The sequence below is a fragment of the Macrotis lagotis genome, chromosome 5, assembly GCF_037893015.1.
Source record: "Macrotis lagotis isolate mMagLag1 chromosome 5, bilby.v1.9.chrom.fasta, whole genome shotgun sequence".
NCBI lineage: Eukaryota > Metazoa > Chordata > Mammalia > Peramelemorphia > Peramelidae > Macrotis > Macrotis lagotis.
Genome location: NC_133662.1, coordinates 190,310,575 through 190,379,973, shown reverse-complemented (window position 1 = coordinate 190,379,973; position 69,399 = coordinate 190,310,575). Strand labels below are relative to the sequence as shown.

At 36.6% G+C, this 69,399-nt stretch overlaps 1 long non-coding RNA gene across 1 annotated transcript; it reads left to right on the top strand.

Moving 5' to 3' along the window:
• The first annotated feature begins 18,151 nt into the window (after positions 1–18,151).
• Positions 18,152–58,442, top strand: LOC141489999 (uncharacterized). The gene is made up of 3 exons (XR_012469045.1): positions 18,152–18,234; positions 30,722–30,805; positions 58,318–58,442. It is a non-coding gene; the product is annotated as an uncharacterized LOC141489999 (long non-coding RNA).
• Positions 58,443–69,399: the final 10,957 nt, after the last annotated feature.

Genomic DNA, 69,399 nt, shown 5'->3' with positions numbered 1-69,399 from the left:
TCTTAAAAACCAGGTCAAATGCATAAAACAGTTCAAAAAGTTACTGAGGAGAAGAATGCTTTAAGAAGCAGAATTGACCAGATGGAAAAAAGAGATACAAAAGCTCTCTGAAGAAAACAAATCCTTCAGATCTAGAATGGAGCTAAAGGAAGCTGCTGACTTTATGAGAAGTCAAGACACAATACTTCAACAGCAAAAGTGTGAAAAATTAGAAGAAAATGTGAAATATCTCATTAAAAAACTGCTCTGGAAAACAGATTCAAGAAAGACAATTTAAAAATTATTAAGATACCTGAAAGTCATGATCAGGAAAAGAGCCTTGACATCATTTTTAAAGAATTCCTACAGGAAAATTGCCCAGATATCGTAGAAGCAGAGAGCAAAATAGAAATTGAGAGAATCTACCAATCTCCCCCAGAAAGAGATCCAAAAAAACCCCTAGGCATATTATAGCCAAGTTCCAGAACTCCCAAGTCAAAGAGAAAATATTACAAGCAGCCAGAAGGACACAAATCAAATATTGTGGAGCTGTAGTCAAAATCACACAGGACTTAGCAGCAACTACATTAAGGGCTCATAGGGCTTGGAATATAATATTCCAGAAGGCAAAAGAGCTCAGAATGTAACCAAGAATCAACTATCCAGCAAAACTGAACATCCTTTTCCAGGAAAAAAAATGGACTTTCAATGAACCAGGGGAATTTCAATTGTTCCTCTTGAAACAACCAGAACTGAACAGACAGTTTGATCTTCAAATACAGGACTCAGGTAAAGCATAGAGAATGGAGGAGAAGGGTAAAATATGAGGGACTTGATGATGAACTGCATGTATTCCTGCATAGAAAAATGATACTCATGATACTCATAAGAAACTTCCCATTTAATAGAGCAGGTAGAAGGAGCTTTTATAGATGAAGCACAGAAGAGAGCTGAATTTGAAGATATAATATATTGTAAAAATGTAGTCAATTGCTAAAAGGGAAATATAATGGGAGTAAGAGAAAGGAGAGGTGGAAAAGGCTAAGGTATTTCATATAATAAGCTTTTTTTATTATAATGAGCTATTGCAATGATATGGAAGGGGGAAGGCAAGGGGGAATGAGGGAACCTTAGCTCTCATCAGAGGTAGCTCAGAGAGGAAACAGCATATATACTCAATGGGATATAGACATCTAGAGTAAGAAGGAAAAAATAGGGACAGGGGGAAGGGGGGGAATGTGAGTGATGGAGGAGAGGGTGGACTGTGAGGGAGAGTAGTCAGATATAACACATTTTCTTTTTTTACTTCTTGAAAGGGACTGGGATTGGATGGCCTGTCCCAGACCACAGGGCCAGGTGGTTGCTGGGCCTTAGGGGTGGTATGTGGGCTCAGGGTCTCTTGGCCCCAGGACTGGTGATCAGTATGCTGCACCACTCAGCTACCCAACAGTGCATTTAAGAAGAGGGACAGAGTGAAAGGAGAGAGAAAATATAGTGTATGGTAGTGAGGAAGTATGAATGGAGGGAGCTGCAATCAGCAATGGCAACAGTGGAAAAACATGGAAGTAGCTTTTGTGATGGACTTATCATAAAGAATGTGATCTACCTGCAACAGAGTTGGTGGTGATGGAACACAGACTGAGGCATTATTATTATTATTATTATTATTATTATTATTATTATTGTTGTTGTCATTGTTGTTGTTGTTTTGTTTTGTTTTGTTTTCCACAGGGCAATGGGGTTGGGGTGACTTGGCCAAGGTCATACAGTTGGGTGTCTGAGTCCAGATTTGAGCTCAGGTGCTCCTGAGTCCAGGGTTGGTGCTCTGTTCACTGCACCACCTGGCTGCCCCTATTATTATTTTTATTCAAATTTTTATTTTTTTATTTTTATTTTTTCCTCTTTATTTTCCTTATTTATTTTCCTCTTTATTGCTCATGAGGGTCTATATTTTTTGGGGGGTATTATGTTTACTGTTAAACAAGAATATTTTGGTAATGTATAAAAAAATCATTTGTTCAAAAGTAAAAATAAATATAATAAAAAAAGAAATTTATCACAAAGCCCAAAGACTCTTACCTCTAAGTTAAAAAATGTATCTTATTCTGTAATTTTGTTATTGCATGTACTTAATTTTTTCCTTAAGGAAATGATTTCTATCTCAATATGTTCAATTTGGATCAATGTAACAATGTAAGAAACAATGTAAAGACTATCAGATTGCCTTCTGTGGAGGGTGGGGGAGGAAAGTGAGATTGGGGGGAAATTGTAAAATTAAAAAAATAAATAGAGGTGGCTAGATGGCACGGTGGATAGAGCACTGGCCATGGAGTCAGGAGTACCTGAGTTTAAATCTGGCCTCAGATACTTAATAATTACTTAGCTGTGTGGCCTTGGGCAAGCTACTTAACCCCATGGCCTTGCAAAAAACCTAATAAATAAATAAATTTTAAAAAAATTTTCTTAAAATAAATTCATCATGGCTGCAATTAAGTTGAAATGCTGACAAATTAGGTGTTCTGGCAAATGACGATTAAGTATATTCAACTTTTAAATTGACCTTCCACAGTATGATAATTTCCACAGTATGCAAATCATCAACAGAGTTTTGGAAATTTCCTTTTCACTCCATATAAATGTCATTGCTTTATCTCATTCCCTCTTCTCTCAGAGAAGCCCAGTTCTCATCATGGAAGAACTGCACTAGCAATTATAGGGAGTAGCAAAGGTTTCCTGTGAAAAGCAAAACAATGTATTTTGAAGAAAGAGATTCCTTGAGGTAAGGGAAAATAGAGAATGCATTCCATTCAGGAGAAATAGAATGGTAACATTCCCTCCCATCTTAAAACACTAGTCTACAATAACCTTTAAATCCAGAACAAGAAAGCTTTCAAATCCTCATCAGTTCCCATGAGATTAATTGATTTTTCAATCATAATTCAGCAATGAATCTATTGAACATTTTAAACTAGATGTCATGGAGGCATGTCAAATGCCACATATCCAAAACTGAATTAATTCTCTTTCCTCCTAAACCACTACAATTCAAATTCCATTGTTTTTGTCAAGGGTACCAACATTCTTCTAGGCTTCCAGGTTCATGATCTTGATTTTATCCTTGATTCCTCATTATCCCTCTTCATAAATCCAGGTAAATCTTGACAAAATCTTCTATCTTACACTTTTCTCTTTCCTTAGTTCAAGTCCTTATCATTTTTTTATCCAGATTATTTCAACAACTGCCTTCCTAGTCTCATATCTATCACAACTCTCAGTTTGTCCTCCATGAAAATGCCAGAATGACGTTCCTTAGCCACAGAATTTATCATGTAACTCTCTTTCTCAACCAATTTTAACTTTTTTGGCTGTCCAATAAAATCAACTATCAGATCCTCTGTTTAGTTTTTAAATCCTTTACAACCTGGTCCCAAACTATTTATCAAGTCTCACTGGACATTTCTCTCCCTAATACATCATGTGATCCAATTAAACAAACTGATCTTCTCTTTTTTTTCCCTCATAGATTACACTTAATCTCCCATGACTATACTTTGCATTAGCCATACACCATGACTAGAATGCACTCCCTCCTCATTTCTGCCTCGCTGCCCCTGTCTTTATAAGACAGCAACTCATGCACCACCTTCTACTTGGAATTTTTGACTGATTTCTCCTAAATGCTAGTGCCCTCCCTTTCAAATTTTATTTATTTATTTTGTATTTATTCATTCATTGTTTAGATAGATAGATAGTCTATGTAGATTTATAGATGTAGTTAATTATTGTCTACCCCATTAGAATGTAAATTCATTGCCAAAAAGATTGTTTCATTTTTGGTATTATCTCCAGTAATTGCATGGTACCCAACATGAGAGAGTTGTTAAATAAATGCTTGTTAATTGATTGACATTCAAAATTTGATTCCTCTCCAGAGTATATTAAAAATAGATAACAGTGTTTTAAAGTTTTTCAAGTTATTCAAGGATTTTTACCTACTCCTTACTCCTCTCCCAGCTTTAGTCCTAATCTCCACTCTCTCACTAGTTTTCTTATCCTAGAAAATTTCTCGACACCTGCAATCTTATCCTCTAATAGTGACTCCTACCCAGAGTCTTCATTTTTGACCAATCCTAAAATCATGATCACTCCTTTACTTTATTCTTGATTCTCTGGACTTCTTTCTGCTTCTATATGAGTACCTGCCCTGATTTTTGTCTCTGTGTTATGTATTGTATTCCTTCATTAGAATGTAAACACCTTGGGGCGTCTAGGTGGTGTAGTGGGTAGATCATGGGCCCTGGAGTCAAGAGTACCTGAGTTCAAATCTGACCTCAGACACTTAATAATTACCTAGCTGTGTGGCCTTGGGCAAGCCACTTAACTCCATTGCCTTGCAAAAGAAAAAAAAGAATGTAAACACCTTGAGGGCAGGAGTTATGCTTTTGCTTAACACAGTACCTAGTATTAAATATCTGTTTGTCCACTACACACAATAGCTCATTTAATATTCATTATAATCCTATAAAGTAGATACTATTGTTTTATCCTCATTTTATAGATGAAACTGAGAATGAGATTGAGAGAATTTAAATGACTGTCATGGTCAAATGGATAGGAAATGTTAGAGGAAATTTGACCTATTCCTGCTAATTCCAATCTTTCAATTATTTTATGCTGCAACACCCAAAGCCAATTGTAAGGTGCTCATGTTCAGAGACCAATATGTTCTCCTTGGGAGTTCCATTCCAATAGGCATGGTTATGGTCTAAGTAGGTGTTGGCATCCTTCTGGTACATCTGTAGATGTTAAGAGGGAGGTGATATGAGTTGAAGACTGGAAAAATAAAATTAAAGAGAGAGTAGAGAAAATAGGAAATATATTTAGGTTCCCTGGAAGAGTAATGGCAGGAAGCTTCATTCCTGGTACCCAGAACATAGCAAGACTTTCTCCAATACTCCATCATACTCATCAATGGTTCTAGTTTCTCTAGAGCTCTGTCCTATTGGATCTGATGGGTGACCCTCTTCATTACTTGGTTGTGAAACTATCTATTTCTACTTGACTTTGAGCCTTGTGTTCTGGACCCTATTCATTTGTGTCCTCAGGAGATCAGTACTCCTTAAGGATCTTTCTGTATACCTGTGATATAGATGGGTTCTAGAGCAGGGTCTTGAACTCATCAAATGATTAGTCATTGATTATAACAGTTTAATCTATGAACTCTAGTTTGGTAGCATGATTTGAAACAGCCTCATGCCCCCCACCACACACACACACACACACACACACACAACACACACACACACACACACACACACACACACACACACACACACACACACTCTTATATTTAATACCAGAGGGAATCACAAGGAAATATATAGTCCTTTCATGGCTAAAAAATCAACAGGTCAATATGAGAGAAACAGTATTTCAAGTAGAAGATGTGTGAGTAGACTGTGAAAGTAAAACATCTTAAGATAGATGCAAAAACATCTTAAGATAAATGCAAGATCCATTGAGTAATACAGTACAACTGGAACATAAGATGAAAAAAATTAGAGGAAGTTGGAGGAAAAGACTCCAGGAAGATATGCAAACTTGAATGTTCACCTATAGGCAATGAAAATCCAGAAAAGCTTTCAATCAAGAAAGTAACCTGATCAGAAGTATTAATTAAGAAGATTTATCTGGCAAAAGTATATAGGAAGTGTTTAAGGGGAAAGATACTGGGGATAAAGTGACTATTTAGGAAACTTGGTATATGCATTCAGTTTTACTTGCAGACATTTATGGGGGGGGAAGGGGTTCTATAAACCCCTTAGAGAACAACTAAAAGTAGCAGAGTATAAACTCTATTGAACTTCATCCTGATATCATTAGCTGGAGACTTACCTTAGGTGATTCAGGTTTAATTGTTTCATTTCTCACTTTTTGTCTTTCTACCCTTGACTTAGATTCTCCCTTAGTATCTTCTAGTCTCCTCTGTAATGATCCTGGATTGTCTCTTGGATTTTGTTTTACAAAGTGGTAAAAGTTACATTTGGGTGACAGCTCAAGAAAGTCTGAAATCACATAATGATAAGGAGAAGGAAAAGAAAGGGATAGTGCAAGAGAGATTAGGGGAGTTAGTACTAAAAAGACCTGGTGATTGAATAGACATTTCAGGGGAGGAGTCAAGGATAATTTCAAAGCCTTGAAAAAAAATACCTTCATAGTCTATGAGACAATAAGTCCTAACAATAGGCAAAAAGAAAATGCAGATGTTACTGTCTAGTCCATTGACTTAAATTGAGTGATGAAGTATTTATTAAATGCTTACTATATACAAGAAAACTTGATAGTCCCTGCTAGTAAGAACCTTATATTCTTATGACAGAGAACCACACATAGATGAGAGCTAGAAAGGGAAATCAAGGCAAGGTTTAAAAATGACTATGAAGTTATTTGGAAATCTGTTTCTTGGCAAGATAGGCTAATACATGCCAGCATGGTTCTAGGGAGAGGGCAAGCAATCTGGTTTGGATTTACCCAGTAAGTGAAGCCTAAAAGAGCTAGATCTTGAACTCATCAAATGATGAATTCTAAGCCTACTGAGAGAAATTAGGTCAATGGGAAAGCCTACTGGTCTAGAAGTCATAGAATTATAGATTTAGAGCTGGAAGAGCTCTTTAAGGTTACTTCCTCATTTTAAGAGAGACTAATAAGGATGATATGAGTTGTCCAAGGTTGCCCAGCTAGTATCAGTCTTTAGACTTTAAAGCTGACACAGCAAAGAGAACTCTGTTCTAAATCTGACTACCCCATTAACTACTTGTGTGACCTTGGAAAAGTCATTTAATCCATTTGAGGCTTGGTTTTCTTCTATGGAACATGAGGGTCGATCCTAGGTGACCATTAGTAGGTCCTCTGGGGTTCAAAGTTTAAGTATACTCACCATAGAAAGTAGGAACAGATCTCAAAGCTGACATATTAGATGACTTCAAGTTCATGGAGTCAAACCAGTCATCTCAACAGTATTTTCAAATTAAAGGTATATAAATGCCAGAGCTTTAATAGGCCGGGAATTTTTGTTAGAAGGCAGGACTAAACAGGCTACTAGAAAAGAATCTTTTCTTGCTTTCTACTTAACAAGACAGACAAATTACATTTTCAAGTCCTTTTGAAGAAGATTGGCTAAGATATTTGGGGTTTTGGTCTTAAAAAAAATTCTTAAATTCTGAAGATCATAACAAAACAATTGGCAAAAGACGGGCCTGCATTTGCTGACAGAAGAGGCTGGGCATTTCAGCCCCAGTGTGTTTTATAAAACAATACCAAAACAAAGGCCCAGCAAGAGAGGCACTGCCCAGGAAGCCCAGCAGGCCTTTAATCTTAGCAGTGGGCAGGAGAAGGGAAGAGGTTGCGTGAGCGTCAATAAGTCATTAAATCTCCAATTTTCTGCCTTTCCTTGAGGCCTGCATTTGCTCCCTGTGGGACTGCCAGGAAAATGAGAACGTCACATGGGGAAGAGCTCAGAGCCGACGAGAAAATGCAGCAGCAAAGGGAACACTGTGTGTGGCCTCTTTTTGAGAGCTTGGAGCGTTGGGGGAGTGCTCAACAATATATGATGAATACAGACTTGTCTAAATGAAAGGCAGGTCCCTGTGAGCAGCTGCACCCTGTAGATGGCCATCTCTAAGTCAGAGACCCCAGTCTCTTCTGAAGTACTAAGTTAGGAAGTAATATTGGAAACAGGTTTTAAATCCCAGGCACTCTACTCTCAAATAGATTTGACCATTTCCCTAAGAGGAGCTAGGAAACTAGCCAGTTGAAAGAGAAAAAGTGATAGGGAAGAATGTAGTTCCAACACTTTTTTCAAATGATTGACCAGGAGATTTTCAGATAATTCAACCTGGGGAAGTAGGATATTTGAGGTTCATATATGCTTTTTGATTCATTGATTCATTGCTATAATCTTTGGAGATGATAGAGACACAGGGGACTTTCCTGCTTCTGCAAAAATAGAAATAAAACAAGTGTCTCTTAGACCAGGATGTATTGCCAAAAATAACATGTTGGGGGGGGGGGGATTTTTTTGAAAGGGTTAAGAACTCTGGTCAACACAATAACCAACTATGATTCCATAGGATTGCTGATAGAGTCTGCTACCCACCTACTGCCAGAGGTTGATAGATTCTGGGTGGAGAAATTATTAATAGTTTAAAACTGCAATAACACTTGTACCCTGGGGTGGGGGGAGTGGGAAGAGAAGGAAGGAACCAGGTCAGTGCTGAAATTTATTGTATACATATATTTTTATGAGTTTTAATTTTTCTTATTTTTCCTTGTTGGAGAAGAGTGTGAGAAGGAAGGAAGGAAGGAAGGAAGGAAGGAAGGAAGGAAGGAAGGAAGGAAGGAAGGAAGGAAGGAAGCATTTATTCAGCCTTTGCTATGTGGCAGGCACTATGATAAGCAGTTGTTATTTGAAAAGAATTTTAATTTTAAAAACTTGTTGAAAAAGTGAGAAATTAAGAAGTAGAATAAAAGATAAATCCAGATCACCTACTGAATGGTGATGGGAATCATACTTTATATCTCAATTTGTTTTTTGTCCAGGCCTATAATATCTCTGGTGTAGGAAAAATGCCAGTGAAGAAACTTGCATGAAAGTTGCCTGGAACAGTGAGAGGTTAAATGACCTGTCTGGTTAAGTGTCTGGGGCAGGATTCCAACTTACCTCTTCCTTACTCTAAGGTTAGTCTACCAACCATTATATATGCTATGCTGTCATTTTATATATTTCTCTTTGTCTTCCAGTACTTGACTGAGTTTATATATTATTTATGTTATTCAGATAATTGTAGTATTTACATATATATATTTATCTATCAATAATTATGGTACATATATATTATATTGATATTAGATAATCTTATGATTTATTGATAGATTGTATAAAAAGTAAACCCAGTATGAGTTCTCCAAGGCGATGAGACGAATAAGAAACTTTAAAGGATCGACCAAAAGGGAAGCCGATGATTTAGCATTTGAAAGAATATTGTGGCCTTTCTTTGAAAAAAAAATCTCATTAATTTAGAAGGGCTTCACAAAGAAGCCAGACTATATCATGACAGGACTAATCATAGCACTTTCCTTCAACCTCCCTTTTTCCTTCCCTTTTCCTCCCCACCCTTTCCCTTTTCTCTTTTGATTTTTTTGTTCTTAATGTTTGTTAGTTTTGCTTATGTGCTTCTGGTGGAAGTATTAGGGAGCCTCCTTTTCCTACATAAGAGCCATTAGCCTCCCTTCAGTAAGGCAGCCTGAAGAGGGATGGGGTGTTTTAGAGCCAGTGTTTTCCTGCAAGTATGCAGGATCCTCCAACAGGAATCACAGAAAAGGGAGATTGCATCATCTTCATTCCTCTGGTTCTGTTTTCTCTTTAAAATACTGACTGCATCCTCTCCTTCAATGGGATGTGGAATTGTAGATTAGAATTTTGGTTGAATAGGAAAAACTGCTTCCCAATGTTCTCTAGCTTTCCTTGGGACACAACCCAGGTATCATCTTACCTACAAGCCTTTCTACATTTTCTGATCTCCATCCCTTCATCCTCAGTTTTCTCTACTCTTTCCCTCCTAAAATACTTTGTATTTACTTTGCTTTCTCACATTCTATCATCTCCTTCCTTACTCTACCCCCAGGATAATGTAAAAAGGACATTACTGCTAGATTGACCTGAGTCAGAAAGATGAGTTCAAATTCAGCCTCAGATACCTAAACACTGAGTGATCCAGGACAAGTTGCTTGACCTTTGTCTGCCTCAGTTTCATCACCTTTTGAAATGGGGATAAGGATAGCGCCTGCCTTCCAGGGTTTATTGTGAGGATTAAATGAGATAATTATAAAGTTTGATAGAATGCCTAAGTGCTAAATAAATACTATTCCTAACATAAATGAGGGCAGTTTAGTTTCTCACTTAAGGGTGAATGGTTGACTAATTTGGGTGAGACTCTAGTGTCTCTGGGTAGCAAGGTGGTTCAGTGGAGAGAATGTCAAACCTGAACTCATGAATCCTGTTCCTGAGTACAAATCAGACCTCAAACACTTACTAGTGACCCTGGGCAAGCCATTTCACCCTGTTTGTCTCAGTTTCCTCTCCTGTAAAAATGAACTGGAGAAGAATATGGCAAACCACTCCAGCATCTTTTCCAAGAGAACTCCAAATGGGGTTTTGAAGATTGGATACTACTGAACAATAGCTTTAGTAAAGGATTTAGACAATGCTGTAGAGTGAAATTATAGAATCAGAGAATGTAGGGTTAAGTCCTTCCTCTGATAGACTACCTGTCCAATCACTGGATTTCTTCATCTGTAAGATGAAGTGGATGGATTACATAACCTCTGAGGTCCCTTCCTACTTTAGATCCATGGTCATAGAATCATGTGCTCATTTGCTAGTCAGAAAATATTTAATTGGGGTGGAGTGGGGGAAAATATAATAGGGATGAATCAGGAGAACCCTTGATTATTTGGCTATTCTACCCAATTAATTTTATGAGCTTACAGGGCTGCTGAGAAGATGACCAGGGAATGATGTCAGTCTATACCTTCCAAAGTGAAACCTCACTCTCTACTAGCTCCTCCATAGCTCAAAGTTCCAAAAGAAATCTGAATTAGAGTGTATTGTAGATGTTTGTATTATTCTCCTGATGAAGCTAATTAGATAATGAGATTTCAGAACCCAGCCTTCTCCATTTCTTCCTTCATGATCCTAGTGGTTGAGTTTCATTGTTTCATTCATATGTATGGTTACATATATTATGTATGAGTATACACATTTATACACATATATTTCATATGTGTATACACAAACACATTTTTTTTTGTGTTGTTCAGTCATTTCGGTCAGTTCAGTCAGTTCAGTTTCATGATCCTGTATGGGGATTTCTTGGTGAAGATACTGGAGTAGTTTGTAATCTTTTTCTCCAATTCATTTGACAGATGAAGCAACTAAAGCAAATAGGGTTCAGATTGACTTGCCAGGGCAGCTAGATGGTGCAGTGGATAGCGTACTGGCCCTGGAGCCAGGAGTACCTGAGTTCAAATCTGGCCTCAGACACTTAATAATTCCTTGGCTGTATGGCCTTGGGCAAGTCACTTAGCCCCATTGCCTTGCAAAAACCTAAAAAAAAAGAAAAAAAAGATTTATTTGCCCAGGATTACACAGTTAATAAGGATCGTAGGTCAAATTTGAACTTAGATCTTCCTGACTCCAGGTTCAGTGCTCTATCCACTGTATACCTCCTACCAGACATACATGCATACACACACGTACACACACACATGTGTGTATGTATCTTCATGTCCTTGAATCACTGTGTATATGTATGCATATAAACATATAACTATATGTGTATGAATATATACATATATAAGCAAAAGGTAAACTATGAACCAAACACTGGCTTATTCCCAGAAAAGTTAGGTAGTACAATAGAATAAATGATGAACTTTTAGTCAAGAAGGACCTGTATTTGAATCCCACTTCTAATATTTATTAGTTGTTAGATCATTAGCAAATAACCTCTCTTGCCTCAATTTCCTCATCCATAAAATGGGAATTAGTAATACCTCTAGTGCCAGGATCACAGGGTTATTATGAAACTCAATGGAGAGAAAATATAAATAAAGTGCTTTATAACTAAGTGATTGCTGACCATTATTCATTATTCCTTCATTGTAATATGACAGAAGAATCTACCTGAGCAGTTTCTCTTTCAATTCTATATTCATCATAGGATTCCAGGGAGGTAAGCAACCTTCATCAACCCTGCAAAGAAGGAGCATCCATAACATAGGGAATGGAAATTTTCATGCCAAAATGAAGTTCAAGATATATATGGCTGAAAGCAAAGAGATGTTCCTTATAGGAAGAAGTCTTGTGTTGACTGTCATCTCCTCCAAACTCCCCCAGGACAGAGCAGAAAGATATAAAATAACTATCCTGGGAACCTGTTTCTGGGGGAGAATTATGCCATGTGTGATACTAGGAGATAAAAGTGCTCTATCAGGGACTTAATGAACAATTAATATAGAGGGAGGTTGAGATCATGGAAGAAGAACTTCTTCCTGACCCACAGCTGGTGACCAGCCTAGGCTCTGAAGCATAGAGATTGATAGCCCTTGTAATTATGTCCCTACCTAGCGGAACTGCAGGTACTGTCCTGATTCAAACAACTCCTTTATCCTTTCCAAAAGTTATTTGCTCCAATGATCAGCAGAAGCAAGGAAGGAGCAGGGGTCAACCCTGTAGACAGAGGTAAATGAAGCTTAGGACATGTTTGGGGGGTGGGGTGAGGAATGGTAAGCATCACCGAGATCTCATCAAATACTTTAAATAAGTTTAGATCAAATCCTCTAACCTTTAGGTGGTTTTTATACAAACAGTCCGAATTAAGCAGGTCTCCATATTAAGTGTTCTAAGAATCATGGAGATTCATCACTCTGCATTCTCAGCTAGGATCCAAGAAATGAGTTGAATTGCTCCCAGATGAGGGATGAGTTTTTCTTCTCCCACAAACAAGGGCCTTGAGAGAATGGGTTTCCACTTCAAAATATGAAAGTGCTAAGAGCTCATATGGCAAAGGGCCACCTTCTGATTCTAGGACCATGGAAGACGTTTCTCTTTGGGGAATCCTCATCTAGTTCTCCTTGGGTGCAGTGTTCTTCTGGAGGCAAAATTTTGGTGCCTTTATGCATCTCTTTTCTCTTCCAAAGTCACAAGTCCTGAAACCATTATTATTTGCAGGTGATTCTAACTAAAGTCTAGTTCTAGCTAGACCATGGATGGCTATGGACCTGTGAAGAATAGTAGATAAGTATACTACAAAGGACAAAGGAGAGGTCAAAGATGGTTGTAATCTGGCTGCAACATATAAGAAGGGAGAAATGAAACAAAGACAGTGACCAGGGAAATGCATGGTTGTATCCAGTTCCAAATGTATACCCATTTAATAACATTGCTAAAGTTGCTTTTACCAAGACCTTTATTTAACCTGAATGTGATTCTATTTGAAAATAATAAAACTTATCTTTCTTTTAAAATATTATATGATTCAGATTTTTCAGTAATTCAGGTTTCTCCTTGCCTCCTTGTTAGATGCATGCATTAAATTTTCCTAATATATGGGTTGGTTATGTGTTGAGCATAAGAAAGCCAAGGGCACTGGTATCCTAACGTTTCTAGAGACAATGTGAAATTCCCCTAGTATATTGAGCCCTAGCTTAGTCTATGCAAATTTGTGGTAAAAAAAACAAGAGACACAATTAGCACCAATAAGTAGGTAACTATCTATGACTTTAAGTTAAAGCACAGTTGCTAATATGCATTAATAAAGGAAGTTTCCACACTGATAGCTCCCTACCTTAATGAAATCATGTTTGAACCAAAAAATAGATAGATAGATAGATAGACAGACAGATGGATGAAAGAAATATATAGATACACATTTGTCAGAAAATCTTTCTTTCAATATTGTGTGTGTATATATTACACATATTCCTACACACACACACACACACACACACACAGAGACATTCTGCTTAGAACAACAGCTTGGAAGGATGGATGAGGGTGGGGCAGGTATGAAAAGTATTGAATCACTTGCCTAGATCCAAGAGAAGTTTCTGTTGCTAATAGAATCTTTTTTAATTTAAACCTGATTTGCTCTTGAAAAGAGGTGGCAGTTCAGTGATACTCAAATAAGGCTTGTATTCCTCCAATTCTCAGAGAAGTTTATAGAGAAAGAGGAAAGGTTAAATTATGTATGACCTAGCTAACTAGAAGCAGTAAGGATAGAGGAAAAATAAACTTGCAACCAAGTCAGAGGGCACAATACCCCTTTTGCTTGCACTTTCAGCTAAAAGCTACCCAATAGTTTAGTTTTGTATTTCTCTCTCTCTCTCTCTCTCTCTCTCTCATCTCTGTCTCTGTCTGTCTCTCCTTCATATCATATATAACTCGCTCTATTTCCATTCTCTTTCATTTATTAAAAAATGAATGGACAGAATATTATTGGTCATAGCTCTTTCTTCTCTACCATCTCATTTGATTTCTAATTATGAGACCACCTGACATGTCAAATTAGTCTGTCCCATGGATACTCTAGGACAGAATTCAATTTTTAAGTTAATTGTATCTTATATATACATATATATTATATATATATGATATATATTTACCTTTGCTTTACTTTTACCTATATCATATGTATTTACCTTTGCTTATGCCTTTAGTGTTCTCATTAAACTTTATATTATCAATTTGTAGAAGTGATTATTGGTAGCACCATATTTTTGTATTAAGATAAATTTTTTTTCTGAAATTACATGAACTTACCACTGTCCATTAAAAAACACCCCTTTCCTCCCACCCCTTCATTTATTCACTTCCTTATTAAAAAATAATCATCTGAATTCTCTACTTGTCACTTCCCAGAGATATCAGGAGGTTCTGACAAGAAAGAGAAGTGAAATGAGTCCCTAAATTCCTTCTCAGAATACTGCTCCTAATATTTTTCCCCCTCCCCCGCAATAGCTACCCTATATATGTTCTGCTTTTATCCAAAATTCTACCAGAAAGAATTCATTCTTGTAAATTAAAATTGTCCATTGGTTAAATGCAAACATATTCATGGGAAGTATAACACTCAGTGATGCTGCACTATGAATTACTTTAACACTTCAGTCAATGTGGATAGCAATGTTGCCAATATTATTCTGACCAAGCTATAAGCACTGTCAAATTATGAAAAGAAAATCTCACAATGCAGTTGTCATTAGGTGGAACTGTCATTTATGGGAAACATATCTTGAATGTGAGGCAATATAATGAGTGATTGTATATTTTTCTAACTTTATTTATACTGGCAAAGCATGTCTGTTTTTATAGCATATTAGCCAAGAGATCATTTTGATTAAATAGTATAGATTTTGCTTATTTTAGGCAGAGTTTGATCATTTTTACTATTTTTCTTAACTATTCTTGTTTGTTTTGTTTTCTTAAATTAAATTTTATAGCATTTTTGGACAGTTGTCGACTTATTGTGGTTGTAGTCATAAAACCTTTGAAATGTGCTTTCTACAGTTTGCCAATATGCCTATTTGTGTGGTTACTTTTATTTTGGCAGTTTTGAAATGTTTCGTATTAAATAACTAAATATTTAGATTTTAGCAAGGTATTTGACTAAATCTCTCAAGACAGATATTTTAATGAAAAAGATGGAGAAGTGTGGGCTAGACGATAATATAGTTCAGTAGACTTAACAAATTACTGGTTAAATAGCCAACTAGTTAAATTACTGGACCCATAGGAATGCTCATTAATGGTTTGCTGTCACCCTAGAAGAATATCTTTAGTACTATGCTACAGAACTCCACATCTGGTCATATCTCAGCAACTTGATAAAAGACATAGGAAGCATGCTGATCAAATTTACGTAAGGCTTGGGAAATAGCTAATATTTTGGATGTTAAGATTACAGTCTAAAAGATCATCACAGGTTAAAATTATATCCCTCTTGAAGTCAGGAAGACTTGAGTTTAAATCCTGTCTCATACCCTTACTAGTACCTAAGCAAGTTACTTAACCTCTCTTGGCCTCACTTTCTGCTTCTGTAAAGATACTAATAAAATTATAAATTGGGAGGAAGGGAGAGCATTTTCTTTAGGTCCCTTTCAGTTCTAAAGCTATGTTGCTATGATCTTACATTTAGATCAAACTGAATTATTCACTATCTCCCATACATACTCCATTTCCCCAATATTCCATTCTTATGGTATAATTGTTCCATTGCCTTGAAATGCTCTTTCCCCCCAATCTCTAAATTATGAATTCCTACTCATATTTAAAAGTCTGAACTCTAATGCTATATTTTCCATTAAACATTCTGAGATTTTTCTCATTCCCAAATGATTCATCCTTACTTGGACCTTACATAACATCTTGTTTGAACCTTTCTTTTATGCTTATTTTGTCTAATTCTAAATTTTAGCTAATTTTATATTAGATTACATTTATTAGTCTTGCAAGCAAAATCAGTCAACAAACATTTATTAAACATTTTCTATGTGACAGCATTTTATTAAGTGATGAAGATGAAAAGAAAGTCAAAAACATGGTCCTTCTCCCCAAGAAGCTCATATTCTAATAGGGGAGAGAACTTGTACTTAATTGTACATGAGATATTTACAGTAAAAATAGAAGGTAATCTCTGAAGTACTATGTGATATCTGAAGGGAGAAGGTTATTATTGACAGGGATCTGATTGGATGAACAAACAATAGAACTTTTAATCTAGAGGTTTACCTATTTATTATCTAGAGAAGAACCCTGAGAAAACAGACCCTTTCCTATTCCCAAGAAGATGGTGAAGTCAAGGAGTATTTAAGTGAAGAATACGAAGAAAGGGCAAGGGAAGTTGTCAAAGTCAAGTTTTGCCTAGACTTGACCCAGCTGAAACTACTATAGAGAAACATGGGGCATAGATTTCAAGTTGGAAGAGAATTTAGAGAACCTAGTGAAATTTCAAAATTTTTCTTTGGGTTTTTCATGCCTCATAATCTCACTTTATAGATTATAATTAGCATGAGAACAAAGATTGTGTTATTAAAAATCAGTCTCTCTCAGAACCTATCAGCATATGGTACAAAGTAAAATGTTCATTAAGTGTTGACTTGTTGAGTTAAATTGAATGGTAGTTATTTTCCAATATCAGAAAAATTGCCACATGATTTGTGATATTAAATTCCAGAGGACCAAACTAATATTAGTGGATAAAGTTATGGGGAGGAAAATTCCCATTCTATAGAAAGAAGTTTTTTTTTTTTTAAGTAACTAGTTCTTTTTTCTTTTTTAAGATTTTTCAGGGCAATGGGGTTAAGTGGCTTGCCCAAGGCCACACAGCTAGGTAATTATTAAGTGTCTGAGGCCAGATTTGAACTCAGGTACTCCTGACTCCAGGGCCGGTGCTCTATCCACTGCACCACCTAGCCGCCACTAAAAGCAACTAGTTCTGTTGACTGTCATATTGCATAATGAACACCAAGCCAATATAAATATTGGGAAAAGATTAGATGACCACTTCTTAAAGAAGAGTTTGTTCTAGGTGACCTATAAGATGACTTCCATTTCTAATGTTCTATTGACATCTTGGATGAAGAAAAAGAAATAAGTTCAGAGACTGTGGAATGACTCAAAGACATCAAGGATTAGTGGGAGAACAGAGGGGAGGAGTCGCTTGACAGCACATCAGGGGAAAAGAAGAGTACCTTAAGAAGAAGCCAAAGGAAGATATTATGCCTAAGGCTTCCCTCAAGGGCAGAACATACTCCTTTTAGATCTTCATTGTGGCTCCTCTTATGTCATATATGATCTGAGATTTATCCTAAAGTCTTAAAATAATACTAATTTCCATAAGGTTGTTGTTATAAGTCATGATGAGACTTTTCATGTTTTCTAACATTTCTCTTCAGATTTTTTTTCTATGTAATGTTCTCACTTCAATCCTTACCCTATTTCTATCCCAACCACCTTCTGTAACAGTAGGCAAGGTTGTATACTGACAGAGAATGACTGAAAGACAAGGATCATATCTTTTAGTCATTGGAAAATTACTAAAACTAAAGGGCTCAAAGATACAAGCAAATGTGATGAGATAACAGTCAATGAGTATTTATTAAACACTAACTATCTGGCAGGTATTGTGCTAAGTGCTAGAGATACAAAGAAAGGCAAAAATACATACTTTGCCATAAAGAGATTTACAGAAGATAACATCCATACACTTATGTACATATGGTGTAAAAATGAGGATATCTTATAGGGAAGCTCCTAATCATTGGGAAGAAGAAATGGAGGCTCCTGGAAAAACTTCTTTCAATGGAGAGAATCATAAAGAAAATTAAAGAAGCTAGAAGGTGGAAGTGAGAAAAGACATTCCAGGCAGTACAAAAGAGGTGTCACAAAGGCAGAGATGCTAGATGGCTATAGCAGTAGGCTTTGCCCAGTCACTGAGTCAGCTCTCATGACTCTACAAACAATTAACTAATTATGACAAGGAACAATCAGAGATCTCTAATAGCAACAAAACAGAAAACAGAAAAGTACTGACCTTGATAAACTCTAGTTTGTATGAGACCTTGGGTCCCTGACCAATAGCATGAGGAGGGGCTAAGACTTGGATATAGAGATCCCCAGTCTTGACCTCAAAACAGGTACTATTAGAAATCTGAGTCAAATATGGTCTTCTACATTTTTTTAGGCTTGCATATAGTTGATGGCTTGAACTGTGTCTTTCTTAGAACTATTGTATTTTCAGTTATCTATACTATGTATAAGTCTGGGGGTCTGGGAAATGTTATGAGTGTGAAGTCATATGATCAGTTTTTAAAAATTGATTTTATACTTCAATGTGGAGTAAAGCACTATAAAGAATAGTTAAAATTTCCAAGATATTCTTTTAAAAGGTGAATCTACTATGCCAAAGTCATGTAAACTATGGCAAATTGCTATTTCTGATTTGGTACATCTATATGAACTATACCCACTGAATTGATAAGTCCACACAACCACATAAAGAGAAGTAGAATTAGAGGATATAAAGAAGTGAATCTTAAAGAAAATCGAAGAAGCAAAAAGGTAGAGATGAGAGGAGACATTACAGGTAGCAAAAAAGAGGTGCCACCAAATCAGAGATGCTCTTCCCGGTCTATTAAGATTGCTACAGTGAGTGGAGATTTTTTTTTCAGATTCTGGATCCTTCTTGTTAACTAGGATCAGGTGGAAAAATTAGAAGTGCCACCTATCTTAAAATATTTGGAAATTCTAGCATCAGGCTTCAAATCATAACAAAACAAAACTGATATCCTGGGTAATTATTTTTACCCTCTATGTGACAATTGACACAAAACATTATAAAGGATTTTTAATCTAACTCAGGTAATGACTTGTGACTACTATATGTTCCTTTTCACATTTCTATTCCTAGAGCTGTTTTTAGACATTGACATTCCTTTTGCCAAAAAAGGCAAAATTATGAATGAGGTTGTCTTTACTGTTCTCAAAAGTCTACATGACCTGAAAGAGTTTAAAAAAAGAGATCCAATAGGGCAATCAGGTGGCATAGTAGATAGAATACTGGACTTGGAATCAGGATTCATCTTTCTGAGTTCAAATCTGGCCTCAGACACCTACTAGCTGTGTGACCCTAAGTCAGGTAACTTAACTCTGTTTGCCTAATTTCCTCATCTGGAAATAACCTAGAGAAGGAAATAGTAAATCACTAATATATTTAACAAGAAAACTTCATATATTCATAAAGAACTGGACACAACTGAAGATGATTTACCCACAAGAAAATCCAATATGATTTTCAAATAAAACTTAGAAGAAATCACCAATTTTTCCAAGCCCTGACCTTCAGGCTCCATTCTAGGCATCTTTCTTACTTTATGCTCTCATGTTAAGAGACCATTTTATTCATTTTCATTGATACAAAGAACTATGGGATAAATTAGTGAGATACATGGCCTGTATTGGTCCTGCAAGTGAGAATTTCCCAGAGAGTAGTTTAGCCATTTTAATCCTTACAGGTGGCATTTGAAGATCTGAAGTGACTAGAATATCCCAGGAGAAAGATATTAAGAGACGCATTTTTTTCACTCTCAAGGACTGTGACAAACATTGTCCAGGGAGAAGTTTCTGGAAAATTCTGGAATCTATCCATAGTTTTCAATGGGATAGCCTAGTAGGGAGCAATATAGCAAAAAGAAAACCAAGTATTATAATATAAATGAATCATCTATTTCATATATATATATATATATATATATATATATATATATATATATATATATATATATATATCCTGTAGGGAAGTCAGGCTAGTATTTTAAAAAATAAACCATATATAGGATTAAAGAATCAGATTAAAACTGGGGTGGGCTCTTAAAGGTTATCTAGCCTAGTCCCTTCCATTTGTAGAGGAGAAAGAAGGTCCAGAGACACTCATCAAGTTCATATAGAGAAAACAGAACTAGTATTTAAAACCATGCTCTCTGATTCCATATTCAGTCTACTTTGTATTCTAACATATTTTCAGATAAAGGAAATGGGGCCCAGAAAGGCAAAGTTCTTTGCTCAAGATCAGTTACACTGGTAGTAAATCAAAAAGCTTGAGTCTGAACTTGGATCGTCACCCAGTTAGTCCTGTCTCTTTTCCCGTGTGCTTTGCATGATATCTCCTTTAAGAGAGAAAGACTTTCAACATTTATAAGAGCTTGTATGAGAAAATGGCAGTAATCAGTGACAGACCTAATTGAAACTTTGGATCATTAATCATCTTTGAAATTCATGCCCCCTTGTTTATAGATATGTAATCTTTATGAAAATAGCTTTGTTTTTTGTTTTTTTTATATGAGCAATTTTGGAATCCATGTATGTCTTTTTGTTGACATAAATCATACAAACTGATTTGAATTAAGACTTTCAGAGTTGTCCCAAATCCTTTGATTACTGTGATTTCATAAGCTTATAAAATTCTGAGTTGAAGGACCTTCAAACTCCTTCATTTTACAAATGAAGAAACTGAGGACCAAAGGCATACAAAGAGTGTTAGCCTGACTTTTTTATATCTGTCTCCCTGCTTCCTTGTCCTCATCAATATATTTCTAAAGTAAGGAAAGGGGAAAAGAAAGGAGTGAAATGGACAGAGGGATGAAGGTGAAAAAATTATACTCATAAAAAAATTATTTATGCATTTTCCAAAGAGAAGTACACAATCCCACTAAGTTGAAGTCAGAGGCTATAAAATGAACCATCTCTCTCCTACTCCCCCTGAAATAATCTACCATGCAAGGCAGGGTTAAATTTTCTCTTTCATCCTATGCCAGTCACTCCAAGTGCTGCTAATGGATGAAATCAAACCTGAGTCTGTTTCTTGCTTCCACAAAAAAAGAAGGCCTTTTAAAAAAATTTTGTGTGGCCTGTTGATGTTTGGGTCCCTACCTCCCCACCTCCCGTGAACCTGTCATCACATTAAATATGTATTATTTAACTGAGCCTGTGGGAGAACCGGTGGCCATGTTGTACATTAATGGCCATAGTTCCAGATGGATTACCCCCGGGGCTATTGGCAGCTCCTCACAGTCCCGTGACAGACTGTCTCAATGGGTAACCATAACCAGGGCATTTGCACCTGACTCTATAAAATGGCAATGCTCTTCCCTCCCCCAGGCTACTTCATTTTCTCCTCCCCCTCCCCCAATGCATAACAACATTGCTTCTCCTTTAGGGAGGCTAGTTGACCCTAAGAAGTGTGCTGAGAGTGTGAGAACATGCCTGTGACAAGATGCAAGGGGTGAAGAAACGTGTTGTGTTAGGAGTGAGTGTGTGTGTGTGTGTGTGTGTGTGTGTGTGCAAACACTTCTCTGTAAATACAAGAGCAAAAGGTTACTCAAAGGATTGTTTTTCTCAAAAGAAACAACTTAGAACAAGCTATGCTTGACTTCCAGGAGCTGTAAATAAGGGTTAAAAGAAGGAAATAAGTGGTGTTTGTAGTTCAAATTAGAAGCCTTTTTTCCCCCTCACTAAATAAATTGGTGAATCTATAGGCATTGAATTGAGGTGCCTTCTTTACAAATTACCACCACCTTAGCTCAAATCCCCACTATTTCTTATTTCAAAAGCCTCCTAACTGGTCTCTCTAACTACAGCTTCTTCCCTTTCCAATTCATTTTCCATACAGTTGTAAAATGAATACTCTAAAACATTGTCTGCCCAGTCATTCCCCTTCTCAAGAAATTTTGCAACCTACCTACTTGTCCCTAAGTCTATGTCTGGTACCTAAAGTACTTCCCAACTTGGCTCTAACCTTTCCAGATATATTACCCACCCTCTCCCCCAGATACACACACACACACACACACACACACACACACACACACACACACACACACAAATTAGTCTTCCTTGTACATAACATTCCATTTCCCATCTACGTACATTTGCACAGACTGGTCCTCAAGCCTAGAAACACAGACACACACACACACACACAGACACACAGACACACAGACACATACACACACACACACACACACACACACACACACACACAAACACTTAAACTAATCTTCCTTGTATATAACATTCCATCTCCCAGATACACACACTTAAATTAGTCTTCCTTATAAATAACAGTCCATCTCCTATCTCTGTGCATTTGTACAGACTGATCCTCAAGTCTAGAATGCTTTCCCTCCTTACCTCCACTTCTTGGAATTCCTTATTTCCTCAAGCCTCAGTACAAGAGACACTTTTTTAAATCCTGCTTACTGTTCTATTCCAAGTTCCTGCTAAAAATTGTTTCATATTTATTTTGTACATGCTTTGGATTCATTTACCTGTGTATGTTTTTCTTCCCAATAGAATATAAGTTCCTTGAGATCAGTGACTTTCTTTTTTTACCTATCTTCTACTTCTTACAGAGTGCCTAGCATAAAGTAACCACTTAAATATTTATTGAATTACACTGAATTAAACTGAACAGTCACAATAAGCAGACCATTCTTTTGGGTACTGAAATTGTGAAGGGAGGTAGCGCGGGGGGGGGGGGGGGGGGAAGGATGGGGTGGGGAGAATAGTTCCTGTCCTTGAAGAGCTAGGATTTTCCTTGAAATCTCTGCCTCACAACTATGTTACATTCATCTTGGAAGGTGGGAACCAGAGAGATTTAATCCTTATAGTTTTGAAGAATTTATTTTTCTGGGGTACATAGGTGGTGCAATGGATAGAGCACAGACCCTGGACTCAGGAGTACCTAAGTTCAAATCCAACCTCAGACACATAATAATTGCCTAGCTGTGTGATCTTGAGCAAGTCACTTAACCCCATTGCCTTAAATAATTTTTTTAAAAAAGGGGATGGCTAGGCTGTATAGTGGATAGAGCACTGGCCTTGGGCAAGCCACTCAACCCTATTTGTCTTGCAAAAATCTAAATTAAACAAATAAATAGATGAAATTATTTTTCTGGTTAGTTACCAAGGTGAGGCAGAAAGAAGGGCTAGGCAATTATCACGTGGGAAGTTTGACACCTTGGCCTCCCTTCTCACTAAATAACCAGAGTAGTGAAGAGAGTTATTCAGTAAGATGTAGCACCATCCATCTTACTCCTTCATCCACCACCAAGTATTGGTTTCCTTGAGGTTTTGTCCTAGGCTCTCTTCCTGATACTTATACTGCCTCCATTAGGGATCTAATTCACCCTATGGTCACCATCTCCCCACATTCAGCTCCAAAATCAAAGTTTTAATCTATCTCCTCAACTTTAATCCTCTATCTCCAAATGCCTGTTGGACATCTTGGTATCCAGCCTTAGTGCTCCATTGCTATCTCAAATTCACTATATCTGGAACAGACGGAACTTATTATCTTGTCCTCTAAATACTTTAACTGATCAAAATCCCCCTATATCTGTTGAAGGAATCAACATCCTCTTAATTACCACTCTTACCTATAGCCTTAGAGTTATCCGTAACTTTTCACTCTCATTCATATATCTAATATATATATATATATATGTATATATATATATATACATATATATATATATATGTATATACATATATATAATCATTTGCCAAGTTCTGTTCATTTTACCTCTTCAATGAACCCCTTTCTGTATGTAGTCACCACCCTAATTCATGCCTCATCACTTCTTGTCAACTACAATAGCCTTCTAGTTGTTCTTCCTAATTATACTCTCTGTCTTCTCTAATCAATCCTCCATGCAATTGTCAAGATAATATTCCCAAGGCACAGACACTCAATAAATGATTATTCATTTAATTAATAAAACTGGTACTTGGGATAAGACTAACATCCATGACAGAGACTGACATAATAGTCTGTTATTATTCGTATTATTGTGTTTTAGGAGACAGATAACTATGGTCTAATAGCATACATGTAACAAAACTGTATCATTATGGAGATCTCTTATAGTAGAAACTACAAGAAGACAGTCTTGTATATGGTGAACATTCAAAAATCGTTCCTGAATTTGAGGACTATCATGCAAAAACAATGAACATCAGATAATTCCATGAAAAAAAAAGACTTCTTACAAAGAAAGAGATGAGTCATTTCCCTTCTCTGACCTATTCTTCATACAGTTCCATATAGCTTAACATGTTGTCATAGGACAATTATACATTTCATGAAAAGGTTTCAAGAGGGCAATGAATATCTACCTACTTATAAATACACTTGCCAAAATAAACATTGAATAGCTTATTACATCTTTTGCTTGAGGGCAAAATCTAATTACCAGATGGGGCCAGAAAGAAATCTGTCCTAGCTCACCTCATATTTGCACCCCCACCAACTGCCACCTATACACCATTAGCCTCCAAAGAGAGAATTGTTCAGAATGTGTGAATTGACTGCACCGTTTGGATCTCTAGTGCACTCTACTCAAGCATCTGGGATTAGCTTCTACACAAGCCGTGTACATCATTTATCATTAATGAGTCAGTATCCTGAAGAGCAGAGTATTTCAGTCATGTACATGAAAGCAGTGTTTCAAATCAGACATTTCTCAGAAAAGAGGGATCATGTTGTTTGGGAAATGGCCAAACAAATTGTGCTACATAAATGTAATGGAATATTACTGTATTTTAAGAAATGACGAATATGATGAATACAGAGAAACACATCTATGAACCAATGCAAAGTGATCTAAATAGAACCAGAAAAACAATATATACAATGGCTACAATAAGGTAAATGGTAGAAACAGGCACCACAAAACCTCAAAATGGATGTTGTAAAATTATAAAGATAAACATGACCTCAAAGGAGATACAAGACATCCCTGCCCCAATCCTCTGAAGAACTGGGGAAGTGCAGGTAAAAAGCAATATACACTGAATATATTTCTGGACTTTTTCAATATATTGGCCAGTTTTTCTCATTGTTTTCTTCTTCCTTTTTTTTCCTTTAAAAGAAAATTCTTTGTGATGTGAGATTCCTCTCTGGATCAAAAAGGGGAAGGATTATAGGAGAAATTTTCTATGTGAAAGCAAAAAATATCAATAAATTTTATCTTGAGCAAAAGAAAATTAATTTCACAAAACTACAAAGAGTAGATTTGGCCCCAAAGAAAATGTAAGAGGACATTTCCTTTCCATCTCTCTTTTTTTTGGTATTTGGGGAATAGAACATTGTATAGAATGTCAGTTATTTCCAGAAGTATTCTTTGATTTTGATGAATTTACTTCTCTTTTTTCCCTTTAAAAATTCTTTGTGTTAAGAAAGACAAAGGGAAATATAGATGACATAAAAACAAAAACTATAAATAAGAATCATGAGAGAGATTGACCAAGAATGCCATTTCCTCTATAGCATTCAGGATAAATTGCCATCTCCCACTACAGGTACTATGCTCTGCTTCAATGAGATGGAATCAGAATTGAACTATTTTTTCCCCCAAGAATAACCTTAAGTCTATATTCAAAGACCATCTACAAATTCCTACCTGGCTAAAACAGGGAGGAGTCATTGTCTATTCATATCCCTGACCAGTAAATAGCTATAATAGTCAAGTATAATGTTTCCCCAAGACCAATGGATTATCATTGCTTTTCCAGTGCTCCCTGGAGTAAGGAGTATTAATTTCCTTCTAGTTGACTTGCCAATTTTAGCTATTGCCACTATTAAATTTTTAGGGGCTTTAGATGCAAAATTTGACAATTTTTAGTGAAACATTTTTGGTCCAAAGGCAGCATGAGCATGCAGGTTTTGGGGATTTAGCAATAAGTTGTCATTTTAGATACAGCTTTGGGAGCCTCCTTGTGTGGTTGCTATCATTCTGTAACTGTTGTTGACCTTGAGTATAAATGATGAGTCTCAGTGAATTCTGCACCTGCTAGTATCTTTTCTTTTTTTTCTCTCAGGAAAAAGTCAGGGTTCATTCGAAGAACACCATATATGCCTCCACACATATTCTTTGGAGCTGTTTAAAAATCACATTCAAAAGCACAAGCAAGGCAGAACACAGGGATGGGAAGGAAAGACTAGGTAGACACTTCAGGACAGAAAGAAGTCTCTATTGGTGAAGCCCCACATAGTGTACGAAAAAAGGGAAATTGAATGAAAACTGGAAATCTTGATTTTTGAGTTTTAACTAATTGTTTAAAGTTCTCTTTACTCTATTTAGAAAAAATAAACTTATTAATTCTACATTTAGCTTCTTAGACTCCTTGCTTCACTTCCTTGGATCTCATCTGTAAAATGAGGGTATTTCACAAGGAACATGATCCTTTCCAGTTCTGTCTTAATAAATGACCTAAACTCTCTAAGTTGGTTTCTTCATCTATAAAATGAAAATAACAAAATATTTGTGCTGTTCACCTCAGTGTTGTTGAAAGTTATACCCAGTGTCATATTTAAAGCATATTAATATGAGTAATTTTTCATTGTTATCTTATGTACTGTATAGAATCCCGGGGAGGGGAGAAGAGGTGTATGAGCAATGACCTCATCCTGAAAAGCAAAATCTGAATAGAAACTGTAGGATCATGAGATTTAAAACTGGAAGCTAACTAGTAATTATGTAGTCCTTTAAAGTTTTCAGAGCACTTTATATCTATTATCTCATTAATTCTTACAACACTGAAAGATAGAATTTATTATCATCCCTATTTTACAGATGAAAAACTGAGGCTGAGGGAAGTATATAACTTGCCTAGGTTCACAAGCTAGTAATTGTCCTAGGGAAAATATGAACTTGGCTTTTCCTAATTTTAATTCTAGAAGTCTAGAAGACCACATAGTAGGAATCAAAGCCAGAACTGAAATACAAGTCTCCTAACTTTAATTTCAGTTCTTTATCTTCATCACAATTTTCTCCCAATTGTCTAGTTTTCTGCTCGGGATACATCAAGTCCGTAACTCAAAATCTACAGACTTTTTTCCCCTGCCTTTTGAAATTAGAGAAGCCTCCAAAGAAAAGTGATGCCTTGACTCACGGTGCGTCATTTGTCTCAAATTGTTCTCATCTGCCCTTTCCTCTGAAGATGTCCTTCTCATGCTTGGGATAGACAGGGCCCCCCCCCACCCCAATTCACCAAGAGATTTGAGACCCCATGGTTACCTTTAGCCTAGTTTAGTATTTCTGTTGAGTTGATTTTATCAGACCTACAGTTAAAGTTTCTTGAAGTCACAGATGAGAACAATTGGTTCAGAGGGCTGTGAAGGCAGCAGAAACAGAGCTATGGAGCACTTAGAGCTTGGTCAGAACACTAATGATGCTGAGCTCATCCATTGCATCTGGGCCACCACCAGGTGACCTGACTTTCATCTTGCTACTGTATTTCAATGATTCTGGAAGAGAAATTTAGACAGATGACTGTGTAATTGCCTCATTTCAATTCAATTCACACACAAATCAAGACAGTAACCACAATGCCACTGTTCGATAACAAATTAAGGATGAACGACAACAATATTTGTCACAGGAGAGAAAGCAAATCATTTTTTATACTTTTTACATTCTAATGGAAGGTAAACCTAGTGAAGTCTTCACTTTTCAAATGACAAACCACTAGTTATTAAGACCTTTCATATTCAAGGATGGTCACACAATTTTCACTTTCTGTGCCTTCTGTACAGCGAGACAGCTCACCTTTCCCACTCATGTGTATCTCTATTTGTTTAACCAACTCTAAACATCTTTACTGATCTCCAGTTAAGCACAAAGCAATGGGTTAAGCAGTTTTGTTGAATTAGAACTAGAAGAGACCTAGAGAATTATCCAGTCACAGATTATTCACTTGGTTTCTAAGATTAGTGTGAAAAGGACCCAAAATTCTATTTAAAAGTCTGCTCCTTTTTTGTGGAGGTCAGGATTCAGTCAACAGAGGAGAGTATCCCAATATCTAATGAACTCAGGAAAAGGTCTATTTCCTACATATTTTGATGCTCATCTGGATTAATATTGTTTCTCTGAGAGAAATTTAAGTTCATTGAGGATAGAGACTATTTTCATTTTTGAATTTATATCCCCACCTAAAACAAAACTCAAAGAGTAGAAGATATTTAATAAATGCTTATTGAATTAAATCATTGTTGATTACTTCAAGGTCATAGACTCACAGCTAGAAGATCCGTGGTAAAGAGCAATGCTCCCTTCCCTTCCTCATATAGATAAGGTAACTAAGACTCAGACAGGTTAGATGACCTGCCCTGGGTAAGATAATTATCTTATTTGAACTCAGGTTTTCATAATACAGCTCTATCACTTTATATAATTCACTGCCTAACTGCCCCAGTATTTGCTATAAATCAATAAAGAAAGAATCCTTGGCTTTGGAGTTTAGCTCAGGGTTGTTTGTATTGTAGGGAGGAGGAGGTAACCGCTTAATCAGTTTTGAAAATATTTTATAATTAGTAAAATAATATCTTCCCATCAGTACTCTATGCTCTTTCTTTCTCTTTCCCACTTACATTAATTTGTCCCAGACCAAAATAATAAAGGAATATATTTTGTTTCAGCACTATATAGAGATTGCTTTGCCCTGATGCATAAAAATCAACTGCAGGTTCCCTCATTGTTTAGACAGTCAGTTAGATATTGTGGTTTATAAATAATGTTATTTATTAACATTTGCAAGAGAAGCAGTACAGAGGAGTCCCACCATTAAATCTAGCTAACTTGGGAGCTTCAGGTTCACACCATTATTGTTTACCAAAAACAAACAAAAAATACTTCATCACAAATGTGCTAGATGAAAATGTGAAATCAATAGCCAATACCATGAAACATGTTTCTCTATATATCTACAGTACAGCAAGTGGATTGATTCAATAATATTCTGGAATATCTCAAAAATAATTTCAGCCCTATCCCCTCAGATTAACTTGAGATCAGATCCAGAGCTGAAGGGAATCTCAGATGTCAACTAATCCTACCCTTTCATTTTATATGTGACAGAGATAAAGTCCTGAGTGTTTAGTGACTTGCCTAAAGTCATACAAATAGTAAGTGGAAGATTGAGACTTTAAATGGAGGTCTTCCCATTTGATATCTCTACTTGCTTTTGCTAGGTAACAGTTCCACCTTCCCTATATGGCATTCCCCAAGACCTAATTTACTCATTTAAACAAAAGAGTCAAGTTCAAAGAAATTTTAATTGTCCAGAGCAGATAAAGCCCTCAAAGTCTTATCTACTGAGCCAAATTTTTTTTAAAAAGATGGTAAATAGATAGCTTCTCAATTGATGCTCTGTAGAAAAGTTAATAGCCTAAAGTATAGTTAATAGCCTAAAGGTTTGAACTTGTGATAAGGATCCCATCCCAATCAATTAACCTTCAAACCCTACCACTGGCTCTTGATTCCCAGCTCTTATGTCAGACCACAGTCATATTTGAAGGGGACAGCAGAGAAATCCTCCCAAATACTTGGAATGAGAACATTGGAATTAATCTTACAATTTTAGGGACCAAATGACATGAAACATATTCCAGAACGAGGTTGATCTTTGACCAATGCTGTCAGATTTGGCAAGTATTTACTATGAGATTTGGAAAGTCCTGGAGAGTATACGAACAGATGTATGTATGACAGTGTGCACATATGTGTATATACGTGCACATAGTCATGCATACATTTGTGTACACATGTGTGTATATTGATGCATGTATATATTTAAATTAATCAACTAGTCAGAGATTATTATAGCTATCAGGCAGGACTCTGGACCTTCTTGCTATATTTCCTAGAAGTAGCTTCAAGTAGTTCAAGAGGGGGAAAATGGTCTCTGTCAAAAACACAACAACCAAAACATAACATAGTCCATATCATAGCAAAGAAGACAACCTCTCTAAAGCAAACATTTTCTCTGAACCTCCCTGAATCCATCAATTCCAACTTTTTTCATTCAAATGAGATTTCACCCTGTTCAGACAGTAAAACTACTAGATATCATGCATGCAATGATATGAAATCCTCACCAACACGTGTAATAGTTGAATATCTAAAGGCAATTAATTAGGTAGCACAGTAACTAGTTTGGACTTGGAGTCAGGAAGATTTGACTTCAGATATTCTCTCACACGTTTACTAACCATGAGATCTTCTCACTTTAAATTCTCCCCTTTGGTTTCTTCATCATGCTAAGAATAATAGCACCTCCCTCACCAGGCTATTGTGAGGATCAAATAAGATAACATATGGAAAGACTTTAGCAAACTTCAAACCACTCACAAATGCTATTAGCCGTAATTAGAACATTAATTAATAATACTAAAAATATTGTTTAAGTCCCTTGCTGTTTTGTTAATCAGATACAGATTACTCTATATTTTCACTCTATTCACATTCAAAGAGGTACCAACCTAAGAAAAACGCACATATTCATATTTCATTAGAATGTGAGCTCTTGAAGTCAGGGATTGGTTTTGCTTTTCTTTCTAGACCCCATTTTAATACAGTAGGTATTTAATCATTGCTTTTTTACTTACACACACACACACACACACACACACACACACACACACAAACACACACAATGATGCATTTTTGAAGCAGACAGCTTATAAAATTAGATTCTTCTTATTATTATAATAGTGGTATCATTACCCAAAATATTTCTTAGGGCATGGTTTCAGAGTCTGAACTCCATTCTTTTGAATATTCTCAGGGATGGTAAATATTTGTCCTTAAAGGGTGGTTTTGAGTTTTGGAAACAGTCAACAATCAATGATGGAGCAGTGAACCAAGAGAGGTGAGCATTCTGAATTTTGCAAATAGAATTGTTTCCCTAAGAAAAATGGAAGAGGCTGGATATCTTCAAAGAATATTGTAAAAAGAACTGTGGATTTGGGTAAGATTTTAGAATTGATAATTTATAACTTTCTTTTTCGTGCTTGAGAGTAAAGATTGCTTCATTTCTGTTATATCTCCATGTCTAGTACATATTGATGATGTTTTTGTCCTTCATTCCCAAAGAAGATCATGATGTCAGGGAGGTGATGTTATAATAAGCAAGTGAATTGAATTTGAGTGAGGGATTGTTTTTGCTAAGTCACCAGCCTTACTTTTCTCCTGAGTCATTCAGGTTCAATGAGCAGATATGAATTAGTGCTGGAGATGACTCTGGATGTGTTAAGTGTTAATTAACAGGGTTAAGTGACATGTCCAAGCTAGTAAGTGTGTGAAGACAGATTTGAACTCAGGTCCTCCTGACTCTAGGGGTGTTCTATGCCCTGTACTATCTAGATGCCTCAAATACATACTAGATACTGTATCAATAAGGCTTGTCAAATTGTCAGTTCAATACTTAATTACAATTAAGTATTTTAATTAAGTATGGAATGTAGGTTTTCATTCCCTCTTATCCCTCCCCAAAATGATGCTAATATTTTCCATGACTCATCACTAGTACCAAAAATATTTTAATTGATGGAAACATCATTGGTCAAACATATAGATCCTCCAAACATGACTGCTTTTAATGTTAATACTGAATTATATATACAAATTCTATTTAGAATATTCCAGTGGTCCTGTGATCCAAGTATGTGATGTAGGTATTCCCTCTGGCAAAGCAGATGGCAACTCCTCCATTCCTTCAGATCCTGTGCAATGTTCACCTGTGCCCTCCCACAAACCTACCACAGAGAGCTTACCCAACAGATTAATTCCTTATTCTTGAAATGTGAATATTTCGCTCCGATAAATTTGCTAATATATCAGACTTCTTGCTTTATTATCAGAACAAATGTACATTCAGATGTATATGTATGAATATCTTGTGAACATGAGAGCCAAGATTCTGACCCAAATCGCATATTCCCCATACTATTTGCCCATTTTCCATAGCTTGTGGAAAACCCTTAGGGGAGTGTAACAAAAATGATCGATCAGTGTGTCACAAGACGGACATTTACAGTGGGACTCGGATGGAAAAGGTGAAAGCTCAAGCAGCTGCAAATCAGGACAACGGAAACCTTTGTACGACTGACCGGCCACAACTTGAAGTCCAGATAGGCCGACGTGGGCTGGATACAATTAACATGCAGCTGGATGATCCTGGGGAAGAAAATGCAGAGGCCCCAGTGACACGGTCACCTGGACAGAGGAGGCATCCTCCTGGGACCAGTGTTTTCCCTTTCTCATTGTAAGCTGGTGTTGATTAGACTAATTTCCTGAAGAGGAGCCTGTGGAATGCCTATAGCCCTGTGAACTGAGACATGCCCGGCTTCTTTCACTTTCTCTGGGCCACTTTGTTATTGGTCCTTCCTCTTTGCCGAGTCCCTGGAAAGTGCTTTTCCTTCTTCCTTCCCAGGCCCTCCGTCTCTGGGAACAGGGATTACAGAGGAGGACAACAGCAGCGGCAGCAGCTTGACAAAACGACCCCTTGGTAATAGATTAAACAAATGGTGAAAATTAGCTGTAACACAAACTCCCTAACCACCTCCCGGACTAAGCCTCCCACATCTCCCTGGTCTTGGGTCTGCACCTGCAGCCACATAATGGGCAGTGTTTATTGCTAAAAGCCTTTCACACACAGGGAGAAAATATACATAATAAGGACCAAAAGAAGGACATTCACGCTACTGTTCCCTTGTCATAACCATCAGGTCGAGGGAAACACAATTTAACCTTTTGTGGGGTGAATCTTGTATTATAATTATCAAGTGAGATAATATATGTCAAGTGCTTCGTAAATCTTAGTGGTTTCATACTTAAATGGAAATGGGGGCCACTAATTCATATTCAAAGATCTTCCTGGGTCACTTAGCTTTAAATTAATTTTATCTATGTCATGTCATATTTTTATTTATTTTCTTACAAATATCCAAATTATGTTTTAATCTAGGTCAATCAGATTCAGTAGAGTTGTAGCTGACACCTCTGTTTAATATTAGCATAGGGGCTGGCTCAGAGTGAGTATTTAACAAGTTAAGCTAACATTTCTAAAGTGCCTACTATGTCCCAGGTGCTAAGAACTTTAGATTTATTAGCTCAATTAATCCTTTAAAAAACCCTGAAAGATAGGTTCTATTATTTTTATTCCCATTTTACAGATGAAGAAGATGAGTCAAACAGGAGGAACATGATTTGCTCAGAATCAAGTAATAAGAAATATTTGAACTTAGGTCTTCCTGACTCCAGGACATATCCATTCATCTATGTAGTTATCTATCTATCATCTATCCATCCACCCATCCATACATCTATTATTTTGCTGCTATTGTGATGATGATGATGATGATGATATTTGTCCTTCTAAGAAGACCATGACATCAAGGAGGTGATGCCATGACACACATGAATTGGATTTCAGTAAAGGGGTGCTGTGCTAAGTCACCAATCTCACTTTTTCCTCCACAGTCATCTGGATTCAGCGACCAGATATGAATCAGGATGACTGGAAATGACCCTGGATGTGAGGCAATCAGAGTTAAGTTACTTGCCCAAGGTCACACAAGTAGTAAGTATCAATTGGCTGAGGCTAGATTCGAACTCCTATCCTCCCAACTCCAAGGCCAGTACTTTCTCCACTGCACTATTTAACTGTCCTTTGTTATAATGAACTTAGCACAACACTGACCTGAAATATGAGTAGTTAACCTCATTGCCGAGACAGAAAACTTCTTTTAGGAGTGGCTGAACTGTGAACATGGACCAATGAGTATTGAGAGCCATGTAGATGACACCTGGTCTACAGCAAGGCCACAAAATTTATAACTTCTCCTGGATAAAGTCCCTCTAGACTTGTACCAGTCCTGGCAATGATAACAGTATCTTGACTCTTATTGAGTAATTCTTCCTTTGATTTGTCCTCATTGAGCACTTATGAGTAGCTTAATCTGGAAGGGATCTGAGAAATCATTTAGTCTTTGCCTTCCCATTTTACAAAAAAGAGAAAATGGAGTCATGGAGATTAAGGAATTTGATCACAGACTCTTCCTTGGGAGTAGCTTCCTTTAGCATGTGTGAACATATGAGAATATTTATTTCAGGGGGCCTTCTGGTAATCTAAGACTGAATTGCAATGAAATGTGGCATCTGACTGCCTTTGAGATGTTAATGGTAGAATGCTGAACTTGGAACCTGGAAGAACTGTATTATCCCACTTTAGATACCTACTCATTGTAAAACCTATGGTAAATCATTTAACTCCTCTTCAGCTTGGGCTCTTGGGCTCTTCATTTGTCAGTTGAAAATGTTGGGACTGGTGATCTATAAGGATCTCTCTAGAGCTAAAGCTATATTGGGATTTAGGAAATTCTGTCCTTGCAATAGGTTGCAGGGACAGACATATTCCATGCCCATTCTATCCACCTTCTCTGAATCTGATTAGGCCTTTTGCTTTTTTTGTGAGTCTCAGCCTCAATTCCTAGCCCTTTTGAAAGGTACGATTCTACAATTCCAAGTAGCTCATAGCTTTAGATTGTAGTCAACCAAATTAGAGAATGTCAATATATAACATTGAGGAGAAATCATAGAATGTGAAAGAAACTTTAGAGATTTCTAGACCAATATCCTCATTTTATAGGTAGGGCGATTAACTGGGGCCTAAAGACAACTTTTCACAAGATTCACTACTTGTGTTACCTTGGGAAAATCACTCAATCTCTCTCTGGACCGCACAAAAGGAAGAAGGAAGAAAATGAGCGTTTATTCAGCTCCTACTATGCACTTTGCTAAGCAATTTAAAAATATTAATTCATTTGATTTTCACAAGACCCCCTGAGTGATAGGTTCTATTTTTATCTCCATTTTATAGTTGAGGAAACTGAGGTAAATAGAGGTTAAATGACTTGGAGTCACATAGTGCCAGGGCTGGATATCAACACAGGTTGGACTCTAGGTCCAGGGCTCTCTCCATTGTGCCACCTAGCTGGCACAGTTACCTCATAAGCAAAATCAAGGGTTTAGATTAAATTCATTGAGAAGGTTCTCTATCTTGTGGTCCACAGAGCTGCTGTCTACATTGGTATCCCTATGTTTATAAGTGGATAAATTAAGACAATTAAGGTTTCAGTCACTCCTAAAAGAAATTTTCTGTCTCAACAATGCGGCTAAGAATATTGCCTAGGCTATCCTAACAACCTGCTCATTCATAGGATCTTGGGATAATTATAAGCATATAGCTTTGGAGCAAGAGGGGAACTTCAAAGTGGTTGACTCCAACTCCCTCATTTGATGAATGAGGCACAGAAAAACTGATTGATTTGCTCAGTGTCACACAGCTAGTAAGCATCTAAGGTAGCATTCAAGCCCAGTTTTTCCAGATTCACCAGTCACTATATGGTACTCTCTCACTTCTAATGAACTTTTCCATTTCTGCAATGTGTAAATGCTGCCTTTAAACTGAAATATAAAGGGGCAGCTAGGTGGTGAAGTGAATAGGAGCATCAAACCTGGAATCAGGAGGACCTGAGTTCAAATCTGACTTCAGACACTTAATAATTAACTATCTGTGTGATCTTGAGCAAATTACTTAATCCCATTGCCTTGTAAAAACTAAAAAAAATTGAAATATAAAGTAGATAGCTAAAAAAAAACCTAATTTCTAGCTCTTATTTACCCTCAACTAGGGGGTAAGGGGAGGAAATCTACATCTACTCACAGATTCCCCTCAGGATCTTAGTCAGATGGGGAGTTCAGTCACTATCTCCTAGAGGCTGTAGCTGAACAAAATTTTCCCCCATAACACCCTAAAGGAGGTTGTCTAGCCTTTGCTGTCAGTCATTCTTTGTCTCATTTCCTACCTAGCCTAATCACCAAGAACTGCTAAAGACCTTAGTTAAAAAAGATAGAGGTCTTCTCCCTGCATCCAGGGCCATCTCCAATCATCCTGATCATATCTGGCCATTAAACTCAAATGACTCCAGAAGAGATTGTGAAACTGGTGATTTTGCACAGCCCTCCCTCAATTAAATCCAATTCATTGCGTATCATGGCATTGCATCCCTGATGTCATGGTCCTATTTGAGAACAAAGGACAAAAAAAAAAAATAGCAAGCAATGAGAGGAAATCCACTACAACACACTGCAACAGATTCTACTTGGAAATCACTCTAATTAAAAAAAAATCTTTTTTCTTAAATCTTTGCTCCTACTTCTCCTGGGGGTCAAGTATAACAATCCTGATCTCTCTCTTGAAGAGTGGAAGCAAGTTCTCTCTAAGTCTTTTCTCTTCTCCAGGTTTCCCATCCTCCATTTCTTGGAGGAAATTGAGGTCATGGGATCCTTGGCTTTATAAAGGTGAGGAGGTTTTTGTAAATCCAAGAGGCTTAGATTTGAAACTGGAAGGGACCTCAGAGATCTTCAAATCCCCCTCCCTTATTTTAAAAATGTGTAACTGAGGTCCAAAAATGTGAAGAGACTTTTTCACAATAGAGCTGGGATTTGATCAGGTCCTCTGAGTCAAAAGCCATATTCTTTCCACAGGACCAAACTTCCTAAAGTCCACCTGTCAAATTTTATAATAAGAACACTGAAACCAAGGGTTGCTAATTTACTTGTTCAAGGCCATTCAGATAGTAAATAGCAAAAGGACATTCACCTCATGTCTTTTGACTCAAAATTCATCCTTCCCTTTGCTCATTGAAAATATCATCTAAACAGGCTTCCAGTGCATTGAGCCTTTGACTAATACCAGAGTGGAAAGTCTCCCAGACAATTGAAACTTCCCAAGTATCAGAACAATTTTTAACATGTCCATAATTTTAAAAAATTATTTTATTTATTTATTTTTCCAACTACATGTAAAGGGAGTTTGCAACCATCATTTTTCCAAGGTTTTGAGTTTCACATTTTTCTCCCTCCCTCCTTCCCTCCCCCCTCCCTCTGACAGAAAGTCATCTAATTAGGCTATGCATGTTTAACTATATTTTACATAGTTCCATAATAATCATGTTGTAAAAGTGAAATCAAATCAAAAAAGGGAAAACATTAAAGAGAAAAAATAAGACTTTTAAAAATTAAAGATAGTAAGCTTTAGTCTACATTTAAACTCCACAATTCCTTTCTGAATATAGATGGTATTTTCCATAACAAGTCTGTAAGAATTATCTTTGATTATTGTTCTGCTGAAATAAACAAATTCATCATAATTGATCATCATCCAATGTTGCTGTTAGTGTATATAATATTTTTCTGATTCTATTCACTTCACTCAGCATCAGTTTATGCAAGTCTATCATTTCAACTTATTCTAATGTACCATCCTTCACAATTTCTTTTTTTTTGCAAGGCAAATGGGGTTAAGTGGCTTGCCCAAGGCCACACAGCTAGGTAATTATTAAGTGTCTGAGACCGGATTTGAACCCAAGTACTCCTGACTCCAAGGCTGGTGCTTTATCCACTACGCCACCTAGCCACCCCCCTCACAATTTCTTATAGAACAATAGTGTTCTATCATATTCATATACCACAGTTTGTTCAGTCATTCCCCAATTGATGGGCATCCCCTTAATTTCCTGTTTTTTTCAACTTCAAGAAGAGCTGCCATAAATAGTTTTGTACATGGGTTTTTTTTTTACCCTTTTTTGTGATCTCTTTGGGATACCAACCTAGTAATGGTCAATGGTCAATGGATCAAAAGATATGCACAGTTTTATTGTTCTTTGGGTCCACTTTCAAATTCCTTTCTAGAAAGGTTGGATCAGTTCACAACTGCACTCACAGTGCATTAGTGTCCCAGTTTTCCCATATCCCTTCCAATATTGATGATTTTCCTTTTTGGTCATATTGGTCAATCTAATAGGCATAAGGTGATTCCCCAGAATTATTTTAATTTGTATTTCTCCAATCAATAATTTTTAGAGCATTTTTATCATATGATTAGAGATAGCTTTAATTTCTTCATCTGAGAATTAACTTTTCATATCTTTTGCACATCTATCATTTTTAATGAACATGTCTTAAAAAGGGATTTTCCATTTCTCTGCTTCTTAAATAGAGGGTGCTGAATATAATATGGCTGTGTTAGCAATCCACTTTTGCACTACCTAGTCATCATTTTGCATAGGCTTTTTAGTTTTTCTGCCTCACCTTCCTTATCCTATGGTCACTAACTCAAGCATTGCTAGCCCCATCTCCAATCTGGAGAAACCTTTCACTTTATAATTCTGAATCTTTTGGTCTAGAGGAAGTTAGATAGCCAAGTTTGTTGTGAATTCACTGTTTATATAGGAATCAGTAAGATTGGAAGTTGGGTTTCCCATAGCAAAATGGTGGTTTTCATTAGGGTCTTTGTGACAATTGTTAATGGACATTTTGTCTTTATAAACATAGTTCCATAGGTTGGTGGTTAAAAAGTTTGAGCTCTATAGAAATATATATATATATATATATATGTTGTACTCAGAAAGTCCTGGTTACTTATGAGTGGAGGAGAAATGAATAAACAAACATCTGCTTTTACTCTAAAGGAAATAATTTACCTGTAAATGCTAACCCTCAATGAATGATAAATAAGTCCTCTCCTCTCTTGGGTCTAGCAAATCTTCCTGTCTCAAGCTTCCTCTGAAGTAGGAATTGCTGGGTGCAAGGTTAAATCACAGGCAAGAACTGATCTCATTCTAAAAAATCACTCAACAGATACTACTGTTTTTATTACTGTTAATAATTGGTGATATGTCATTACATTTCCAGGTACTTTCCAATCATGTGTATGTTATTCATTCCTTTATTCTCTTTGATTTTTAGGGAAAGTTACCAGCTTTGGCAATTCTTAAGACTGTCACTCTAACTAAGATAGACCTTATATAAGGAAGTGTTTAAAAGGGCTGTAAATCTGACAATGTAGTGGAAAATTCTAGCCTTCAGACTTCTGATCCATGAAATTAGACCTTGTCAGAGTATGCTCCTGATCTCTGGCAGAATGGTTTTTATTCCCAAGGCCAAGAGGAAATATGGGTCATGGATATCATCATCTTTTTCTTGGATTTCCTAACAAAGTCATCATATGCCTTTTATTGGAGTATAACTAGCACTAAACTGGGAATCAGAAGACCTGGATTCTGTTCAACTCACTAGATATGTAATCTTAGGCAAGCTATTCCAACCTATCCTCAGTTTCCTCATCTCACGATATTAAGCCAGGCAACACATTAGATGTTAAGAATATAAAGGAACTCATGAAAGTCTGGTCCTTCTAAGAATTGACATTCTCCTGGAAGAGATAATATAGACACACATACTTACATAACAAATACAAGATAATATTTTTAGGAAGAGTTACAAATCTTGGCTACTGGAAGGGTGGGGGATCATATAGGAGATGGTACTTGAGCTCAGCATTCATGGAAACTTGAAATTTAAAAAGCAAAGATGTTAAAGCAATAGATTCTAGGCATCAGTGATAGTCTGTACAAAGACATGGAGATGAGACATGTATGAGTGATGAATGAAAAAGCATGGAAACAAAATCACAAATGACTGTGTGAGTTCATATGCACGTGAGTGTGTGTACACCAAGTCAACAAACATTTAAGTACCTGCTATTTGGCAGACATTATATAAAAAGACAGATTAAAAAGTAGTTACTGTTCTCAAAGAGTTCACAGTAGAGATGATATGCAAACCACTATGGACAAATGTGATAAATGCTGGATAAGTTAAAGGGGAGGTAATCTCAGTGGAAAGGCACAAAAATTAAAGACAACTGGGAAAGGTTTCTGTAGAAAATAAATTTTAACTGAGACATGAAGGAAGTCAGAAAGCAAAATATGGAGATGAGATGAGGGACAGAATTCCAGACATAGAGCACAAAGTCTAGCTAGAGTCAAAAGAAGGAGTGATATATCTTAAGGAATAGCAAGGAGGTCAGTGACACTGGATCACAGAGTAAAAGATGAGAGTAAGGTTTAAGAATTCTGGCGGTGGGGGGGGAGGTAGGTTATGAAGGGTTTTGAATGCCAGATAGAAGATTTTTTATTTGATTCTGGGAGTAATGTAGAGTCATTGAAGTCTACCAAATGGAGGGTGATGAGGTTATATTTGTGCTTCAGGAAGATCTATCTGACAGCTGAGTGCAGAGAGAGAGAGACCTAAAATTAGGGAAGAAACAGGCTACTTCAATAGTACAGACAGGAAAAGATGAGGACCTGCACCAGGGTGAGGGATAATGTAAGATGTATAAGAAAGATGTTGCAGAGGCAAAAATAATAGGACTTGGTAAAAGTACATTAATTATGGGACAATGAGAGCGACAGATGACACTGTTTTTCAATCTGTGTGAGTCCAAGTATTGTAATTCTCTTGACAGTAATAGGGAAGTTCAATTTTGGTCAAATTGTTTGAGATTTCCATGAGAAACCAAGATTGAGTTGTGTGCATGTGTCTAACAAAAGGCCATTTTTTAGCTGAACTACAAAGTATATCTGAGGATCTTCAAATAAATTATTTGCTTTAGAGACAACAAAATTGTTTTATAAGAAACTAGGTATCCATAATTAACAAACAAGGTAAAATTTATTTTATTTATTTTTTAACCAGTGATTTATGTGACTCTATTGAGTTGTGTATTCCTTTTCTAAGAGGCTAAGTAGTCTTTGAAAATAAGGACTGCTATGTAGATAGGACAGTTACAAAAAAGCCTAAACTGTAAATGGTGTAAATTGTATATTTATATAACCTTTCATCATCTCAAAACTCTCATATTTCACAACCTCCCGGTTAAATGTGTAAAAAAGAAAGGGCATTAGGGGAATGGAGTCTGATTGGTGCAATGGAAAGTATGCTCAATTTGGAGTCAAGAAAACATGGGTTCATATCCCAGCTCTGTCACTACTTATTACCTCTGAGACCTAGACAAATCCCTTCCATTCTCTAAGACAATTTCCTCAACTATAAAATGAAGGGATTGGGTCAGATAACCTCTAAGGTCCCTTCATGCTCTGAATCGAAAATTTCTCATCTTTTCTTCCCTCATCTCAGCTTTCTGAAACATGGCCTTTGCTTTCATTCTGGTTTGCAATAAAGCATGTAACTCATTGAAAGTACTGAATTAGTCCCTATGGCTGACGTTCCTCCTGTCCAAACTGACAGTCAAAGGACCTGGGTTATGATTAGGCTTTGTCACTAGCTTACTCTGACCTTGAGTAGAAATGAAAGACTACAGGAAGAGTAATTCAACATGTCCTATGTAATCATCTTTCTTCTCAGAAGAGAAACCAAAGCTATGTCTAAGTGACACCAAACAGGCAGATAGAAAGGCACCACTCTTAGTCAATTATCCAGATGTTTCACAATTCCAGATGTGTAGCATTATAAAACCAGACTGTCCAGGTGTATGATTAAAGTTTTTCAATTTTCATCCAGATGTTTTTGGCACCATGTAGACATAGCCTAGGGGCCTCCCTGACAATAACCACCAACTTTGTACTGATAAGGGAAAGAAGATCACCAATAGAGGGATTTAACCTCAATTCAAAGTCAAGATTACTTTATTGTTTAAACATGTTGATGTGTCATAATTGGCATTTTTTTAAAATTGAAATTTAATTCAAAGTATACTGGTAAAAGTTCAGTTCTTTGCAGAAAGATCTGGTTTCAGTTTTGTGAACGGATTGTGACATTCAGGATTATTTTTAAGTCAAAATAGTTCCTTGTTTTGAAACTTTTGTAAAAGTCAAAAGGTGGGGGGGAGGGGACTATACTATTGGCACTCTTTTCTTTTGGTTTTTGGAAACTAGCAGTCATAAAAAAGGATTTATCATAATTTATTGTTTGAATACCAAAACCACCTTAAAATTATAAATCTCATTTAAGTAGATATGTTTACTTCCCCAAGCTGGGAAAGGATGAAAATAAAATCATTTTCCTCATTTTTGGGGGGCTGAAAGATATATTCATTTAAGGCATTTATATTAAACAAAATGATCAGGACAAGAGGAAAAAGACATTTTTAAATGTACTAATTGGAGATCAGTCTAGATTAATGATTAATATCTACAAAAAAAACCATATAGCATTGTTCTAACCATGCCACAATTTTATTTTGTCCTTTTCCATTCCTGTTTATTTTAACAGCAATCCTCCCCTACCCTGTCTTGATACTCACTTCTCCCTTATCAATCCTCCCTTTGAGCAATTCTTCTGTGGCTTCAAGGTCCATTTCAGGTGGCTATTATTCCAACTAAACTTCTTTGATCTTCAAAACTGAATGAGTTCTCTCCTTCCTCAAAGAATTATTTTACTTAGGAAGGAAATAAGCTAGCTTTTATTAAATATCTATTATGGGGCGGCTAGGTGGCTTAGTGGATAAAGCACTGGCCTTGGAGTCAGGAGTACCTGGGTTCAAATCCGGTCTCAGACACTTAATAATTACCTAGCTGTGTGGCCTTGGGCAAGCCACTTAACTCCATTGCCTTGCAAAAACCTAAAAAAAAAAAAAGAAAGAAAGAAAGAAAATCTATTACGTACCAGCGACTTTGGTAAGCACTTAAGTTATCATCTCATTCGATCTTCACAGCAACTCTGGAAAATAGATGCTATTTTTATCCTCATTTTATAGTTGAGGAAACTGAGGCAGTGAGGGTAAATGACTTGTCCAGAGTAGCTAGCAAATATCTGAAACTATTTGAAATCAGATAGCCCTGATCCCTCCTTTGATCTTAAATCACATTCTTTGCAGCATACTTATCTGTGTTCATATCTTATTTCCCTCTTGAGATTTTAGTCTGAGGAGAAAGTGGCTTTCATTTGCTTCCTCAGATCTAGTGCAGATATTTAGGCAATGTGGGCACTCAGCACTTTGAATTAAATAGAATGGACAGTAAAATAATGAATTTTAGAACAAGAATGAACCTTAGAGAGCATGTAATCCATGAACCATCATTAAGCATTTATCAGGCATCTTCTATGTGCCCTCAGGATACAAAGATAAAAAAAAAGTCCATGTTCACAATGAATTTGTATTCTATTGGAGGAAATAGTACTTACACATACAACTATATACCAAATACATAGAAAAGAAATACAAGGTGGTAAACTATAAGATAATTCAGAAGGCAGCAGTAGGGGTGGGGTTTGATTCAAGGATAATTTCTAAATCAAGATGGTGCTTGGTTTGAATTTCATCTTAGAGAAAGTGAAAAATTCTATGAGTAGGAGTTAAGGAGGGTACTCTAGACCTCCAGGTGACCAGTGTAAAGGTATATAAACTGTATATTGTTGGAGAGCTGTTTGTGAGGAATAGTAAACTAGGTTGACTACATTGAAAAGTGAGATTATTTCCCAAGAGGTTGGAGAGAGCATTTGGAGCCAGGCAATGAAAATCTATAAAAGTCAAACAGAGATGTTTGTATGCTTCCCATGTGGCAATAGGAAAATATTGAGCATTGATTGAGTAGAGGAAAGGCACAGTCAGATCTTTGTTTAAGGAAAATCCAATCCTATCTCTTTACTGATGAAAAATGGGAGGTTAACTGGCCTGCCCTAAGTCATGCAAGTAATAAGAGAATCAAGATTTGAACTCAAAACTGGTGAGTCTAAATTTAGTTCTCTTTCCACTGAGCCACAAAGGCACTGCAAGTGTTGGGAACAAAATGCATAGTGTCCCAAGTTTTTGCACAGTTTTAAGTTAACTTAAAGACTTTTGTGCAGTTTTAAGTTTAAAAGTTTAAGTTTAAACTTAAAACTGCACAAAGACTTGGGAAATTTTGTACATACACAACCTCTGTCTCTAATCCCTCTTTAAAAATAATTTAACATGATCTGAGTGAATGAATCGAAGAGCAGATAAATTTTGCTGGGTTGAGGGCAGGAGAAGGAATGAACTAAAGTCCACAGTACATAGTGATGATGCCTTTCACAATTACATTAGTTTGGTTCAGGAGTCAGCAACCTCTTTAGCCTCAAGTCCAATAGAACAAGGGAAAAAAGAAACTAAAATGAAAGAGAGAGAGATGAAAATAAGAACAAGACAGAAGTAAAAAAGGAAGGAGAAAAAGATGGAAGAACAAAAGAATAGAGAAATGAATCAGGTGCCTATTGTGAGGAATGATCAAATGTCAGCAATCATTGCCCTGATAAAAAAATTTTGGTTCACAGTTGCTTTTTCCCTGTTCTAGTCAGATCTATAACTAGCAATGGAACAGTGAGACTTTTCCCCAGGGTGTTGTACTCTGGGAGATGGGACATGCATTTCCTGTCCAATATAATGGTTTTGTACTACTGACTCATACTGGTTCATACTATCTTGTGATACAAAGGCACAACCTGGCTCCCATCTGCAGATTCCCCTAACCATAGCACCCTCTCAAGGGTTGCTTTACCTCCTGTCCCCAAGGAGGTGAGGATAGGATTTCTTTCACTCTGTCCCTACTCCCTTTTTCCCCCCTGCCCTCCTCCAGGGATGGTGGTGCAGGGGCAGTATTGAGGCAGAGCTGAGCTTCACCTTTGCTTGGGAAGGTTTGCTCAGATGCCAGTATAGCTCAACCCTTCCTAATCAGAGGTGAGGCTCAATTCTGCCTCATCTGCCACCCTCTCACCACCTCCCTACTTCTAACCCCAAACCTAGGTTTCTTCTTACTAGAAGAAATTTATCCCTCTCTTAAAGAGGGATACTTTAAAAGTTCCTATCTTTTCTTCCCCCTTCTCTTCTGATTCCTCATTTTAGTCTAGAACTAACCCAGAATTTTAAATTTAGAGGGGACTTAGTCTAACCAAGGTCATGAAGTACACTGCATATCTCAACAAAGAATAATCCCTAACAAGTGTCCTTGAAATCTATCAAAGTGACTTGTTGTATAGCATGTTGGAATTTTACTCAAGACTAGAGTTTGGGCCAGCTAGGTGGCGCAGTGAATAGAACACTGGCCCTGGAGTCAGGAGTACCTGAGTTCAAATGTAGCCTCAGATACTTAATAATTACCTAGCTGTGTGACCTTGGGCAAGTTACTTAAACTCATTACCTTGCCAAAAAAAATAAAAGAAGAAGAAAGAAAGAAGAAGAAGACCTGAGTTCAAATATTGTCTGAGACACTTTTACTGGCTATGTAGTCAATTAACCTGTTTGCTTGAGTTTTCCCATTTGTAAAATGAGAATCATAAGAAACCACAGGGTTGTTCCAAAGATCAAATAAGATAATATACATAAAATATAAATGCTAGCTGCTGTTGCTATTTTATTATTATTATTATTTCCTTAGGCAGTCCATTTCACTTTGGGATTAGCTGTAATTATTAGAAGTTTTTTGTTTGTTTGTTTGGTTTAGCTAAAGTATAATCCTGACTCTGTCACTTGGACAAAATCTCTTTGGTTTTTCTTCTGGGGCCAAGAACAAGAGAAGTTTTTTTTCTATTTGACAATTCCTCACATACCTGATGGTGATTATGGTCATGATTCTGCTGCTTGCTAGTCGGATTATGCAGGACAAAACACTTCATCTTAGTTTCATAATCTATAAAATAAAGTACTAAGGTAGAGTAAAAAGAGAAGGTAGATCTGAGTTCAAATATTACCTTTTCCAGGGTTACTAACTAACAGTCTTGGGCAAAGAGGATATACCCTCTTTATCTATTTTTTTGAACTGTAGACCTAGAACTAGAGAAGATCCCTGAGGCCTAGATAACTCCTTAATTTTACACATAAGAAAATTTAGAGCAAGAGCGGTTAAGTGATGTTTCCAAGGTCACACAGTAAGTTGAAGACCAGCTCCTATGACTCCAAATACAGTATTCTGTCCATAGTTCCAAGTAAAATACTTCTAGTTGTGGGTCAAGGTTTTCCATTTATACTCTGAGATCCTGGAGAAAAGATAAAGCACAGGTTTCAACGAAATAGCAGAACCAATCATTTCTTTGAAAATTTCAAGTGCTATATTGGTAAATGTTTAACGACTGACTTTGGTGGGGGGAGGGATTATATAGAGGATAAATTTTTAGTAATCATAATTTATATTATTCACATTTAAATAATCATAATAATTTATATTAACTTTTTCTCCAACACCTTTTTAATACTATCAACAAAACAACAAGTTGTAAGAGCATTTGCCAATCTCCAAGGTTTTATGCCTACACTGAAAATTTAACAATCAGCTATCCTGAGTCAATATGAGCTAGTTTGGCATCCTCCTAGCCGTGTATCATTTGCAAGAATTGTTTTTTCCCATTTTACAGACACTCTTGTTAGGAAAACTTTGAAAAAGCTAAAGAAAAGAATGATCATAAAGCAAAAAGTCAATAGCAGGTGTTCTGGGAAACATTCATTTCTTTTCTTTTTCTGGCTACTCTTGTTAGTTTTCAATCCTGTGCCTTTCCTTTCTAACTAACATCAAAAAGCATATCCATTTTCCTTTGCAAGAGAAGTATTTTTCAGGTCTCCTAGGGCTAAGAATTGATTAATATTCTAATTCTAAGTGAATGATATTCCACTTTACCTTCCAAAAGCAAGTGATAATGAGACAATAATGAAAGTCAACAATTCCTGGATGCCATCCAGATTTCTGAAGTTTTGTTATGATTCCCAGAGGCTAACAATGTCAGACAAATCTATTATCTTTCAGATTGCCGTTTATCTCAAGCCTGCTCTCCAGGACCAGCTCTTTTTTTCACTTTATCTTGAATCCACAGATACTGACCCATCTGACTTCTGCAGAGGATAAACTAGGGTTACTTTCCAAACTAGACATAAATATTCACATATAAAGCAAAGAGAGAAAACCTGGAATTGGTGGAATTCCAACCCCATGATTTGCTGTGGGTTAGTGGTTAGATTCATTCTCTGCAGTGTTATATGTGACCATTGGTTAGCCTATTAAGCTGCTAAAAAGTTGACTATGAAGTTCAAAGTGTGCAGTCCAAATTGGAGCAATATTGCTACTTCCTTGCCAATATGGTGACCAATTAGGGAGTCGAGGTTTGTTTGTGCCTGGTGTCAACCATTTAAATTTGACAAGTTTGGCCACAATCTAGGGCAGAAGAAAATAAAGTAAGTAATGGGCACTTTTAGCAAAACTCACAATCTTATCTGCAAATTGGAATAAAATGAACTCTTAAGTCCTTTGGGTAATTTTGAGGAGACTGATGAAAATTGAATTTTAATTGTTCTCATTTTTATTGAAAACAACTAGAGCTGAAACTAGTCATTTTAGTGCCTAGGGCAAGGCCAAATGTCCTTCATATCAACTTTGCAATTCACAACATGGAAATAAGACAAGTAATTAAGATAAATTGAGGACATTAATCCCTGGAGACCTTAGGAGGAGAAAAAAGAGACCCAGAGACCCTCTGCTACCTTAAAGCATATACCACGGTGAGGAAGAGCCAGCACAGGTTGCTGTGATAATACTGGTAGCTTCCTATTTTAACTTCTATTAATAATAATAACTAGAAGTTATGGGTTCTAATCCCTGTTTTATTATTCAACTACCTATTTAACTCTGTGACTCAGTTTCCTCATCTATAAAATAGATGGGTTGACTAAGATAAATTGAACTTTGAAATTTTGATTCTATATCCACAAAAATGTACTTGTCCCCATCAAAAAATTAATATACTGTCCCCAATAATAGAAATATCACTGAGAGTAAAATAAATAAAAATAGCAGCCTTTGTATTCACTTGACTTAAATTATTACTTTTTAATCAAGTAGGCAAATGACTGTCTGAAAGATTAGGTTAATCTATCCCCTGGGACCTAAGTTAATATTTTGAATTAAAATTTGGAAATTTCAGTCCTGAAGCAATATTTTTAAAACAGTATTTTACTTGATCAACTATAATGGATACTCCTTTTAGTAGTTCAGTGACGAAGAACAATCCTGAGCGGCCTGTTATGGAAAATGTCATACATATCCAGAGAAAAAACCATGCAGAATGCAGAACAAAATCTATGTTCACTTTTTAAAACTTCTTTTATGTTGCTTCTTTCTCTCTCATGCTTTCCCTCCTCCTTAGTTCTAATTCTTCTTTCACAACATGACCAATTTGGAAATATGTTAAATACAATTGTACATGTACTACCTATATCAGATTGTTCATGGTCATGGGGAGGTGAGGAGGGAAGGGAATGTGATAGAAAAATGTCAAAGTTTAAGGTTGAAAACTATTTTTCATGTAAATGGAAAAAATAAAAGCTTTAGAAAAAACAGTATCTTGCAGACATAGAAGAATTACTGTATGTTCTACTATGCTGGGAGAATCTATTTTATTAAGAATTAGCTTTGGGGTGGCTAGGTGGCACAGTGGCTACAGCACCAGCCCTGGAGTCAGGAGTACCTGAGTTCAAATCAGGCCTGAGAAACTTAATAATTACCTACCTGTGTGGCCTTGGGCAAGCCACTTAACCCCATTTGCCTTGCAAAACAAAAACAAGAAACCTTAAAAAAATAAAAAAGTATGAAAAAAAGAATTAGCTTTACTGAAGGACAGAGAACCTAAGTAATTTGATACAATGATTTTGCCTAGTATCTTAATTTAGATAAACAAGATATAAGCCAAAGGAAGTATGAGACACATAGTCAATGGTATGGTCCAAAAATAAGAAAAAACATTGTATCATTTTAGAATCATGTGACCTGCTTAATTAGAACTAGAACAATTTTTTACTTTACAAATGAAGAAATTGAGGCACAGAAAAATGAACTGATTCACCCAACTATTTAGGAACTCCATGAAGCAGTACATTTCAGAGATTAGAATAGTTGAGGAGTTTTATGAGGAGAAATGGGGTCCTTCTCACACAAGTACTATTCACCTTCCATTCTCTGAGGTGACAGACAAGAAAGAGTCAATTATAAAAAAAAACCTGGTTTCTAGCCTAGATGCTTTCATGCATAGAAGACTCAGATTTAAGGAGTTCTCAGATGTAATCTTTGATCCCCAGAGAAGAAGCAGAATAGGTGGGAGTGATACCCAAGAACGGTTATGGTTGGGAAGAACTAGCTTATTAGACAGAACCAGCTTATTAGACAGAAAGAACAATTTTGAAAAAAAAAATGTTTTTTTCTAAACTACAATTATATCCCATTACATAGTATTACCCCCATTATCAATGGAAGAACTAGTTCAGGGATGTTTCCCAAGGCTACTTCTCTCAATTCTCTCTCTCTATACTTCCTAGATATCACATTCAATCTTCATTCATAGCTTCAATTATAATCTCTATGAAGATAACTCCCAGGTCTATAGCTAACCTGTATATTTATGAACTTCTTACCATATATATGCCCCCAATAAAAGCATAGCAGGAGACAGAGCCAGATCCAAGCACTGCCATCTGGATCAGGAGATGGAGTCTAGATTCAACCATCATATCTCCAATCAAGAGTTGAGGAGGAAGCAGTACACCATCCAAGATTATAAGAGGGAACAGAATCTGATTTGAAAATGAAGCACCAATTAAGAAACCACAAGTAAAGAAATGAATAAACAGAAGAAAATGCTAAACACAATGAAATACCACAATAAAAATAAAGATTGAGAGAAGTCCAGAGGTAAACCCAAAAGACAGTAACTTCACAAAAAGTCCAAAAGAAATGTCAGAGAAAAGAAAATTCAAGTACAAAGACTAGAAAAGTACTTAGGAGAAATCATTTAAATGAGACAGAAAGTAATGTTCAATGGATATTCCAGTAGGAATAATAGAATGACAAGAAGAAATAGTACACCACCATGAGGTGGTAAATCTAACCCAAGAATTGAACTCCCTGAAATTAGTTTGAACTAAGAAAAAAAACCAGTAACTCTTTGAGACAAAATATTTAATAACAAAATCAACAGATTGAAAAAAGCAGAAAAAATATAAAGATTCTATTATTAAAAATAACTATGTCAAAAGGAAGCTAAGTATTATAGTCTATTTGAAAATCATGTTAAGGAAAAATAACCTGGTTAAAATATTTCAAGAAATCTTCATTGAAAACTGTTCAGATATGCTATGAGAAAAATATGAGAAAAATAGAATGAATCCATCAATTATTTCCTGAAAGAAGTCACAAAATTAAAACTACCAGGATTTTTAAAACCAAATTCAGAGTTTCCATATCATATATAAAAATCATTGAAAGCAGTAAAAACAGAGTTCAAGAACCAAGAATTCTTGAACAGTCAGTCTTAAAGAAGCTGACAATGTAAAGGAGAGGACAGCATGGTATAGTATATTCCAAAGTGCCAAAGATAAAGGGTTGAAACCACAAATAATTGCCTATCTGACCAAACAGTATAATTCTAAAGGAGAAAAGTGGATTTTAAATAAAATAACAGACTTTCCAGAATTCAGGATGAAAATGATAAAATTGAGTAGAAATTTTAAAATGAAAATACAGAAGTAAAAAAAAACACAGAAAAATTAATACATTTGATCAGTTGGAAGGGACTCTATAATGATGAATTACTTATATTATGATAGCAAGAAGTGGCATTCCATAACCCTATTGTCTTCATGAATCCCATAGAAAGTTAATAAAATAGACAGAGAGCTTAGGGATGGTATGGATCTGTTTTGACTGTCTTTTAGAAGGAAAAAGGAAATGGGAGAGATAGAGGTTATATTGAAGAAAGAAAAAAGGAAGGGGAGCAAACAATAGCTTATATAACAAAAGTACATCATATGAAGACTATACATGAATAGAAGAAGGAATGACAAGAACCAGACATCCCATAAATTTCATTTTCTTCTGAACTTGACAAAGGAAGACTGAACTCTCTCAATCTCTCTCTCTCTCTCTCTCTCTCTCTCTCTCTCTCTCTCTCTCTCTCTCTCTCTCTCCCTCCCTCCCTCCTCCCTCCCTCCCTCCTATCTTTCTCCTAATGAATATTGATACAAAATTTTTTAAATAAAATACTAGCAAGGAGATTACAACAATATATCATAAAGATACGAAGTTGGATTTATATTCAGAATGTGGGGTTGATTAAGTATTAGGAAAACCATAGTCATAATTGACCATATTAAAAGCAAAATCAATAAAATCATATGTTTATTTCAATAGATACAGAAAAGGCTTATGGCAAAATTCAAAACCCATTCCTATTGAAATATTAGCAAGTCCAAGAATAAAAGAAATGTTTCTTAAAATACTAAAGTCAAGAACAAGCTATCTGTAATAGGGATGAGCAAAAAACCTTTTGAATAAGATCAAGGGTAAATCAAGAATGTCTGTCACCATTACTATTCAATAACGTACTAGAAATGCTAACTATAGCAATAAGAAGTGAAAAAGATTAAAGAAATCAGCATAGGTTGGGGGAAGCAAAACTATTAATTTTTACATTTGATATGCTATTGTTTGTCTTCTCTTTTTTTTGTAAAGTTAAATGACTTGCCCAAGTTCACAGAGCTAGGTAATTATTAAGAGACATAAGTCACATTTGAACTCAGGTCCACCTGACTCCAGGGCTGGTGTTCTATCCATCACACTGCCTAGCTGCCCCATTTTGCTTCATTCTCAGAGGACCATGCCATCAGGAAAGTGATGCCTTGACCTAAAAGTGATTTGGATTTAAATGAATCAGGGTGTTGCTCCTCTGGAGCCAGTTAGGTCCAGCGTCAAGAAATAGATCACAAGGACTAGAGATGGCGCTGGATGCAGTGGGAGACCTTGGCCTTTTTAAGCTAAGGTCTTTCCCGGGTTTCAATTTGATTGAGGCAATGCTAGGTAATGATTAAGACTAGGTAAGAAATAATTCACAAAAAAATCAATCTGGAAGGGGAAAATCCTCAGGCTTTCTGACTAAAATGGAAACAATTGCTATTTTCACTTCTGAATCCTTAGGGCCCAAACTATGGCAAAAGTCTTGATACACAATATGATGGTTTGCTTAAAGTACCTTAAAGAGGCAACTAAAAAAGCTAATTAAAATTCAGCAAGTTCAGCAAAGTTACAGAATATGAAATAAACCCATACAAATCATCCTCATTTCTTCATATTACCAGCAAAAACCAGAAGGAAGAGATAGTAAAAGAAATTTTATTTACTATAACTACAGACATTATCAATTACTTGAGAGTGTACCTGCCAAGACAAACAGGGACTTTGTGAACACAATTACAAAACATTCTCTACACAAATAAAGACAGATCTAAATAATTGGAGAAATACTAATTGTTTTTTGATAGGCCAAACCAATATAATAAAAATGACAATATACCAAAATGAATGTATTTATTTTGTTGTATATCAACTAAACTCCCAAAAGATTAATTAATAACAAAATTCATCTAGAGAAATAAAAAATCAAGAATATCAAGGGAATCATTTTTTTTTTAGTTTTTGCAAGACAATGGGGTTAAGTGGCTTGCCCAAGGCCACACAGCTAGGTAATTATTAAGTGTCTGAGACCAGATTTGAACTCAGATCCTCCTGACTCCAGGGCCAGTGCTCTATCCACTGTACCACCTAGCCAGCCCAGGAATAAAATTTTAAAATGAGGAAATAAACCTAACAGTACCAGATCTCAAACTATACTATAAAGCTCTAATTGCCAAAAACAACAACAAAAAACAATTTGACACTGCATAAGAAATAAAGAGGTTGATCAGAAGAATATGTTAAGAATACAATATATAGAAGCAAGTGAGATTGATAACATTATTTGATATAACCCAATCTTAGAAATTAAGCAAGAACTCAGTGAAAATTGGAAAAGAGGCAGAAACTAAATGTAGACCAACATCTCACACTATATACCAAGATAATCTCGAAATGTAATACATGATTTAGAGACAAAGGTGACATCATAAGGAAATTGAAGGATCATTGAAGAAGTTACCTGTAAACTCTATCTGCAAAGGAAGAATTCATAAACAAACAAGGAGAAAAACTGTCAGACAAAAGACTGGGAAAGACTTAAAAACTCCAGCCGATGACATCTCTAGTCACTTCAGAGGACTAGTCACTAGTCCTTCAATGAAAAGTATATTATTATCCATTTCCTAACAGAGAGGTGATGGACTCAAGTTACAGGATAAGACATAATTTTGGACAAAGTCAATGTGCATGACTATGCATATGTCATATTTTTAACAATGGTTTTGCTTTCCTTTTTTCCAATGAAGTGGTCCAGATTGGGACTAATAATAATATCGAAAATTAAGAGGAAAAAAAGACACTGAAGAATTTTTACCTACACAGAAAATAACATAAAGATGTTTACAAAGAATAAGAAGTTTACAAAGAATAAGGAACAAGCAAGATAGCTTCTTAAGTTCTACAGTCAGTTTATTATATTTTGAAAAAGAAAAACCAATCTGTAAAAATGAGATTCACAGTTTCTGTACAATACTTTTTCTATTCATATATATATATATATATATATATATATATATATGGAAAAGTTTATTTCACTTGATATTTGATATGTTCAGTCAAAACTCTTTAAAGAATGAAACTGAAATAAACTTTAAAGGAAAAACAGTAATTGCTGAATGACAGTAGCAAAGAGAGAGCTTGGAAGTGGCGGCAGGGAGCAGAGGAGTCTACCAACTCCCCTTCTTGTCAGAAGCATGAAGGAATGTGAAAGGAAGAGATCTCGAATGAAGGGATACTTGTACACAATGAAAGAAAGCTTCAGAAAGAAGGGAGGGAGAGCAAAGAAAGGTGGATTTGGGGAAGAGGTAGGGTTGCCTTCATTCTAATGTTCACACCTTCACTGACTTGCCCAACCATTGATTCTATGTTGATCCCAGACCTTTGTCCCCAGGGTTGCAATTACACTGGGAAAATAGGTTCAGAGACTTCACTAATGACAATCAATCAGTCCATCAAAAAATATTTATTAAACCCTGCATGTCCCATAGGTTCCCATAAACAAATCAAAACTTTTTCCTATTAATCCAAAAATGAAGCAGGCAAATACTTCCCTGAAGATGAAACCAGAAGAGTATAAAGATGGAGGAGAAAGGATGGAATGCTAACGCTGGCTAACCACAATTCTGTTCACTTTTCATTGAACAAAAATTTATGTCTTTTCTACAATAAAGAAGTTGTTGTATGCTATTTAGGGAATCCAAATTGTTAAGAGAGTCAACTCCCAAAAAGAAAAAAAAAGGAGGGTCTTGCCCATGACCAATGGCTGACTCTGACTTGGAGAAACTATGTTCTTACAAGGTGGCAACCAGTCATATTCTCAGTCTATAACTCTCACTATCAAAATGTTCACAAGATTCTATCACTATGATTTCAAAACCATTCATTTGGAGGGCATGCAGAAAACTAGTAGCTATTTGAAGGTTAACTGTGGTTTTAAAGGTTTATTTTTGGAGTAATTCATGAAAAGCAAGACAGTATCTCCCAGTATAATCTACCCTCTTAAGCCTTTTATTCTCAGGATGGTCACTTAATTGACCCTTTTGGGTTTCCACCAGGATATGCCAAGCAAGGGATTTCTTCTGCCTTATAAAAATAGATAGTTCTTTCAACTACCCCCCTTCAATATTGAGAAGAACTAAACTTTTCTTTCTTCTCTACAGAAACAATGGTGCCCCATTTGGGGACTTGGTATTTCCCCTACGCTCGCAGAAGTTCAGAACGCTGGCTCTACTAGGGGAGACTTGGGGGTTTCCTGTCTCTAAAGAAGCATTGCTCTAGCCTGGCTCTGATCCAAGCCATGAAAGCTTTTATAATGCCTTTCCTCTCCTTCCGGCATCCTTTGCCAATGTAATGTCTCTGAACTGGGACTTAGGGGGCAGCAATGTTAGATTCCAATAACCAGGAATGCAGGAAGCACTGTGGACACTGTTCTGAGCTGAGCTGAGTCTGCAACAGACTGGTGCTGATACTGACCTTTGCCAGAAACACTTAGAAAATCACCCCAAAGCCATTTTCCAACAAAACATGGTGATAATGGCTATGGTGTCTTATGACCCACCTATATGGTCAGAAAAACATCCACTATGTGGTATGTGTGTGTATATGTGGCATCACAACAGCAAGAACCTCTGACGGATGGTGGGATGGATTCATCCACAGAGTTGCTTCCCTGGATCTTAGTCAAGGCAGGGCTACAGGATCTGACCCAGCAAATTTACAAGTGAGCCATGGAATTAAATAGATTGGAAAGTACCACCACCTTTTTTTAGTCATGCAGTCTCAAATCCTCTGAGTCATCAACCTTACCCATATCCTTCTACCCTGGCATATACATGCAATCAGCTACTAAATTCTGTCACTATTACACCTGTAATGCCTCTTCAAAAGTCTAAATCAATACTTTATCACACCACCAATACCAGTATTGGTTAACACAGGAAATCAGCCTATAAAAAAATACAAATAAATTATATTTATTATTTTAACATTCGGATCTGTCCTACCTTCTTTATTTTGCAGTAGTCAGGAGGTATTGACTTCCTTAACGATACTCTGTGTTGTAAAGAGCCTAGTAGACGTAATTGATTCTTTAACCCCTTCAAACATCAAAAGTTATAACCAGAAGTCAAAGCAATTTTCCAGGAGATTCTATTCTCAGCTTCACATCATCTGTGAGATTATGCTTAAAACTCCTCTATGTTTTTTTTTAATTTCCCACCTTTTACATAGGATTGATCCATCTACAAATTGTATTCATCTACAAGAGGTGATGATTAAGAATACAAGAAATCATTTTTGCTGTTTTCTTCCAAATTTTTAATAGGAATTTTGTTCTGTGTGATAATATAAGAAACAATTCTCTTTGTCAAAATATCTTTTTTTAAAAAGGTGATTTCCTGGAAAGCACAGATTCAAAAAGGTAGAAGGAACTCTAGGGACTATCTGATCCAGATAGCACTGAAAACTAGAGTCAGGAACACCTGAGTTCGAATTCAGCTGCAGACTTACTAGCTGTATTATTCTGGACCAGTCACTTAAGCTCTGTTTGCCTCAGTTTCTTCATCTATAAAATGGGAATTATAATAGCACTTACCTCACTGGGTTGTTTTAAGGATCAAATGAGATAATATTCACAGTGGTTGGTACATAGTAAGTGCTGGAAAGTATTTTGCAACAATCTTGTCTACAACATATCTTCTAAGTCTTCAACTGCTGTTTACTTGAAGATCCCCTAGTGACAAGGACATGTCTCCCTTTGGGGGGATCCCCTTCTACTATTTTTTAACAGTGAAATAGTAAGTAGATAGAGCTCTAGGTCTGCAGTCAGAAAGAGCTGAATATAAATCTAACCTCAGACTTTGACTTGCTTTGTGCCTCTAGACAAGGCTGCCTCAATTTCCTCAACTATAAAATGGGAGTAATAATAGCACCAAACTCCCAGAATTATTCTAAGGATCAAATGAGATACTCTTTGTAAAGTTCTTCAAAAATCTTAAGGAGATATATAAATACTGGGTATTAGTATTTATTACTATATTACTACACATTAGCAAGTTTTCTTTAGAGCCTAAATTTGCCTCTATAACTTCTACCCATTGAGGTTTAGCCGTGCCCTCTGGGGAATAGTAAGAAAAAGGGGAAGGGGTGGAAACAGAAAAACAAGTTAATGGGCAAACCATGTCATTGAAAAGAAGTAGTTCTCAAGATTTAATAGGCATTTATATTAAACAGGCTGCAGCCTATGATAGGGGTAGGAAGTAGTCTGGTTAAGGGTGAGAGACTACCTTTGCCAAGTTCCAAGTCTTCTCGGCCCCAGTACATTCTGAGTTTCATCAAACCTTTAGGGGTTTGAATTTGTTTAGTCTTGGCAGGGGGAAAAAAGGGCAGCTTCCTGTCTCTAGGAGCAGAGGCTTAAAAACTCATCAAAAGAATTTTAGACCATCAAATGTCTAATGAGCTGAGTTTAAAGAAACCGGAATCATATGGATCAAGTTTCCTTGAAAATACACTGGGGCTTTTAAAAAAAATCAAGTAAGCACAGAGGAGGGAAACAGGGGGGTAAACTGCTTCTCAGCAGGTTTCTGACCCTAAAACACATAGAGGGTTAATTCAAGATAGTTCCAACCCAAGTTCCCTTCAAACTACACAGAGGCCATCATACATTTTTAACTGCTAAATGAAAAATCAATGGAATAAGATTCTGAGATACTGAATTACGCACTTAAGACAAACTAGTTTTAAAGTTGGCTACCATGACATAGGGTGGCATAAATCTACTGCTTCTTCCATGAGCCAAACATGCAGCTTTTCCTGGCAAGTGTTCAAGGCCTTATTTTTTTCTTCTTTTTCTAACCATAGCACAGGAACCATCATGAAAATGGCCTGAGTCACAGGTTGATTACATCAAAGAGTGTTTGTCTTGGTTTTCAGCCTGTTTGGGTTCAAACCAAGATAAATTGCAAATTGACTAAAGTCACTAATCAACAAGTATGTTTTTCTGGTTCTTTCTGCTAAGGAATGTACAGTAGTTTAGGGGTTTAGGTATTCACCACCTTCCCTTGCCCTTATTCAGCAAATCCCTAATGGTAACAAATGATATGGAATGGGTACATGGGCTTGAATTTCTCTTCCCCATTGCTTCATGTCACTACAAGTAGAACAAACCTTCAGGTAAGGCCTGAACTATTAAACCTATAGAAAAACACCTGGAAACCATAGAGGACTGATGTATGTTGAGGAGATGCTTCCTGATATCCATCTGTCAAAATCTTATTCATTAAAACATTCCCTAAATGAGTCTTTCCTGCAGAGCTGATCACCTCCTTTTTCTGTAAAGTTTTAGCTCTGAATCCTTCTCTCTTAATCCCACTCAATGCTGACTGATATGCAATGATTATTTTATCACAACCAAATTAGATGCCAATAAGAACCCAACTTAGCATCACAATGGCGTGTTTCTACATACAACTCGGCATTTTAAGAGCATTTTGTGACAAGTAGAGAACAATAAATTAGATTATTCCAGGGTTGGGATAGGACCAGATATATTACTGATGACAATGTATGCCCTGTCCTATAATAAGAGTGTTGCCTCAAAATGAGGAGAGAACATGGGTAACATACTGACACTTTCTCAGAAATTGTGTAATACAAATAATAATTTTATTATTTAGATTGTATTTTACATTACCTACTCTTAGTTCCTTCCTAGATCTTTGGTCTGCTGCTATGAAGTTTTTCATAATTCTTGGATTTGGATTTGGATTGGGAACCCAGTAAACTCTGGTTTAACCTAACATAGTTTCATTTTCAGTTACATTCTCAGACCATAACTTGTACCACATTCCCTTTCTATAGGAAGATTCTTTTTCATTCAATCATTTATTGAACAAATATTTATTAAACACTTATGATATGATAGGAACTGTACTAGACGGAGAAATATATGCTCTCTAGCCATCTTTATGCTAAGCCACCTAAGCTTACTATTTATTTTTTTTTCCCTTGAACCCAGGTTCAGATCCAGGACCAGCATTCCAGTTCCCAAACTGTGGCTCTGAGCTCCTGACTGTAAGAGGTCTCCATATCTAGCCCAATCCAAATTCAGGATGTTGCTTAATTACTTTGAAGGAATAAATAATGACAAAGCATTTATTAAGTCTTCATGATACACAAAGCACTGTGTTGACCTCTAAGCATACAAATAGGAAAGTTAAGACAGTTCTTGTTCTCAAAGAACTCACTTTCTATTTGGTAAGACAACAATCCATATAGGAAATTTCAACTACAAGTTATTTGGAAAGATCCCATGGTTCAGTGGATATGATGACATAACAGATGACATTTCATGTCCTTTAATGTCATTTTCACTAAAACCAAATATATTTTTGATGCTGAACCTTTTGACCATGACAAGGATTTGGGTATCTTTAAGAGTTGTGGCTGCTGAGAGAGACTTCAGCTTCTACCCATTAGTAGCAGTTGGTCAATATTTGGAGGTAGTAGTGGTCAGCATGTTGGCAGTGACTTGAATGATATGGTGCAAGTCATGCTCCTAATTGTCTCTTTGCTTTAACTAGGCTGGCTTTCCTGCCCAGTAGGTAGCAATTGGTAAAGATGATTGACCTCTCCACTGGAATTGGTTCCTTCTCTGATGGTCACAGGGGTTGTGGTTTTGGAGATTCTGCTATTCCTGGTTTCCTTTGGCTTACCTGACCTTTGATGTTGGTCAGTTATTGGTATTGGACCCATTAAGCAATTGCCCTATGGCTTTACGCTCCATCTAACTTCCTGTACAAAAACCTCATCCTTGGTTACTCTTAGGTTTTACTCTAGTCTCTTTAGACTGTTTATCTACTATACCACAAGAGCTTTCTTATCCTTGTAAATCCCTTTTTCATTGAAGTCATCTCATCATGGAATATCCTCTATTCTTGGGGCCCCATCTTCTGGTTAATCAGTTCTTCATAGGACCTCCATTTTAAGGAAGGGCCCAAACCAGTCATGTTCATTCCTTCATCCTCTCTGGATTCCAATCCTGCTCCTGTGAATTTGCTTCTCCAAAACCTCCTCTTCCTTTTCAGATTCCTTCTATATTTTGTCTTCTCCCAGTAAAAATTGAGCTCCCTAAAGTCCAGGACTATCTTGATTTTTGCTTCTATCTGTCTTGCCAGAATTTAGCAGATCCTGACGTTTATTTAAGTGTTCAGTAAAGGCTCATTGAATTGATTTGATTTGGCATAATCTCCCTACTACTCCCTTTTTGGTCTAGTCTTCTTTGATGAAGTAAGCTCTTTGAAGTCAGAAAATATCTGAATTTTGTATTTCCGGGGCTTTTCACATAGTGAATAACACATAGTAAATACTTAATGAATATTTCTCATTTATTCAAAAATTGAACATGTCCTACTCTTGAGGAGTTTTCATTCTTTTCCATGGGCTTTCTTAACTCTACCCTAATCATTAGCACAGAATGGTCCAAACTAGTTAGCCAGAGATGCACAAACTACACAGGTCTCTGGGTTGTTATAGTTTTGACCCCTAAAAAAGGATCAATCTGAAAGACAATGATGATATATTTGGAATGATAAAAATGATAAAAATCGCAAATCTTTAATGAAAGCTTCAATTCTCTCCAGTAAAAGTATATTCTAGTTCTTAGAAAAACAACAATCTATATGAATACATTTATGTGTATAAAGGCATGTGTTTAGGTATACCAAACAGTTATCCAGAATATCCTTTTCCCTACAGATCTAAGTAGGAGCTGATTTTAGATTGCCCCAATACCTCAAAGAGAGTTGAAGACAGTTTTGATGTTGTCACTATCCCATTGTCCTTTCCTCTCCGACCTTCAGTTTAAGTTCTTTGCGCAAGTTCATCGCGCACTCATCTGCCACAGTTTAGTCTTTCTCCTAATTTTCCATAACTATCACCACTCCTAGCCCCCCAGTATCACTCCCTATTTCACTGCAAGGTGAAGAAGGACAAGAAAGCATTTTACCTAGAAACCCTGACTGGTGGCTTTAATATCATGGAAAGTTTCCCACCCTTCTTGGCAGAGGTTCTTTAGTCTTACTATCTTGATTGGTATCAAGTCAGCTGGAGTATTAGATTCCTTAATGGGGCTCTAGACCTAAGCCTTCCCTATAGTTTCATTCTGGGTTTGCCTGCATTAGTGAAGTTCAGAAAGGAATCCAGGGCTCCCTTTACATCAAGAGATCCCAATCATTTGATTACCATGGACTGGGGGTATGGAATATAACCCGATCAGTTAAGGATCAGAAGCTTCCGACCACAAGCCTAAAGTGTCCTTCTCATTGTCATTTAAATAGAAATGGAGGGGGGAGGAAGGAGAGGCAAGGAGGGAATGTTAGGGATGAGACCAATTAATTCCTTGTTATAAGGAAATCTTATAGAGAAAATTCCCTATTTTGATAGAGATTAGTATCTGTTCTGCTAAATAACTTATCCAGGATCATGCTGCCATTGTGTGTCAGAGGCAGAACTTGAACTCAGGTCCTACAGACCTAAATTATGACTCTATCCATTATAGAACACTATTTCTCATAATAGCAACATAATATCCATAGATAAAATGATTATAGATTTTAAGGAGCACATTGTTGTTCATCCTTAATTTAAAAAGACCAGTGACATCAAAGATGATGTCTAAATTTAAGCCTGAACTGAATTAGAGTGAGGCAGAGTTGCACAATGTTGTCAACCTCACTGTCTCCTCCAGAGTCACTGAAGATAAAAGTCAAGACAAAAGTCATTCTGGCAATGGGCCAGAATGCAGTAGATGATCCTGACATCTTGGATGCTTAACCCGCCTTCAAACACTCCACAGTTCCTACCTCAGTTGCCTTCACAACTATTCTCATCTGACCATACTGCTGAGACAAACCTTTACGTACATGGCTTAAGCGCACTGGCTTAGCCTGTCTGCTAATGGTTTACTGGGTATGGCAGTTCATGCATGCTACAGTTTCTTGAAACCAAATGTGAGAGTCAAGTAAAGATGTAAATTAAAGGTGGATGAGCAGCCCTGAAAGGGCCTCAGCAAGCTCCAACTTCAGAGATATTAGCACCTCCCAAATACTCAGGTGGCCCTGTGGATAGAATATAGCTTGATTAAATCTGACCTCAGACACTTACTGGTTGGGTGACCTGGGCAAGTCCCCTAAGCCTGTTTGCCTCAGTTTCTTCATCTGTAAAATGATCTGGAGAAGGAAATTGCAAAACATTCTGGTGTCTTTGCCAAAAAAACTCCAAATGAAGTCACAAATAGCTGGACATGACCAACCAAAAAAAAGAGTTTCTTAAATGCACATCCAACCTTTCTCCATTCTTAACTGCTTTCAGAAACCAAGCCCTTTCAATGTCTGATTTCAGCCCATGTCATCACCGTCAGTGACTTGAATCCCAAAGAGAATTCGTACTATATTCATCTGTCCCAGAAGACTGGTGAATTACATTATTGGTTGCAATCAAAATCATCTGTAGAACTTTAAAATATCACAGGTATCATATGACAAGGAGCAACCAGAGATGCCTCTATCTCTTTTGGAAATCTGTCCCAATGCAGGTGAGCCTCTCACAGGGTGCTATAATAAGCAGGAGAGTGGGGCCATCAAGTGATTATCCTGGTGAAGCTGACGCTTCCTTCTGTGGCCCAGGGGTAGGGTCACCATGCCTCTGGGCAGGGGCTTTTCCACTGAGGACCACTAGTTATGAAACCAAGGAAGTCAAAGAAAGAGAATGGAGTCCTCCTATTTGCTCTCTTTGGAGAACTCTGGTTGTAGTATTTCCCCAACAACCAGTATTTAATGATATCTCTCTCAATGGGTTTCCAACAACTTTCCCTCTCTCACTTCCCCTTAGAGCAAGTTGTACGGGGTATCTATAAAGTGTTTGGAGGAGGGGGGAATAAGGTCTAAAAGAAAAAGGTGCTCTGTAAACACAAAGCATCATTGCTTTCATGCTAAAATGTGCCTAGAGCCAGGGCCAATGCTAAAGAATTTCCAGAAAGAAGGGAAAAATTCCCCCAAGCCTCACTCTTTATAATTCAACTTGCAAAGATAATTCTACAGTAATTTCATGTTGGATATTTTCCCTAGTGATAGCTGAGAAAGAAACCAGGTCAGTGAAGCATTTCCCCCAATTGTTAAAGCCTTATTTTATCATTGACTAAATAATAGCAGCTGCCATCCTGCAGAGAGCGTGGTTATGCTGGTGTCATGGGGAATGGTTCAAGGGCAGGAAGCAGGAAGTTTTGCCTTCCAAAAATTACCTTCAACCCAGGTGAATGAGTTGAATGTTGTCCCAGATAAAGTGCCCCACTTTTGACCAAACAAATAAGATATAAAGCCTGTCTTACCACATAATGATTCTCTGTAGATCTCAGAGCCACCCACACAAATGTGGGTTGTTAGTATGGTGTGTCTTTTTGCCTGTCCAGGCAAGGCATTCAATGAATTTCAGTTTTCTCATCTTCGAAATAAGGCAGTTGGACTAGATTCTTTCGAAGTTTCTTTTCAACTCTAAGTCTAGGAACCTTCTATTATTATCACTCTTCATAATAACATTTTGCAATAAATTAATCCTTTCCTTCATTTCCGGATAAGAAAGATAATGCCAACCTTATGAGTAGGGAGAATAAAATAAGTGATATCTATTATTATGATTTAAAAAGAAACAAAAAAGTCTTTCTACCCCCATTCAAAAATATGTCTCCTGAAGTGTCTGAAATTTTACCAATAAATTAGGATCCAGGTTGCCTAAAGAAAGTAAAACTTGAGCAGGTAGGTTACATAGCAGGTCAAAACTTGCATGTTGGTCTTAGCAGTACTAGACCCAAGAGGAGTCCCTGCACTTCCAGACTACCCAAGATAGGGAGATCCTTGAAAAGAAGAGCAGAGAAATGGAAGGGGGGAATCCACCAAAGACAGACTAAAACCCATCTTTTTACTGTTCTATCTTAAACACCAACTATGCAACCCACTAGCAATGGAGGAGGAGAAAGTCTGCTCATGTTCCTTCTTAGGCTTTCTTCGAGTTGTTTCCAAATAAACATTAGAAGAAGAAACGCTGCTAAGCCATAGAAGGCATCTTAGAAAGAGGAAGAAAAGTGAATTAGAATATGAATTCTCATTACAGATCTACCAATAGCTATCTCTATGATCTTGGCCCAGGCATTTAGCTTCTCTGAGACTCAAATGTATTATCTATCTTCAAAACAGGGATCAATAATGCCTGCCAATTCGACTCAGTGTAATTGTGAAGATCAAATGAAATAACAAATATAAAAAAGCTTTGACAAATGTAATATACCAGATAAAACCAGGATAGCATTCTTGTTTCTTCTCTAATGCTATTGAAAAATAGGTTTACACCAGGATGTGCTCTACTTTACTGAGTCAAATCACAATTTTGCCATACCTGAAGGTAGTATTGATGAGTTGCTAGGAAAGGTGGTATTGATGAGTTGCTAGGATCCCAAAATTCATAATCTGATGGTCAGCCTAGTGATAAACTTCTCTAATGTAGTTAAGCTTGTCCTCAGGAAGGGACATTTTGTCTGTAGTGGGAACACCAGGCTAAAAATCCTTTTTGCCAGAACCAGCATCCAAAGTAGCATAGTAATTGGGAACCTTACATTTCAATGAAACTTGAATTATCAGAGTTTCTACTTTAATAGTTGACATCATCATCATCATCATCATCATCATGTAGTTGTCATTGGCTACTACCATTATTCTTATGAATCAAATTCAAATCAAAATCATATTTAATTAGGAGAAAATGGATGTGAAATCTGGAGGTTTCTCTACAACTGTGACATGCTTCTATTGGGTCTAGCAAGAGACTTCCTCCAAATACATATAATTTGTTCTGGAGCTAAAAAAGAGGTAATGCTATTGGAATATTGAGATAGTGGGATAGACTTGAGATTGCTTCTTTAACAAATACTGAATTAGAAACCTGAGCGGAAAGTCCCCTCATCTAATACTGCACACATTACTACATCAAGTATTGTTCTATACTGCTTGAAGAAGAAACAATAATACTGTCTATAAAACTCTCTAGTTTCAGTGCTGAGAACATTGACTACTCAATAGAAAAATACACTATCTCTCTGTTGCAATAAAATGATGGCATAACAAATGAGAAGAATGAAGGTCAAGTTCCTAGATACCTGAAGATAATAGAAGATGGAGATGAAGAAGATGTTGGGAAATGGGTAATGAAAATGGTTCCTGTTTGATTTAACACTGTTTTTAAATTCACCCTTTATTTTAAGTTTATTCTCTACTTTATCAAACAGTGTATTTGGTCAGTAGGGAAAAGGAGTGGGAGAGAGAAGAAGTTCAGAGGAAATGGAACTTTAGAGCTATGAACTTAAGTAGATGATTGGCCCAAACTTGTTTTAACAACATATGGCTCAGGGGATAGAACACCAGGTTAGAATCAGAAAAACCTGAGTTCAAATGCAACTCAGACACATATTAACTATATGACTAAGTTCAGTTTTCTCATCTATAAAATGGGAATAATACCCCCCTACATCCCAGGATTGTTGTGAGGAACAAATGAGATATTATTTTAAAGTGCTTAGTACAGTGACTAGAATATAGTAAGGCTCTATGTAAATGTTAGAGATGATATTGAAGATGATTAACCTGGATATAGTAAAGAGTATCACTTGTGAGTCTCATTTAGGGATTTGTTTTCAGTTTGGTTTGATTTTTAAGTTTTGGCTTTCTCTTTTTTGTTTTGGTTTGGCTTCTGTTTTCCATACTGGCACAAAAGTACTAATTGTTCTGGCATTACAGGTATTCAATGAAGCTTTTCTTCCCCTTCATTTTCTAAAATGTGATTGGTTAGTAAAACTTACTACAGAATCTCTCTCTGATCAGATTGGTGGTTTTGCTAATACTGTTAAATTATTGGTTGACTAAGCTTTATTGGATTTTGTATGGGTGTTGTTGAAATGACATTGTTAAACTACTTTCTTAAATTATATATCTGAATAGTCATTTTGGCTAAATAACTATTCATAATTGATCTTGTTCATCACTGAGAACTATTGATTTGGGAGGTTACCTTGACCGTAATAAGGATTATGTTCATGCAGGGACTCCATGGAGGCTGGCAAAGGATGAGCCAAGGAAAAGAAGGATATATAAGAAACAGTAACTGTTATATAAACTATTTGTTACGTGATACAATCTAGCATTCCCAAAAGATAATTCCCCACTTGGGAATTACTTAGTGAAACCCCTCCCAGTGATCTGGGACTACCTAGAGAGCCAGAGAATTTCTGGTGAGAGGAGAAATGACTAAGGACATTGTGAGAATTAAGCTAGTTAAGGATGGAGGAGAAGCATTACCTACAGCAGTACAGGATGTAGGGACAACATCCCCTACAGACATTCAGGTTTTAGTTACCATAGTTAGAATTGGAGCAAGCCTGTAAGTCATAACCAAAGGCTTTATTATGGAGTGCTACCATCCAATTCCAGATAGAATGGAACAGGAAATTCCTAACTACCAAATTAAGAGCCTAAATCCTGCTAGGATATGTCCTTCAGGTAATATAGTGATGTAAGAGAACTTTCTAGGAGTCATCTAGAAAGCTAATGGAAAAATCTCCAAGACTGGTTTTTGACCTGAAAATTCAACATCTCACAATCACAATGCTTGAAGAGTTGAAGCTTGGATAATCTGGTGACATGGAGAGGATGGAAGATTTTTTTCAGTTTCTAAATATCCTTGAATCCTGGTATGGAGAAATTCTCAAGCTTGGAGTCACCTTTGGAAAGGCTACTTTAGTGGATGGTAGTCAAAGTAGCAATGGTTAGGCAATACAAGGGTAATATTGGGCTGGATCAGGTGGTCATGGATTCAGTATGAGATGGAAACATAGAGTAGCTCTTGGTTTGGCTCTTTCCAGCTTTGCTGTGGTAGAGTGTGGCATCAGCGAATACTATAAATAAGTGGGGGAAGATATCTTATTCTTTTATATCTCCTAAACTAGAAGGAGCACCATTTGTGCACAGGGGCCTGAGGTTGCTTCTGTCTTTGCTGTGTCTATTCTTCCTGATTTTTACTAAAGGAGATTTGAAAACAAGCTATAATTTTATGTTTCAAAAGGTCAGGATGATAAGCTCCTAGAAGTCCAGATTCTAGGCCAGGTTTTTAGACCAGACAGTCCAGCAACAAAGCTTTGAAACAAGATCTGAGGACCCAAACAAAACAATATGGAGTCCTTGGGAGTTATTTGTTCTTTGGTTTCAAAGGACCAATGATATAATGAGGCAATTAACTTGCATGTAAATTGGATTTAAGTAAGGTAGAGATACTTAAAGTCATTAGCCTCACTCTTTCTTCTAAAGTCATTGAAGTTCAGTGGCAAGACAAAAGTCAAGACAACTTGCTAAGTGGGGGATACAGTGAATGATCTTGAATTCTTTGGTCTTTGACCAGGCTCTGAGCATGGAATGTTTCAGTTACCTTCATGGCCATTGGAACAAATTGTTCTCATCCATCTGTTCCACGGTGGGAGAATCTTCATATGCTTGGGGTAAATATCCTCATAATTCACTAAGAGATTTGAGGCCTGTTGGTTACTCTCAATCTGGTTTAGCTTGTCTGCTAAGATGCTTTATCAGGGTGTGGCAGCTGCACATGCTGCAGCTTCTCGAAACCACAGGTGAGAGTTAGATGAAAAGTCTATGAGCAGCCCTGAAAAGGGTTTGTCAAGCCCTCATACCAGAACTGTTAGTCCTCCCTAAATACCCATACATCCCAACAGCTAGGTGGTTCAGTGGATAGAGCACTGGACCAGGAATCAGAAAGATCTGGTCTCAAACACTTAGTTCTAGTGTGACCCTGGTCAAGACACTTAACCTCTGTTTGTATTTCTGGAGATACACCAGTGTCTTTGCCAAGAAAACTTCATGGATAGTATTGGTCATGAAGGTCATGAAGAGTCAAGCATAACTAAACAATAACTTTGGAAGCAAACTTGATTAAATTGCTTTAATTTTGAGCTTATTCTCTCCAGAGTCTAAGGGGTATAGGGTAGCATATGGTATCCCCACCATCAGGTATAGGGGCAAAATTGATAATTTCTGTTCTTGGAATATTTTCTCATTATAAATATCCCTTTGTAAAGGCAATAAAAATATGACAAAATCAGTCACTGATTAAATAGCAAAGACTATAAGTTACTTACAGATTAATGGTGAAAATATTAAAGACAAAAATAACAAACAGAAAGGCAAGAGATGAATAAAACTAACTCCAGTTGGTTCTAGGATATCTCCTCAGATATGTACCACCAAAACCAATCTGGATGAATCAGATTCCATTGATCTATTATTTTGGAAACTCAGGGAGAGCCAGATGGAAGATAATAAAGTAGGTAGAGCCATTCCTTCAGAGGAAAAAGGGAATATAAGACCAGATTTCCAGGCAGCACCTTTTGGAAAAAGCACTAAAAGAACACAAAATGAACAAGAACTGTCATCCCTTCCTATTTATATTCCCAGAGCTTAGCATAGGTCTTTACATCAAAAATGCTAAATAAGTGGTTTTCTTAATCCATTTATTTATTCCTGCAAGAAAGTGCTAGCATTGAATTGAATAGTATTCTGAATCTGAGTAGGACTAGATTTGAAGACCTCTTACCACTCACAAAGAATGTCAGTATGTCCTGACCTAATGAACAATCTGTAGAATGTCAGAATTTATTGGAACAATTCCAACCTGTACCAAGTATTTACAGAATACTGAATTTAGAATACGAAGTTAGTACCCAGGTCTTGGACATCATGTCAATCTTTGCTTCCTATAAAGTGGGCAGAAAACATCAAAAACCCTGGTAGCAAAAACCATCAGAACTCTGAACCTTGTACTTCAAGGATGGATCCAGAGAGATTTGAAGATTCTCCAGTGCTCAAAGAGTGGAAGGACCATTTGAGGAAGAAACTAGGCATGGGGGCTAATACATAGCAAGACATGGATGGAACCCAAGGAACAGAAAATACAATTCATCTCAATAGCTCTTGACTTTTTTAAGAGTGATCTCAAAAAATTGTCCTCTCTAAGGTGGAGAACCTCAAGTAATCTAAATTCAGTATCATTAGCCTTGGGTGCTACATTTCATATACCCATTCATATATTTTAATGATGTATGTATTATCATACTTTGCTGGAAAGAATGAGTGTGGAAGAGGGCACCATGCCACAATGTCATGTTGACCTGTACGATTTGCTAGACATTGGTTTTCAGTGTTGGGTCTTAAAATGTAAACTTCTTGAAGTCAGGAAGTATTTTTTTTTCTTTTTCTTTGAATCCCTAATGATAAGGCAAGCACCAGGCTACCACATAGTAAATGATTAATAAATGCTTATCCAATGATTAATTGGATTTACACTATGGGAACCATCAGATCCCAATGGCAGAGAAAGATAGGGACAAGGTAGCCTTCTTTCATAGGGACATCTTGATGGTTCAGTGGATAGAACACTGGATCTGGAGTCAGGAAGACCTGAGTTCAAATTTGGTCTCAGATAACTTACTAGATATGTGACTCAGGGCAAGTCACTTAAACCTGTTTGCTCACTTTGTCTGTGAAATGAGCTAAAGAAGGAAATGGCAAACCACTCCAGAGTCTTTTTTGCAAAGAAAACCATAAATGGTATTGGGCATGCCTAAAAATGACTGAATAACAACAAAGTCTTCATTTGCCAAATAAATTTTACCAGTTCAGATATAGGCTTCAGGGAATTTTAGAGAGAGCCTCTTTATTTTTCAAAGAATAATGGAGAAAGTGGTTAATTATGTGAACTACATGTAGAAATATTTTTTGTTTCTAGATCTCATTATAACTGGAAAGATAATAAAGGAAAATGATAAAAGCTTATTAAGAGTGTTAGCCCAGTCAGAAAAAAGTCTGAAACTGGCACTTGACAAGGACCATTTCTACACAACTTTTTTTTTTTTAAATACAAACATCATATAATGTTTGGGCATAGAGTAAATACTAAACTCAAGAAAATAGAAATATTTGCTAGCTAGACAGGT